This window comes from Primulina eburnea, unplaced genomic scaffold (genome assembly GCF_022965805.1).
Source record: "Primulina eburnea isolate SZY01 unplaced genomic scaffold, ASM2296580v1 ctg884_ERROPOS889272+, whole genome shotgun sequence".
NCBI lineage: Eukaryota > Viridiplantae > Streptophyta > Magnoliopsida > Lamiales > Gesneriaceae > Primulina > Primulina eburnea.
The window spans coordinates 140,452-212,540 of NW_027331648.1; the positions used below are offsets into that span (position 1 = coordinate 140,452).

At 37.9% G+C, this 72,089-nt stretch overlaps 4 protein-coding genes and 1 non-coding gene across 6 annotated transcripts; 3 read left to right on the forward strand and 2 right to left on the reverse strand.

Annotated features, from left to right (window-relative positions):
- The first annotated feature begins 10,923 nt into the window (after window positions 1-10,923).
- Window positions 10,924-22,167, forward strand: LOC140822533 (uncharacterized). 2 transcript variants are annotated; one of them, XM_073183305.1, is made up of 10 exons: window positions 10,924-11,275; window positions 12,297-13,935; window positions 14,444-15,868; window positions 16,420-16,745; window positions 17,459-19,149; window positions 19,759-20,158; window positions 20,268-20,430; window positions 21,286-21,389; window positions 21,510-21,601; window positions 21,721-22,167. In XM_073183305.1, exons 1-10 carry the CDS (start codon window positions 11,013-11,015, stop codon window positions 21,795-21,797), a joined length of 6,180 nt encoding a protein of 2,059 aa, XP_073039406.1. In that variant the 5' UTR covers window positions 10,924-11,012; the 3' UTR covers window positions 21,798-22,167. The 2 variants fall into 2 exon arrangements, with proteins under 2 accessions (XP_073039406.1, XP_073039407.1); XM_073183306.1 differs by having other exon boundaries at window positions 11,136-11,275; window positions 12,284-13,935.
- Window positions 22,168-23,822: 1,655 nt separating this feature from the next.
- LOC140822518 (uncharacterized) lies at window positions 23,823-24,431 on the forward strand. Its single transcript, XM_073183291.1, has one exon. It carries the CDS (start codon window positions 23,913-23,915, stop codon window positions 24,381-24,383), a length of 471 nt encoding a protein of 156 aa, XP_073039392.1. The 5' UTR covers window positions 23,823-23,912; the 3' UTR covers window positions 24,384-24,431.
- Window positions 24,432-27,464: 3,033 nt separating this feature from the next.
- On the reverse strand, window positions 27,465-28,283 carry LOC140822516 (uncharacterized). The gene has a single exon (XM_073183290.1). It carries the CDS (start codon window positions 28,094-28,096, stop codon window positions 27,653-27,655), a length of 444 nt encoding a protein of 147 aa, XP_073039391.1. The 5' UTR covers window positions 28,097-28,283; the 3' UTR covers window positions 27,465-27,652.
- A 19-nt stretch (window positions 28,284-28,302) lies between these two features.
- Window positions 28,303-32,017, reverse strand: LOC140822515 (triosephosphate isomerase, chloroplastic-like). Its single transcript, XM_073183289.1, is given in 10 exon segments — window positions 28,303-28,698; window positions 28,863-28,945; window positions 29,146-29,319; window positions 29,433-29,565; window positions 29,707-29,791; window positions 29,997-30,120; window positions 30,724-30,793; window positions 31,510-31,536; window positions 31,738-31,794; window positions 31,796-32,017. Coding segments are annotated over 10 exon segments (960 nt in total). The 5' UTR covers window positions 31,946-32,017; the 3' UTR covers window positions 28,303-28,641.
- A 29,387-nt stretch (window positions 32,018-61,404) lies between these two features.
- LOC140822542 (small nucleolar RNA R71) lies at window positions 61,405-61,510 on the forward strand. The gene has a single exon (XR_012115985.1). It is a non-coding gene; the product is annotated as a small nucleolar RNA R71 (small nucleolar RNA).
- Window positions 61,511-72,089: the final 10,579 nt, after the last annotated feature.

Consider the following 72,089-nt stretch of genomic DNA (forward strand, 5'->3'; position numbering starts at 1 on the left):
TATCACCTTCGAAGATTTCCACTATACCAACAACGTGCAAACGTTCCCGATATTTCTCCAGCTGTTCCACCAGTATGAGAGTGGTAGCCATCTCATTCTCTCAGAGAAACTGGAGTTCTTGTAGCTCCTCCCAGAAGCGAAGGACTTTATGGAAGACTTCATCTTCCATCTCAGCCTTTCGCTGCTCCACAGCTGAGCGCATGAAGTCGTCTGCCATGTCTGGACTCTTTGAGCTACCTGCACCTGCCATTTTATCTGCTGAATATTACTTGCTGATATGTTTAAGAGTAACTGAGCTACTCTTATTTATAGCACATGACGAGGAAGATGAAAGGTTAAAGTCATTACAGCAGACGATTAACCTTCTAAACATAAGATTTTATTTAATTCGTCTTGCTTAAACTTATCGTAAGCTTTATATACATTTATTAAGGGGAATATTGGTTTAAAATGTTAACTGAGAAGATAGCAGTTAGTAAATTCTCAACCGAAAAGACACGGTTTCACAACTGATCGTTCAGCTGATTATTTTACTAATCTTCTCACATAAGTTAAGAAATTAACCATTTTTATTCCAAATTTAGTGACATGACTGATTATCAAGCACTAAATGCTATCTTTCAACAAATGACAGGTTGAAACGTGGATCCTTTTTAATCCATATATCTTTAACATGATTTTACCACACGTACACACGTCTTTTATTCAGAATTTCATGGACTGACACGTGTCCAATAATTCGAACATTCACGTACATTAGTACTTTACCCGCTCCATTTCAGTTCTTTTTCCTTACGCTTACTAAAAATTCTTAGAGCAAAAGCAAATTCAAGCTTTCGTTTTCGCAGGAAATCATTCACTTCAAATGGCCAATCAAATTCCCGCACACATGTTGAATGCAATGGCTATCAACTTTGGATCAGTCCTATCAGTTGGAGAAGCCGATGTCAAAAACGTATTTCTGAAGCTCGAATCAGCTGGACTGAGGACGTTTTTGGGGCAATCTTCACAGGGAGATATATCCAAAGGAACTTCAATACTTCTACTCCACTGGAAAGATCAATTCTGATGGTAATATCATGTCTACTATCAATAGTCAGTTGTTGACCATCTTTGAAGATTATTTTGGGGAAATGTTCTTGCTGCCTTCTGATGGATTGGCACATCTTGCTGAGGTGAAAGCATCTGACGTTGAAGAGATGCAAACCCTCCTCTCTGCTGATGGACGGAAAATCAAGGCTTCCGATACAAAGAAAGAACTAAAGCATGAAGTTCAGTTGCTGGCCGATATTGTGGCTAAAGGGCTATTGGCGAAGGCAGGATACTTTGATGCCCTTATCTTGGAGAAATTTCAAGCCATCAATGTCATCATGGCTAGACGAAGAGCGCCTTATCTTCAATATTTTAAAGAATACGTTCCAGTCCACCAAGCAGTCCAAGGGGTTTTCTGTTCAACTGAGCTATTTGATGAAAGCCAAAGGGTTGGTGGCTGATGATTCTGAAAGATCATCTAAATTCAAAGTTTTCAATGCCAAAAATGTTCAGCCACCAAAGACTAAGCTGGACATGTCTCCTGATCAGTTTGTGAAGATCAAGAAGGAGATTGGGACTAAGCAGGCTGCTCCCAATTCAGTTAAACAGACCAAGACTCTGGCACAGCTGAAGACTACCAAGAGAAAACTGATCGTCAGTGGATCAAATTCAGAGGGAACACCTTATCAGTTGATTACCAAGAAGCAAAGGACTCTGAAGACAAAGCCAGTGGCTAAGTTGGCATATGTCCTTGTTGAGAGACTGAAGCCATCAGATGCTCAACAGCCTATTGAGGCTATTCCTTTGAAATCTATTCCAGCTGATGAGAAGAAGGAATCAACAAAAGCCTCAGCTCCTTTGATCCAAATCAAACGACCTTCAATTTTTGCTCCTGCTCGACCAAAGGGAATCGTAATTCAGGAAAGAGTGGACACTACTCACTCTGGACTGAACATTCCACATATTCTTACTGATGAGAAAGGAAAAGGCAAGTTGATTGAAGAGCCAAGGCCATCCAATGCTATTCAGACTCATATTGACCTTATATGGGAACAGGTCAATGCTTTTGCTGAATCAAAACTGAAAGTTATTTAAGCTTGGACGAGATCCAGAACGCACACTTTTGCTAAACAGTTGAAAAAGAAGTCAAAGCTGAATACATTCATCAAGTTGGAGGCAACTGTTCTCAGAATGGTCAAGGCTGCTACAATAATTCAGGCTTTGGGGCGAAAGAACTATTTCTTTGATCAAATCATAGCCAAGAAGTTGGGCCAAATGATTGAGAAATTGAAAACCAACTATATTCCCACAAGTCCAACTACCTACAATGATCGAGCTGTGCTCACGCAGATGGAAAATGATCTTATGGCTCTGCAATCACAGATAAAATTTTGGGACATGGATCAAGAACTAATCAATCATGAAGGCACTACAGAAGATGAAGAAGTTGAATCGCCTTCTCAGCACAGAGAGCCATCTCCTGTACAAGCTGCTGCTACAACTGAAGAGCCAGTTCAGGATGTGCCTCAATCTACTGCTGCTGATCATCAAATATCTTCAGAAGCTGACTTGACACTCGCAAATATTGATGAAATCATGCAGTCAGTGGTAGAAGAATTTCAAGCAAATGTGCCTTCCACAGAATCAATTGATCTCCCAACTGATCAAGCAGCTACAGATGTTCTTATCCCTGTCTCTGTTGAACAAGAGGTTCAAACTCATGTGCCCATTCAATCAAATGTTGAGCCAACTGACGAAAATGTTGTCACTGAGGAAGCTCAGTTGCATGTTGAAGAACCGCAACAAGATTCAGTTGACCAACAGTCAAAACCATCAGTCACTGACCCTCCAACTCAAACTACCGTAGATCCGCAACTGAATCAGCAGGGCAGTCCATCTACTGCTCCTAATCAATCTTCTTCTTCTTCTCCAGTTCCACAAGAAGTCAATGTGGAAGACGTGCCAGAGATGACACATGAGGTAACAGAGGTTTTTGACCAAACTTTTGTGATATTTGATCGATCTACCAAGGAACAGGAACCAGGGCCGTCTGGACCAGTATCTCCTCATCCATCATCAGACATGGATTTGGTCCTTGATGAAATTCAGGACATTCAACTCAACATGTCCAAAATAATGCAAGAAATAAAGGAGATTCAAAGCACTCAGCTATCTCATTCTCTGAAGTTGAACTCCTCCAGTGAATTTAATTCAGGCAAACTGAAATCCATTCAAACAGCTGTAACTTCCATCTCCTTTGCAATCAACGAGCTCAAAAAGAACAGAGGCCTAGCTGAAAGTCTTTATGTTACTCAAGACTCAATCAGCAAGAAAGTTGAATCCATGGAACTATCTGTTTCAAAGAAAATCGATTTGCTGCAGTCTACCGTATTGACTGATGTAAAAGACATTGCAGATGTTAGGATTGTATCTCTCAAGGTCGATGTGATCGACAAAAAAAGGGAAGCAGCTAGGTTAATGAAAGAATAAGAGAGGATACAGCTGAAGAGACATTCTTTTGTCAGTTATTAGTTGAAGATTATTTGTTTTCTTTGTATGAATCTGTACATTAGAAATTATTTTATCTACAATGATTCAAAGAATTATTTTCCTTCAAATGATCAGCTTATTTTATTCTGAGTTTTGTCAATCACCAAAAAGGAGAAATTGTTGGAAACTAAATTTCAGTGATTTGACAAACTAAGCATCGAAACGTATTTGAATAACTGATCAAAGGCAACGAGCTTAACTGACTCAAATAATTACAAATAATAGTTGTCTCTAGCTGAAGATTAATGCGTATCAGCTAAATATTATACACGTCATCAGTTGAAGCAGAAATCTAACTGACTGATCAGTTGGGAACTGATCAGTTGAAACAAATCAGTTATGAGTTTTCCAGCAAAGTATCTTTCAGCTGATCCCTCAGCTGTACACGTCATCAGTTGAGAACGACAATCGATAAATAGTACAACAGACTGCAACGAGTAGTGGAACGTCGCATTTCAGAGATTGCAGTGTACGAATGTCTGAGAATATCGACGTGGCAATCAACAGAGATAAAGTTCAAATGGTATTTAATATTACCGTTGAAAGGTAAGCCTATAAATAGGTGAAGAGAGCAGCTGAGAATAAAAACATGTGAACTACTATTATACTCAAGCTTGATGTTACTCTGCTAAAATTACAACTCGCATTCAGATATCAAAGCTCACTCTTATCAGATTTATCAGTAGCAATCAAGGCTACATTTACGAACTTGCTAGCACCTTGAAATCTTTGTTAGATTTATTCAGTTGTGTTATATTCAGTCACACACTGTAAAAAATTTTGTGAACTAAGAGTTTCAGTTTGGCAGTGTTAAGTTCAAACTGAAGTGGGTCAGTACAACGTGTGTATTTGATCAAAGTCTTTTAGTGATAATCCTATCTTCGTGATAGAAGGGGTGACGTATGAGTAATTATATTCTCCGAACATCCAGAAATATATCGTGTGCTTTTCATTTCAGTTACTTTCAGTTATTCTATCTTTCAGTCAGTTTACTTCCGCAACTGTTTCCCAGTTAAACTGACTGTTATCAACTGACAAGATACCGAGTGTCAGTTTGTAACTAAACTGAACCCTTTTTCGAAAAGAATACATAATCAGCGAGTGTTTATTCAATCCCCCCCTTCTAAACACTTATCACCTTTGTAACCGATCCTTTCAACATTCATATTGGAATGTATATCGAGAATGGGCTTGTGGTCATTGAATTTTTCACATTCTATCATCTGCCATAAACTTCATTTCATACTCTAAACGTTTCCAAGGTTTGTGTTCCTCGAGAAACTCTAGTCCAAGAACCAATTGATCTGATTCTTTTCCTGAAATTCTTTTGATATGAAATTTCAATTCTTCGATTTGAATCATTCATTGGTAAGTTCCTATCATAGGTTGTTCTAAACAGTATATGGTATTACAAGAAAATTGGTTTCTTTGTTTTGTAATATCAAATACTATTTCTAGTTCTTTCCATCCCTCTGGCCATTTAAACTTTCCTATTGTAGAAATTTTTTTGGCTCCTGTTGGATTTCTTGGACAGGTGTTTTTCCCCACCTGTAGCTTGTAATTCTATCTCCTTGAAAAGATAGTCTTCTTGATTCCAATATAAGATTTTAATTCCTTTGTAGAATCGGTTTGTCTTGTATTTGGACGTCTGTTTCCTGTATAAACGAAACTCAACTCTTTCTGGATAAATTGCCTAGGCAACTTTTCCAAATATCTCGAGTATTTCAGTGAACTCATTTCTAATAAATAAGTCTGAATTATGTGTATTAGATAGAGCATATGAAATTTGATAGGTGATAGAATATGGTCTATTACCTTATTTTATCAGTCTTTTCTCCTTAAAATTTTGATGTAATGTCAAGGCTCGACTAAATCTCGATCTGCTAAGTTGTAGGCAATTCTCGGATAAATTACTCCTACAATATTTCTTGCGCAGAGATTTCCTTAAATAGTTTCCAGTACTGAATCTTGAGGTTTCCCATTTTTTTTTATCACATATAGCAATATCAATGTGTGAATCTATTCCTTCCTTGAAAGTAGCTTTTATCATAATCTGGATTGCTCCGATATGAATTCAGGACTTCTATCTTGAGTTTTTGTAATTCCTCCTTAATTTCTCCAGAAAGAATTAATTGTATCTCCATTCTATTTCCTGTAAGTTCCATCGGGGTTGCCATTTTCCTTCTAGAAACTTTATAGATTAGATGATGCTTTATGTTTCTTAGGCCAAGAATTCTTAAGAACTTTTCTACTTGTCTTGTAGAGAATCCTTGATTTCTCTGTAGACTATGATTTTCTCTCATGATTCTTTGAATCATATTATGAGATATAGTTGTCTGACTGAAGAAACCAGACAAATCTTCACGTGTTTCATGTCGAAACACCTCGTCTTCAGTCAGATTCCGATTCAGTTTGATCAGATTCTTCCAGACTCAATACTTCTTCTTGTTCATATATACTTTCATCTGAGGCAATATCCCCGAATCGGTATATATGAATAAGGTCTTGGTAATAAACTGCTTCTTCAATATCCGAGGTTGGATCAAAGCATTTAATACATCTTTTTCGTTTTCTGGACAATTGGTTGAGATATGACCTCTTGCTCCACATGTCCAGAAATTACAGTCTTTAAAACTTTCATAATCCCGAGTATGAGCTCTTCTGAAAGTTTTGTTTTTAGGTGTTCTTCCTGTGCTTCGAGATGTACTCGATGCTTGGGATGATATCCTACTTTTTGATGGTCCACATCTTTGCCCAGATTTATAAGATCTGTCTTTTTGTCTAGACCAAACTGTTCTTGTTTCCAAGAACTTCTTCCACTTCTAGCATAAGGATGAGTTCTAAAACTTTTCCTCTTATGCTTCTGTGGTTTACTTCTAATAATTGTTGGAAGATAATTTTCTTTACAACATAAAGGAGTTCTTTTGTTGATACCCCTTAAGCGTTTGTAATTCTTTTATAAGGCTGCGATATGACACCATTCTGCCAATTTCTTTTGAGAAAAGAGGCTCTTCATGCCAACGTATCTGTATTGCCAGGGACATATTCCCTTATTAGCATATCTCTCCATGGACTCGGCATTATGGCGAAGAAAAGCTACATAGCTATATTTTATTTGACCCATGAATTCTATATATATTTAGTGAATAACATAATATATTCATCCACTAAACATATGTCATGTAATTCAAAGCTATACAGAGCTTGAGTATATTTCTTCATATTCTCTGTATCATGACTGTTAAAATAGTCTACCCCTATAAATTGTGCTTTAAATAGGGTGGCCATTTTTCCGGCTATCTCACTAAGAGATTCTCCTGCTAGAACTGACTCTTTGGTTTCCAAGGAAGTCATGTCCCACGTAATTTTAACTGATCCCATGAGACTCATTTCTAAAAGTTTAATGAATCCTTCTCTGTTGAGATCAAGTCTCCCTGCAGCGATTCTCATAGCAGATGTCCAGTCATCTATGAGATCTTCTCTGTTCTTGAAATCTAATACATCAAGGTTAAGCATAACCTCATAAGGATGTATAGTGTAGTGACCCGTTCCAGAATCACCTACTAATCAAAAACTAAGCATGCAATTAACCTAATTAATTATAATCAGAGATAACAGCGGAAATACCAACAAATGATAGATATACAACCCAATCGAAAATCCAGAACAACTCAACTAAACTGAAATATACGGTACAACCATATCGAAACAAAAAGTACTGAAGAACTAAACCAACCAGCTACTCAACGTCCTCCTCCTCCTCCTCCTGAGCTGTCCAACCTGAGGCCTGCCCCGTGGAAATGGGGTGTCCAAGATAAACAAAACCGAGGACGTGAGCGATAAGAACGCCCAGTACAAAAGCATGAGTATACAAACCTATATGAAATGCACATGCTATGATATGATACCAGGGTAGTCAAGAAACAGGAATCACAAAGGATCTCAAAATGCTCAGTCTAGAGGCGCCAAGTGGATAGTGCCGCGCGGTCCAACCTCTGGGTCACTGCATCCACTACAAGAACAGACGTGGACCTAAAATGTCCCGGATCACCGAAGCCCTCCCGACCCGTCGGCCACTGTGTACTCTCGGTGTCCATGCGTCCACAAGACAGGGCTGAGCGGCCCCAAGATATAGCTTATCTCGAAAGAGATACAGCTCAACAGTAAAGGCTATCTCGAAGGAGATACGGCTCAATATGAAATGCAACGTGCAGTAATAAACGTGACATAATAGCATGCATCATATGACATATATCAATGCACCACATAATCATGCAACACATATAAGAATGTATACTCAACCAGGATATCTCGGATAGTACTTTCGTACCTCTATCACAGCAAGCCTAGCCTTACGCAACACCGCTAATCAGGTCTAGCACAAGCCTACGCATCAAAAGCATACTCAATCAATACTACCATGCTCGACTAGCAAAACCAGTACTCCCTAGTACTACCAAAGGTTTAGGGTTTACCTTCGTCCGTCGACAGCCCTTTGATGTCGATTGCCTTGAAACTCAGGCGCCGCTACGCTACTACTCCTGGCAGCTCTTGGCTATCGCTCGACCAACAACTAACCCTAGAAACCTTCCAAATCCTCTCAACTATGAGGCAAAATCATGAATTGGCAAGTCACAAATGAGAAATCCGAGCACTATTTATAGGCCATGTTCGGATCCTCCGAACACCACTTCGGAACGTCCTAACGCTACGTGTCCATTGGCTCTTGACAGCTCATGATCGGATCCTCCGATCATACACTTCGGACCGTCCGAACATGCATGGAAAAATGACGTGTCGATCAACACTTGACACCTATGATCGGATTCACCGAACTACACTTCGGATCGTCCGAACTCTTCGGTGCTTCCGAACCCTCTTCGGTCCGTCCGATCATGACCATAGCCAAAATTATACCTTAAACCTTCTTAATCACCATTACTCCGTTAATTACCCAATTTGGAATTCGGGCTACTACATTCTCCCCCCCTTAAAACGATTTCGTCCTCGAAATCAAGTTTAGAGGATGAACAAAACGAAAATAACAACATCGTTACCCTCAAAATCTAAAGGACAACCCATCACTAGACGCTTAGCTAACACCGAATGACCCATCGGAGTAGAAACGGAAAGAATGACGTCTAGAGAAACATACGGTAACTTATGACGCTTAACAAATCGTCCTGGTCACCCCAACGACCTACACTTCCCTGACTACTCTCATCACCAAAGTGGTCAGCCATCGCTACAAGATAGAATAGGGAAAATGGTAAAATGGTCCACGAAAAATCCCAAAACAGAATCTATATCCCAAAATCGTAAGCATGCTCTGATACCATAAATGTAGTGACCCGTTCCAGAATCACCTACTAATCAAAAACTAAGCATGCAATTAACCTAATTAATTATAATCAGAGATAACAGCGGAAATACCAACAAATGATAGATATACAACCCAATCGAAAATCCAGAACAACTCAACTAAACTGAAATATACGGTACAACCATATCGAAACAAAAAGTACTGAAGAACTAAACCAACCAGCTACTCAACGTCCTCCTCCTCCTCCTCCTGAGCTGTCCAACCTGAGGCCTGCCCCGTGGAAATGGGGTGTCCAAGATAAACAAAACCGAGGACGTGAGCGATAAGAACGCCCAGTACAAAAGCATGAGTATACAAACCTATATGAAATGCACATGCTATGATATGATACCAGGATAGTCAAGAAACAGGAATCACAAAGGATCTCAAAATGCTCAGTCTAGAGGCGCCAAGTGGATAGTGCCGCGCGGTCCAACCTCCGGGTCACTACATATAGTTTCTAAAACAGTTTTCCCATAGGATGTTTGGTGCAAGGAAATTTGATTTCTCCTTGTCCTTGTTCCCGTTGGGTGTGATTCTCCACCTATATGAAAATCGTGTTGAGATTCTCATATTTATATTATGAGATCACACACTTTCCCTTGGTGGTTCCTAAGAAGATGACCAGGTTATAGAACGTGGTTCACCTCCCGTTGTGTTCATCTTTAGATCTACGACTTTGAGATTTGCGAATGATTTTGTAAGTTCTTGTAGATCCTCTAGACCAATCCTTTCTAAAGTTGTCATCAGATTAATTTATTTTCTGAGACAGATTTAATTATATTGATAATTTTTTCTTCTTCAGTAAAAGGTTTTGACACTACTTTGGCATTTCCTTGTTGATGTAACAAGGGTTCAGTCCCAAAGGATGGTGGTAACCTTCCTTCTGAATTTCTTTAACTAGAACTTAGTTGTTGTTCTAGAATTTGAATTCTTGTTCGATTATCCTTTAATATTTCAAGAATTTCTTCCTGTTTTCAAGGATTTTCTCCACATTTTGTGGTACGTAATACAGCATATTGTTATAATTTTGTACCGTCTTTTGAATTTCTCTAAGATCTCCTAATAGTTTAGAGGAATCCGATACTATTTCTAAGAACTTATTATTTTGAATCAAAAGTTTACCTTAGAACTCTGATAAGTTCTTTCTTGAGATCTGACATTGGTTAGATCTTCCTGTTGCAAATATTCCAGAGTTCTGGAATAATTCCTGTAAATAAATAATCTCGAACCTAGGTTCAGATTCATGTAATTTGAGAAAATTCTCCTCCTCAAACATTTAATTACTATGTAATAATAAATTTGTATGTTTGAAATAATTTTACCTCGACTCTGATACCATTTCTCCTAGGAAAATCGATCATTAAAATATGTTAGGGTATTTTTGTCAACTTCAAACTTTTTAGAGAGTTTGGGCAAAGTTTTTGATGTGTTAGGAATTTGGGTAAAGTTTAATTTGGGTTTGGGAATTTAAAACTAATTTGCCCATGAATAGGAATAAATTCACTAATAATAAATAAAGTAAAAAATAATATAAGTCACTGAATAAATTCACTAATAATAAATAAAGTAAATCTCATTGTGAGGTGATTTAACAGATTTATATTTATGAGACATGATGATTGAGTTCATATGTATAAAGAAAATAAATATTTTTTGAGAGTGTATTTTGTGAGATGGTGTTACAAATCTTTATTCGTGAGACGGATCAATCGTGTTCATATTTACAATAAAATTTATACATTTGACATAAAAATTAATATTTTTTCAAATAGAAATTCATCAAACAAAATTGATTTTGAGACCATCTCACAATAATTCTTGTGTAATTTTGACATAAATAATAATATTTTTCATAAATAAAGTCGGATTGCATATATGTGTCAAAAAATTGACGTGTGGCCGTGTCGAAAGAATAGTTGTGTAATAAATAATATTGAGGGTTTAAGAACTAGTTTTTGTGATTATTTATATGGACTTACTCGACGCTACGAAGAATTGAAGCTAAAACCCGAAACCCCAACTATTCCCTCCACGACCTCTGTATAAGCAAAATCAGCAACCAACGATGGAGGTAGAAGACATGAATTCCGAACCCCAAAAACACTATATAGAGAAGAAGAAAATCAGGAAAAGGAAGAAATTTATCGCGGACAATGTCGAAGCAGAACAAGAAGAGCGCCATCTCCGCGGACAACCTTCAAAACTTCGTTTTTCCTGTCAAAGAGTGGAGGAAAACGACGAAGGAAGCATCTACCTCAAAGAAGGTTCTCCATGGAGGAATTTGCAGCTAATTTTGTCGCTCCAGGACAAAAATATCGACCTTTTAAGGTACCCTTTTTTGGGTTAACTGGGTTTTTGTTGTTTGTGTCGCTTCTCAATGCTTGTGTAATTGTAAAATTACGAATTTCTATAAACTTTTATCACTTTTAAAAATTATGAATATAAAAACTTCAGCTTTACCAGCATTGTGCCATTATTCATGTCATACTGCACGGTGTTTCAACTAGCAGTGTGAAGAGCGTTTGGAATTGCTATTAGTCGATCATACCCTGAGATGCTTATATCTTCAATGGTGCCTACTGCCAATCTTGGCACTCCGGAAGTGATGAAATATAGTTTGTATTTATCATTTGGGCATGATTTTATCTTACCAGAAACGCATAACAGTGAAAAAAACTACAGGCCACTAGTTTCTTAGTGTGGATAGTTTGCGTTATGATAGGCTTAAATTCCTAATTCTCTATAAAACTTTTATTAATTGTCCCTGCTGAAATTTAACGAGAGAAATAATTGCCTTGTTTGGTTTTATTTCGGGAGTTTTGGGGTAAGAATTTTAAGGATTGGTTATGGGATGATGTTTTGGGAAAACAAAGATAGGTTTTGTTTTGGGTAAACGTACTTTGTTAATTGGCTGTCAAATCATGTCAGGAATGGTTGGATAAACTTATTTAATAATTTTCAAAATAATATAACTTGGTTTATAATATGATATGATGATACAGTATTTTTTGTAAATGGTGGAGAAAAATATAATTATGTTTTGTGATGACTGATGTGAAAAAGAGGGAAAATTTGTTTTGAAGAAAAAGAATAAATATAAATGGTAGTATTTGTTTTTATTTTGGAGGATGAGAAATAGTCTCTGGAAAATAAAAACAGATATTGTATTTTTTTTCGGTTTATGCTTTTACACAATCTACCTTTCTAATCATATTTTTTTAAAAGAAAATGATATTGTATTTTTGCCTCAAACTTATTTCTATTATAGGGCTCTTTTTTAGTGTTTTGGAAATTAACTGTTTGCTGGATTTATGACAAGTTTTTGATGAAAAACAGAAATACAATGCAGGAAGGTTGGTTTAGCATTTGATTATGCAAAAACAAGCAGTGTCGGGGAAATGTGTGATACTAGTCGGTGTTCGCAGGTGATGAACACTTCAAGGACATTAGTTTACCTAAATAACTGGGTTCATTCAGTATTAATTGCTTCTGAAAAGAAAATAAGGCATGAAGAAAACAAATGTAAGTTTAATACTTCTGGGTCATATTTGGATTTTAGATGCTGGAAAATTTTACATTTCTGCTTGGAGCAATCAAAAGACCTTCATATTTCATTGACCTGTTCAAAGGATTTTTTACGGGTAGTTCGTTGCATTACAATGGATGCATCATCTTATGTAAATGATGTTTCCTCTTGCCATGCTGGAACACTTTCTGATGAGCAACTGGAGTTTTATGATGTTGTTCTTGGCTGTATGAAGTTTATCTTCTCATTCCATGGCGGAGTTGCAAATGAAAATTTAGACTTGTGGATACTTGTCATTGATGAATTACTTGAAGTCATCTTGAAAATTATCCAGGGCCAACTTGATGGCAGCAAGCTGGGAAATTTCGTCTTGCAATTATCTTATTGTTTGCTGGAGCCATTTGCCAAATTTTTGAGGGTCCATCCAACGCGTAAAAATGGTTTCCGCGATTTCATTGATAAGCTTAGTGAACCTTTACTGCACTTGTTACATGTACTGCATTGTGATCCTTGTGGAAATAATATTGAATGGAACAATAATTTATCCAAATTGATTAAAGATGTTTTAGCCCATGGGATATTCCACTCCACTCATATTGATGGATTTCTCAGCTTACAAAGTATTGTTAGATACATAAATGCTTCTGATGTTACACTTGGGGAGGATATATTGGTCAATAAAAGTTATCATAGACATCTATTCAATAAAGTGGAAACAATGGTGGAGACGAATAAGTCTGCACTAATTGGTCTAGGACAGCTGCTTCACTTGTTTGTTAGCTGCATTGCAAAGCATAAAGGAGCTTCATTCAGTGTAGGAGTTTTTAGGCAATCTGATGTCAGATCGACTGGTCGAGTTCCAAGTGAAATTTCTCAGAGCAGAATAGTAATTACGAAAGAGAATTCTGAGTGCCATGTGATGAATGCAGAACTGCGGAATTGCGCTTTTAATTTTTTTGCTCAGATCATGGAATATTTATTGGCAAATGTAAATACATTTCTTCAATCTGATGTTGAAGAAGTATCTGTATTATTGAATAGTTCCAACACACTAAGATCCATCAGTATGTTGCTATACAGCGTCTTTACTGAGAAGGTATACCTCAGATTAGAGGATACCTCTGATGGGGCTTCCAGGAAATTTCTGAAGGTAATATATGACGTGGTCATGTTGTTATTTGCCAAAATCACTCACCCAAAGCTATCATGTTATGGCTCAGATGAGAGATCACTTAGAGAATTACTGGTTTCTGCAAGAAAGGAGCTTATTATCACCACACATCATTTATTAAATATTGAGTATGAGGTTGTTGGAGATGATCTAGAGAACTTATGGACTTTGGTTTTGACCTCTATGAACTGCAGCTATCGATCAATGGATGTTTTTGATCAACCTGTTCTGTCCTTTGAGATATTGACTCTGGGATGCAGACTAATTGATCTGTATGGCGAACTTCGGCAGGTTTGAAAATTTTCACATATACAACTTTGGTCACTGACAATTTGGTTTTGGTGCAAGAACCTCCTGTTTTAATCTCTTATAAATTCACGTAATCATAGAAGGTTATGGAAATTATAAAGTGTACTGCATGCAAAATCGAGATATAAGCCGTATTTTAGTTGCATGCTTTCTTTTGATTTGAAGTGTGAGTTTCTTAATTCCGGAATGGTCTACAATTAAAACATGTTTAGGAGTTGATGATGCATTCATTGCCTTTTGCCTTTTCGAGAAACAGACGTCTTATAATTTAGTCCGATAGCTATGATTTCAACTGTATTTCTCTGACTTGGTTTTCTTTTAAAGGTAATACTTGATTTTCTTTAACATGAAAAAGGAAGTATGAAATGTACTCTCTTTCTTGATATTCTGCACTCAAATTTTGGTTTTTTTTAGGGGGAGCGGGGGGTGGTTTGTTTTGATGCTGGACTTTGTATTTTAATTTCTGTACTAATATATTGTGCTATTGTAGGTGAATTCTTCTATATTTGCGCTTTGTAAAGCAGTGAGGCGGTCTATATCAATTCTTGGGGATGATGAATCATGGACTCCATTGCACCATTCTTCCTATTCGAATGCGATAAACATGCTTTTATGCTCATTAGAATTTAGGCTCTCCCTCAGTAATGCTATTAAAACTATACCAGAAGGGCAAACTGCCGAATGCATTCACCAGTTAAGTTCTGATATTATGGAATCAGTAGAGTGGATGAAGTTTGAGCATCAGTTGGCTGGTGCAGATGAAATTTCTAAACCAAAACTGCTGTGTTTTAACTCTGAGCACTTCGATTTGCGAGCTGAAACCTTAGGCAAGGCCTTGTCTGAGGTGTACGTGATCATTTTGGACTCGATAACTATCAATTCTGGGAATAGTTATCTTGTCGGTGTTTCTGTTAAGAATTTGATAGAAATGATAAGTTCTAGTCTGAGTAATGTGGTTCCTCTACAGTCTTATACTATCAAGAATTTCTCCATTGTTGTTGATGGAAGAGCTTTACATAATAGCACTGAATGTAAGAATGTGTCCACGTGCTGGATTCTGGTGTTCTTGTGTCGTTTGTTGTTGTCCTGCAGAAGCTTATTTCAGCAAGTGATCAGCCTGATACCTCCTGCTACATCAAAAAAGATGTCTAGACTAATAGGTGATTCATTTACCCTGCACTCTGCCAGGGATTGGTTAGAGTTGTCTGGCTTGGCTGACAAAGGCTCTTTTTCTTTGATCCTCCAACCTTCAGGTTCTTTCCTTGATGTTATACGTTCTTTCTCGAGCATTTGTATTCAAAATTCTGCAGTGCTTTCCCCACCTTTGGTCTATATATTAAATGCCATGGCTACTATGAGACTTGTTGATCTGAATAAGTTGACAGCGTCTTCTGAATATGTGCTTCACTGGAATCAAACTTGTAATCAGCCAAAGTTGAAAGATGAGGCTGGTCTATCTTCATTTCCTAAGAGAATTCGGAAATGGACAAGGCACGTCTCAGAAATGAAGGAAGAAGCTGCAGACCTGACAAAATTTGTGATGGAATTTCTTTCGTCAGTATCTAAGGACTTGATATCTACTTCCTCAGTTGATGCTGGAATTGATGACAAATTCATCCAATGCCTGAGCAATAATGGTCTGAATTTTTCTGTAGGTTTCATTAATGAAAAATCATTGCCATGTGCATTATGGTGGATCATCTGCCAAAATGTTGATGTATGGTACTCTCATGCCACCAGGAAGGAATTGAAGAATTTTCTCTCCCTTCTGATTAAGGCTTCCATTTCCGATGTAAGAAATGCTGTTGGTCTCTCTAAACTTCATAATATCGGCAAGCCTGGCCACATGAAGAAAGTCAGTGCGCATCAAATTGCCCTGGAGTTTCTGAGAAACACCATCACATATGAACAAAGGGTATGATAATATCTAGGAGAATGTCAGCAATTTTTCTCTCCTGTCCTTTATAAATTATTTTCCTCTATGCACACTCTCTTAATTGTTAGACATTGTACAGACTACAGACATCTAGTTGAAAATTTTGTATTCATCCAGCTGTGGACCGAGAAAACTTTTTACGAGATGAACCATATATTTATTATAGGTCACTGAAGCAGATTAGCTGAACAAATTATTTTAGGAAGCTGCCTTGTTCAAAAACATGTTCTTGTACAAATCTCTAGCCTACTAGGAAGTCTTTTAGCATTAATGAAATTCAAAATCGTGACGTGGCTTTGAAAGAGGGACTGTAGCATATCCATAGAATATAAATGACTTTAAGACCTGGAAAATCGGCTCTTCTAGGATTTATAGTGCTTCCTGAAAACTTCTCACTGATATTGCAAGGGCATTTGTGCATACTGCTACTTGCATGCATCTTATTTGCTTCCATTTTCCTTTATTACCTCTTTGCAACTTGTGGGTGTTTTCCTCTAACCATGTTATGTCCTAACTGTTTGCCATCGTAGTTTGTTTGCAGGTACATGGCATCAAGGTTTTGCACAATTTTGCAGAAGTCAGCATTATTCTTATCTGTCACACCTGAAGTTGATCTGAGTGAATCGCCTGATTGGGATGACGTTATTTCTGCATTTGGGAATTTATCTACTGAAGGAATTGGTTATTTTCCACGAACAAAATCCAACACAGTTCCAGATGAATCTTGCAGTGAACATTTTAATGTCAACCTTTCTAAATGTCAGTCTTTGCTTACCCTTTTGATGTGGATGCCTGAAGACTATTTCAGATTGAGATCATCATCATTGTATATCACCTGTATCCTCAACCTCGAGAGGTATAGTGTTGACTTTTAATTTCCTTACATATTCTAACTGATTTACATAGCAATCCCTTGTAATTGATACTGTGTTCATCATTCGAGATGGTTTCTCTGTTGTTGAAATCGAAAGATATGGTACATGTAATGTTTTCTTGTGTGGAGTTATCTGCTACTTCTGGAAATAGTCAATCTCAAAAGGACGGGAGATTCACTGTTCTTGATTGCTACATGTCTGGAATAAAGATTAGGAGTCAATACTTCATAAAAGTATGTAGGTTTTTAATTTTATTAGAGCCCTCTATGCATCAGTTTAACATTGTGATTTGTACACATCACAATTCAAAACTGGCAATTTTCTGACATGGTTGGGATTGTTTTCATGTAGCAGCTTCTGAACAAAGGTCGTATCTTATTTTGCACCTATTTAGAATTGGTGCCTTTACTCTTCTTTTTTTTGTTGATGGGTGAATGGTGAGTGTCTGCGCCTGCGCACAAGTGATGATATAATAAAAGAAAATACATGTGACTGTTATTGATGAAGTATTTGATAAGATGAAGGAAAGGGCCGCCCAACTTTCATTATATGCTCCATCTACTTGTACACTTGGAAATTACCCTCGATACAATGAATTTTGAACATAATTAATGCCTTTATTTGACATTTTCTGTCAATTATTCTCATCTTTTCCTCCAACATTGATGGAATAATTAGTAACCTTGCAATACAGGCTCCTGGTTGGCAGCTTGTTACGGTGGCATGGTGCATTGAATATGCAGAGTACTCACGAGATCTTCAGATTATTTGTATTATGTCGAAGGGTTCTCAAAAATTTAACGGCAGCTTCTTACAAAGAAAACATCAATGGACAACCTGAACTCCCCTCCAAACTTCCTGAATACTCGTTTCCTCTATCCTGGCTTCCAAAGTCATTGTTTGTGGTTATTGGATTTCAATGTGCATTTCAAGAAGATACTTCCTTTGAAATGCAATTTCCTAGTTGTTCCCTGATGGATCATACATCTAATGCACTGCTAATAGTAAGTAGGGATAAATTTGCACGTGCTTTTAACTCCTACATATCCTCGAAGAAGCTTCATCGAAAGAGAAAAGAATTGAAGCTGAACACCAAGGAGTCTGACCTATCAGAGTGCACCGGTGTAGTGAATCACCATGAGAATTTGGTTGCGGGGAAAAGTGTCATCCATGTAGCTAAAATATTGGAAGATTTTGTGGATACATGTGTAGACAAGAAATTAGAACGTTTAGCTGGATTTAAGGAGCTAAATAAATTTTCAGCTATAATGGCTTGTTTTCAAGGACTTTTTTGGGGCTTGGCTTCCGCGTTAGTTGACATAAATGCAGTCAATTGTGATCTCAGAATAAAGCTTTCTCGTCTTAATGCTGACCTGATGACCAAAATTGATTCATGGGTTCATACGTGCGTCGATTTCATAATTTTTTGCTTAAAAGCTGTTTTGCTTGAGGAAGATACAGTTCTCAATATGCCAATATGCGACAATAATGTATTGGGAACTAGAGAGTCCTCAACTGGTGGCTATGATTGTTCCACTGATGCTTCAGGTGAGGGAGTGATGCACCCTAATGAAAAAATGATATCATCTGATATAAAGGGTGATATTGTGGAGTGTAATTTGAAGAGAGCGCCCCACCCAGCAATCACTAAGCTTGAAGCTTTGTTGACTGAGGTTCAACTTGAGAAAAATTGTGTGAAGAAGAATTTATTGTTGGAGCTTTTGAGGGGTGAAAATGCTGATGTGGGTTTCTTTCTCCAACAACTTTTTATTACTTGTTCAGCTGTTTTGAGATTGAATTTGCAGATCAACCTTAATTCAATATCTTGGGGCTGGGTTCCTATTGTAGTAAACATTTCTCAACATGTACTCTTGGAATTCTCAAGCAATTATGAAATGACCAATCAACTCGCCTTTGTTTGGTTACTTGGTGTTGTTAAGTTTCTTGAAGAGTTGGGCAGTTACTTTTCGCAATTTGATCCTTCATTGTCCAGAGGTTTGTATGTCAAGCTGGTTGGCTTACACATTATGGCAATTGGAAAATGCATTTCTTTGCAGGGAAAGGAAGCAACATTAACTTCTCGGGAGAGAGGATTGCATGTCAAAATGCTGGCTAGTACTGTGGAATCTTATCTTTATCAGGAAACAAGTAAACTGATCGAGCTTAAGGGAAGGCTGAGGATATCATTCACATCATATATCAGGAAATCATCTGAGTTGCACTTACTATCAGCCATTCAGGCTGTAGAGAGAGCTTTAGTTGGGGTGCAGGAAGGCTTGATGACAAATTATGAAATACGTTGTGGAAGTTCCGATGGAGGAGAGATTTCCGCTGATTTGGCAGCAGGAATTGATTGCTTGTATTTGATTCTGGAATTTGTAACAGGTAATTCTGAAAATCAGTTCGGCTGTTATTGCATCTTGTTTATGGTGCAATGTTTTAATTAATTGAGCTGTCATTGCTATTGCATTTTGTTTACATGCAATGGGTTTGTTATAAGCATCATTTTTCACCATCATTTAAGGGATGGACGGTTTATTGAAACTGATCATTTGGCCTTGATTTCCTTGTGTTGTATTCCTGCAATCAGTTTACTTTTCTACTTCGATTTACTACTTCCTAAGAAATGACCTTACTATCCATCTGTTAAGGTTGACGTGATTGGTAGGTGACAGGCTTCACGGTGGATGGGGGGTGGGTGGGTGACAATAACTTGGATAAAGTCTGAGAACAAAAAATCATGCTGCTAATTTTACCCTAAATAGCTTTTCCACCGACTCTTTGTTCTGGTGTGGCACTTCTGGTCATGCTGTCTTATATTTCGTATCAACAGTCATGCTTGACCCTCTCTGCTGGCTTCTCTATCTATTCATACCTATGTTGGGAGGCTCGATGGATTTAAAACAAGTTCACTCAACCAGCCATTGGATTTTGTGTTGTCTACTTGGTGTATCATTTTATTGATGTTCCGTTTTCTGTTTGTGTGGTTTGCAGGACATAGACGTTTGAGTATGATCAAAAGACACATCCAGAACTTTGTTGCATGTCTTTTCAATGTCATATTGCATTTGCAGGCCCCAAGTATCTTTTGTGGATGTGTTGATTCCATCAAGGCTTATGGGGGTCCTGATCATGGATCGGTTGTTCTCATGTGTGTTGAAGTACTGACAAAAATTTATGGAAAACCCTCCTTCTTCCGAGTAGAGGCTTACCATATTGCACAGTCCCTGCGTGTGCCTGCGCCACTCTTTCAATATTTTCTCAGTCTTCAGATCTCTGAAGCTCCGGTTAGAACTGCATCTGGAACCAAAAGTAATGCTGACCAAAATTTTTCAACAGAGCTATATTCTGCATGTTGTCGTCTGTTGTGCACCACTCTTAAGCATCACAAAAAGTATTCTCCTTGTTTCTGAACCCTTGTCATCCCCCTGTACTAACTTTCTGAAACACAGACACCAAAACACGTCTTTATTAATCTTAATCCCTTTCCTCTTCATTGATAGTGAGACCCGGCAGTTCATATCTCTTCTTGAAGATTCAGTTAGTGTTCTTCTTCATAGCTTGGAGATAGTGAATACCGATCCAGTTGTTGAAAGAGCCACTTACGCGTGGGAAGTAAGCAAAGCAGTAGAATGTGCCAGTAGCCTACGGAGAGTGTATGAAGAGGTTTGTTTTATCAATATATCTCGCAGTCTGGCAGCATTCTTTGCTAGTTATTATCTGTGTTCATTGGTGTCCCTACTATGAAATTTTTTTGATTATCTGACTTGTAATTGCTTAGCATCATTGTGAGTGATGCATGTTGATACCAACTTTGGCTTTCTAAATGATCCTATTGTGTGATCTTTCTTTGCTTGTTATCGCTGTTAGAGTCGGTCCATCCGCAGCTAACGTTGAAGTTAGTCATTTGAGAAGTGACACTGATTTACATAATGCCAAAAACAACTGCATGGTGGGTGGAAAGGTTTTTGGCTGAGAATTTTCTTATTTTCTAGCGTTTTTCAATCTCCTGGCTTATAAATTTAGAATATTTCCAAAGTATGACTTTTTATGTCCAAAATATCCAAAATATTATTTTTCAATGTAGATTATCATTGTTTGTTAGTTATGTTATGAAAAAATATTATGTAATATATGCTGATTTGATTGAAAAATATTTGATGTTTTATATTTAAAATATTATTTTTCAAAGCAAAAATATCATTTTTTGTTAATTATGTAATGGAAAAATATTTTGTAATAATACGCCTATTTTGAGTGAATGTCAAAAAAATTATTTTTTATGAAATTAAGAATCTTTCCAAGAATCGAGAGAATAGACAGCCTTTCTTGAAACATTAAACACCTTGTAGAATGGTGGGACATTTAATAGGGTCGAGTTTAAGTTATATTTTGTATGGCTGGGCTGAAAAATGTCACAGGCACATTAGCTGTATCTCCTGTTGTATATGTAGACATATCTCCAGCCTGCTGTTTATGTGTTTTATTGCGGTGAATTTACTCATCTGCTGTATACTACAGGTACGACAGGAGAAGGAAGTATTTGGGCTACATGCATTTAAGTTTTTGTCCCGCTACATATGGGTTTATTGTGGACATGGACCAGCTAAAAGAGGCATAAGAAGGTGCTTTTCTAATCTGCATCTTCAGTTTGCTATACCTTAACTGCAATGGTTCCATTTCTGCCTTTCACATCCACACATGGTCGCTTGCAATAAATGAAGCTTGTTTTTCCATCTTTTCAGGGAAGTTGATGAAGCATTGAAACCTGGCATCTATGCTTTAGTGGACTCCTGCTCAGTGGAGGATCTTCAACTTCTTCACACCAATTTTGAAGGTGAACATTTCTGTTGTATTAAATTTCATATTTAAACACCAGCTAAGTGCTTCGCAACACAAAATAAAAGCAAGAATTTAGTGATGCGTGTGCCTGAACATTGCTGTCTTGTTTTACAGAGGGACCTTGCAGAAGCACTCTGGCAGCCTTGCAACATGATTACAAACTTAATTTCCAATTCCAAGGGAAAGTTTGATTTCACTCTCTTCGGCTCTTTTACAAACATGGACCTGTTCATTTACTCAAACGAGATGTGGATTGGTGATGCTTCGAGTACGTGGGAAAACCATGCCAATACCAACTAGAGCTTCATGGAACCTTAACACAGGCAAATATCGCCCTATCCTTATCAAATTCGCGAGATTCCCTGCTTATTGTTAGAGGTGAGAGAGAAATTTAAATATGACGTACAGTAGTTTCTTTTCCTTCTCTCAAAGAGTAGAAAGTAGAAACTTTTTATGATATTATTTTGAGTTGTAACACATGTTATGTAAAATAGTGTCAATTTCTAGTATTTTGCTACATTCTTGGAGAGAAATAATTGTTGGGTATAAAACCCATCTCCACCTCTCATATTTCCAGTGAAATTCACTATTGTTCCTCATATTTTAAGTGGAATTTACGATTGTTAAAATCTACTGGTGTTTTAAAGAGATCAGATCAAATCTTCCCTTAACTTGCTGTTTTACTTTTAATCTGGGCCTGCAACTTAGAATCAACTCAACATAGATACATTTAAAGAAGTCGTGGATCAACATAGATTATACAAATTGATAGTGAACTGTTTGATTAATTGGAGCTCTCTAGGTAATAGTCTAATTTTTTGGATTTGGGGTCAGATTTTTATGCAACATAAAGCTTGGCCACTGAAATTATGGGGGTTTTAATCAGCAAAAGAAGCAACAAATGTGCGGCTATAAGCATAATGAATACGCCATCAAACTTATTCTTAACAAATGGCACCAATGATCACTTGAGTGGTGGAAATGAAGTAGGCCCAATAATCTGATGGGGTCAATGATTTTAACAACCATTGGCTTGATATGATGTCATATATATATATATATATATATATATATATATATATATATATATATATATATATGCGTTAAAATCGTAAATATATAATGATATCCTTAATAACCCTTTTATGAAGAAATAAAGGATGAATCATCATATTTGACTAGGTCCGGGAATGAGGCAATTTTTAGGATGAATCATCATATTTGAGTAGGTCCGGGAATGAGGCAATTTTTTCTTGGCAGAAGATTTTAGAAATTGGAAAAAGTGAACCTAATCCAATAACAAACGGCCACATTCTGGGGAATTCCAGGGAGCTGTGGGGCATTTTATGTTCGTCATCCTGTTGAATTTCTTTCTATTTATAAAATCTACAAAAAAAAAAAAGCGTAAATTTCACTTATATATATATATATATATATAGACACACACACACTAAAGTAAAATCATATGCACATACGTATATAATAGTTTGTTCAATGTAATATCGAAACTATAGTTTGTAATTGAACTTTAAAAAAAATTAAAAAATTAAATTAAATTTTACTGTAGTTCACCTTTCACATAGCTAAATAATTTGCATGTTATTAACGAGTTAAGTCAACTGGAGTAATAGTTTTAGCTCTTATCTATTTCACAAAAACCTCCATGAGACAATCTCACATGTTAAATTTATGAGACAGATCTTCGATATGAGTCAATCCATAAAAATTATAATTTTTTTATGTTCAAAATATTATTTTTCAATGTAAAAATATCATTGTTTTTAGTTATGTTATGAATAAATATTATGTATTATATGTTGATCTGGTTGAAAAACATTTGACCCATGAAAAATATTACTTTTTACGTTTATAATATTATTTTTCACTTTGATGTTTTTTAGTTATGTTATGAAAAATATTTTATAATATACGCTTACTTGAATGAAATATATCATTTTTTTTGTCAAAAATAATTTGAGATTTGTTACTTTTCATATTAAATATTGATCTAGTCGGTCAATCTCATGGATATATATTCATGAGATACTTGCACAACAGAGTTACCACTCTTTTTTTTAACTATTTTTTTAATATACATTTATGTTTCTTAAGTATATTATATAAACATAAAAAATAAAATTCTAACAAATTTTTTTTAATTTCATATCAAAATCATAACGTACTCTCTTTTACATTGAAAAAAGTAGGCTATTGAGTGCTATAAATAGTTAGGCCACCCTTCTCAGCTACCATAGAATGAGTCCACAAATACATATCAAATTGTGATCAAATTCAGACTCGCACTCATGTATAATTACCAAAGAAGGAGCACGGCCTCTTCAATCTTAGATGCCTTCTCTCTGAACCCTCTACCATATCCTGTTCTCCTTATCTTGGCCCTGATCTTCGTCTTCCTCGGTCTCCAATGGTACGTTTCCTACGAATCTGTGGTGGAATCCACAGAAGAAAACATGGGATGGGTGCTGATGGCAGTGCCACTGGTTCTTGTGTTTGCTGTGAAGTGGTTATCGAGTTTTGAGAATCCGGGGTGGTGGTTCTACGGGAGGTCTCCTTGGGAGAGGCGGCAGATGGCGTCTTACTTGCAGCCGTCGGAGGGTGGCAGCTCGCCGTGGGGCGTGGCGGCCGTGATCGTGCTGTTGCTTGTTCTGATGCGGTATCAGTCTACTTTTCTTGATGGTTGGTTTTATATGATGTTCCTCAAAATTATGGATAGCTGTTTGGCCTGTAAATTCAGGCAAACTTCAGTGTGGGAGTAGTTATTCAAATTTTAGAAGATTTTGTAGTATATACTATCGTAAAATTTGTGTGAGTAATCGAAGTCTTATTTTGTTACAGATTTTTATTTTGTAATTAGAAAATTACTTTTGTGCTAATAGTATACTTTTATTGTGAATATATTGATCGTCAAATATTTGGATCTACTCTGGATCTCAAAGGTGAAGTGGAATGGATCCTTGTAAATATTAATTATTAATACAATTTTGTTGATGTAAGTGATTTTTTTTTCATTCTTTATGTTTACCTTTGTACAGTTCTTCCGCATGTTCTTGTCAAAATTGAGTTAAAAGTCCTGCCAACTTTTTTTTTCAGGCTGGTCTTTAATTTCAGATAAGGTTTTTGTGATACGGTCTCACTAATATTTATCTGTGAGACGGATCAAATCTACCGATATTTACAATAAACAGTAATACTCTTAGTATAAAAAAAGTAGCACTTTTTCATAGATGACCTAAATAAGAAATATGTCTCACAAAATACGATTCGTGAAACCGTCTCACACAAGTTTTTGCTTTAATTTCAAAATTTCAGATTTTTTTTTTATTTTTATTTACAGACATAGCATCAGCTTCTCAAGAAAAAAAGATTAAATTTGTTAAAAATAAATAATTAATTGAAAACAACGAGTTAAGATTGAATCTTAATAATAGAGATGCATAAATACTGAAATTGCAACATTCACTCGATCTAATTATTCAAATTTCACTAGATCATACTACTGATCACATTATTTATGTAAAGCTTGCTGCTAATTAACTTATCGTATGTTGTTGAAACATTAATATTGTATTTGGATTGATGAAATAATTTTAAATTAATGGATTTCAAATATAGTCAAATATTTTGTTGTTTTAAATAAACAAAGAAAACGTAATTTCGAGAAAACTAGGAGAACTGGGCTTGCTTAAAAAAGCTAACTGAATGCCTGATTTGCATACGTTTTGGAAAGGTGCAATTCAGACTACGAACTTCAAATCTATTTTGCATGTTTATACAGTGTTTCATATTAATTTAGATGAATTTCAATTTCACTCCATAATAATTTCATTTGAAATATATTGTACTTTATGTAATTAATGTGTAAATAAATAAAGTATAAATTTATCTCTATTCGGGTGTTCGAGTTGATGGAATACGTGACCGCGTTTGATAAATGATCATGAGTTTTATTCCCTTACCAACACCTTCTTAGGCAACATTGTCACACAAGGCTTGTCCAGTGTGGTTGACATGAATAATGTGATTTTTCAAGTTATTGGATTAGTCTGAGAGTTTAGCCAATGTGTACTGAAAGATAGCAGTTATAGATTTTACGTCATCAAAAAAATATAAATTTAAGATCATTGTAAACAATAAAATTATTATTGAAATCCATGATTTCCAATATATATATGTATTTTTTGTTTTAATTTTTTTTTTCATTTTTATCAATTTGTTCCACTATAAAAAAAAAAAAAAAGACTTCAATCAATGAGAAGCTACCATGAAGCAAGAAGCGAATTCCATAGGAGTCCCAATCACCAAATCTTGATGAATTCTGATCAAAACTTGGAAATAGGCAGACAAAAAATTTAATCAACCATATCAATTAACTTTCTGGGTTAAAAAACATACATCAAGATTAAAAAATTTAATCGATGAATTTAAAAAATTTAATCGATGAATATTATAGACCGACAGAGTCGCTACACATCATAGATCTACTGCCCTTTTGTCCTTTTTATTTGAATCCTTTTTATTTGAATGCGTGTCATGTTAATTGTTCAAAATTCAAGAAGTTCTTTATTTGTCGGTAAATAAAATATTTAAAGTGTTATTATCTCCGTCTAAATTATATAAATTTGATTTTTTTTTAAAAAAAAATATAAGAAATCAATTGAAAATATATTATACAAATAATTTTTCAATTTCGCTCTTTTTTTATTCAGTAATTATATAATTGATTTGTTATCTTTTCAATATTTAGTTAGGCAAAAACTTGTGTTAAACGGTCTCACGGATCGTATTTTATGAGACAGATCTCTTATTTGGGTCATTGATAAAAAATATTACTTTTTATTGTGAATATCGGCAAGATTGGCCCGTCACACATATAAAGATTCGTGAGACCGTTTCACAAGAAACCTTCTCATTTAGTTAATTACAATACTTTTAATTAAATAAAAGTACATTAGCAAATGAGTATTTAGATATTATATGTGGTGTTGGTCATCATAATGTCTCATAAATTTATGCGGGGATAGGACAAGCAATTATGTTGTCCGCCGCAGCTATAAATCGAACATTATATACACAGACTATTTAATTCCATGAACCTAAAATATCATCTTGATCGTGGACTAACATAATGATTTAGATGTACATCGTAAAATTTTATTATTTCGAAAAATATAGACATCGTTGTTTCTCCAAACGATTTTAAATTGAATATTAGGAGTTTTATTTGAAACCAGTTACCTTCTACTTGTTTAATTAAATATGCAAAAGATTCCCACTTTTCCTTTGGTTTCTTATGTTTGTTTATTATTCGACATGGACATTATAATAATTATTTAAATATAATAATTAATGAATCGACTAAATATCAAAGAATCACTATTGGGATAACGTGATGAAGTTATAATAAATAAATAAAAAAAGCTACCGACTACTTGTTTTCGTGACTCATCTTTGATTAAGATGTTGATAAAGATTATTTTCAAGCTCCACATACTAGGAAAAAAAAATTAATTTTAATTTCGCAATGCAATTCAAATTTATACTTATGCTGCCCGAAGTAAATTCATCATGAGTAGGTATCTTATGAGACGATCTCACAAATCTTTATCTGTAATACGAATCAACCCTAATGATATTCACAATAAAAAATAATAATCTTAACATAAAAAATAATAGTTTTTCATGGATGACTCAAATAAGAGATCCGTCTCACAAAATACGACATGTTAGACCGTCTCACATAAGTTTTTATCATTCATCATTGGTGGCTAAGTGAGGGCCATCGATTATCTTTTGGTAAGGGGATTTTAAAAATCGAATCATAATCAAGTGACATGAAATTTATAAATCTCTTGATTTTCATGAACATTTTATTACCATATCATGTGAACATATAATTTCCACATTTGTCTCTGCCCGAATTGAGACATAGTACGATGTATTTGTGCGACATAGCATGTCTTAGCACATAACCAAATGAGATTACTTATCTTTTTAGACTCGCACCAAACCATATGTACTTCAATAACTAATCGGATCCGCCAAAGGGAAACCACTTGGATTGAAACCTCGATTGGTACGACACCAGCACAAGCAACACCACCACCAGCACCGCCATGCCCCACGGAAATCCCGCCACCCCACGGGAGAATTCCTGCCTCACTTGGCGTCCAGGTTGCGAGAACTTTGACAAATCAAATCCCCCACCCGATAGTGGTCTCGAACGCACGAAAAAGATCAAGAACAAGAACACAGGCACCAAGAAGAGCAATAACTTGAAACTTATCACACTATTTTGTACATGCTCTTTGTAGGAAGAGTATTGAGACAATGATAACAAGAATATGACGATAGAGAAAACCGCCACGAGTGGCAGGGGTGGGGCGGATATGGAAGCCAAGGTTTGATCAGTCCAGCCTTGTTTCCATTCTGGACCCCTTCTCTTGGTATAAACCCAATCCATTTCTTTCATTTTCCTATTGCAGAGGAGTAGTGTTTAATATTGGGGGATAAAGGTGAGAGATGCTTTTACTCCAGAGGTGGCTTTAGCATATATGCTTTGAGTGTGGATTCTCCTATTAAAGATGTTCAGACTTGATGCCTATCTTAATTACATAATTGAACAGATCTTAAACATGTTAAATTCAAGATGCCTGACTCGACTCGACTCACGCCACATGAAAAATAAAGTATAATAGCCTCGATAATTTTTCGGATATTTGAGCAGTTGAGAGACAAATTACAAATCATGGTATGATATCAACCAGGACATCACTTAGCTAATATGAATATTACATACTATCCATAACGGAACCGCTCCAGGGAAAAAAATGTCAGTGAACTCTATGATTCCGCTTCATCATATTTGTTATTCAAAATTATGAAGGAAAATGAGGCGCTACTTATAAGAGGATGTCATGTAGATACCGGATGAGGGAATGGCAGGTTGTGATGTTACACATTTATCCATCTCGTACGAGTGATTCTCTGATCTATTCTTTTGTGTCCAACAAACAATCAAGCCATAACCTTCTTCGCAGTAACGGAATTGACAATGGTGGCAAACTCAGGACCCTGCAGCACGTGTAAGTGTGAGTATCAACATATCAGAAGATTGTAAAGCAAAAAGTTAAAAAAAGAATGAAGTGCATCGCACCACCAACAAACTTTTATTATCATCGTTAGCGTGTCAATTATCAAAGGTAGAATCAGTTCTTCTTCAAGCATAGAAGTGTCACCTTTAGGGAAGCACCACCCACAAGAAATCCATCAATATCTTCTTGCTTTGCAAGCTCCGCACAGTTGCTTCCATTGACCGAACCTGAGAAAAAACTCATTAATGTTCAGAATACCAACAATATATTTATAGTGCTATGCTAGCATTCTAAGCAAATGGCAGATAGGAAGTTTGAACTGAATAATCAGAGTAATAGTAGGAAAAGTACAAATTTTCTTTTTCATGGGAATATAGATGCAGGTCAATTTCTAAAAACTCAAGGTTTAAACTGAAAATAATGTTACCTCCATATATAATCCGAGTTTTAGAAGCAACATCAGCAGATACGTTCTTACTGAGCCAATCCCTAACAGCTACATGAACTTCCTGTGCCTGATCTGGTGTAGCCACTTTGCCAGTTCCAATTGCCCATACAGGCTCATATGCAATCACAATTTTATCCCAGTCTGGAACAGCATCTGCATATAAAAGCAAAAGACAGAAACAGATTAAACAATATGTTTTGGCATGAAATTCTTGTTTCACACACAGAGAAAGAGAGAGTGAGAGAGATAAGAGAGTTTAAACTTGCCGGCAAAAGCCTTCAGCTGCTGGTAACAAACATCAAAAGTTCTTCCTGCTTCCCTTTCTTCCAACAATTCCCCAATGCATGCTATTACTCCTAAATTCTGGCTCAAGGCATATGCAGCCTTCTTCCCGATAAACTGTATAGGATTTGGGTGAATAAGGCCTTATAAAGTGGAATAGAGTTAGCCAGAATTGGAAATGGTAAATTTTAATGCAAAATACTCCTTTTTCATTTTTTATAATAAGACAAAATCAAAAGATCTTCCATTTTCGCGTACTTCATTGTCTTCTCCAATTACATGTCTCCGTTCAGAATGCCCCAGAACAACCCACTGGCACCCAAGGTCCTTTATTTGCTCCGCACTGCGCAATCATGTTTACACATCATACATCCAAAAAAATTTATAACGTTTAGCATTCAAACACCATGAAACATCGAAATCATTGTTCATAGTAAACAGATTAAAATATGAAAAATGCTGCTGTCACAAGCAAGCTCACTATTGCATCTTCAAAACAGAAAAATAATATCGGCATGATCATTGCATATAGAAACTGTGGCAAACACCTGATCTCTCCCGTAAAAGCACCACCTTTTCCAGTCCAACAATTCTGAGCAGCTATCTCTACCCGATCAGATAGTGTGTTCTTTACTTGATCAATGTAGACAAATGGTGGTGCTACAACAACATCTACAGAAGGGAAAAGCAAAAAATTTAAGATCAATCCGGAGGTCCCAATTCGAAATGTCATAATGATAACACATCCATGAGCTCAGATGGATGGCCTACCAACACTCACCTCTCTTTATCTCTCTATGTATAAAATGAGCAGAATACGCAAAAAACGACATGTTCAGTTCATTACATTAAGCATTTCATGCTGCTAATGCTGCTTCCCCATCAACAAAGGGAAGAATGTTCAGATAAAATAACAACTACCTCCAAACGGATTGGAATTCTTCTCGGTTCATATAGTTGTAGTCCATATCAGAATAGCAGATTAATATTAAACCATGACTTACATTAAACAATGGGGAAAATATTATATGCAATAAGCTAAGGAAATAGGTACGGAAAAGAGAGAGAACTAAGTTATCTTGTTTGCAATCAGAAGGCAACTACACTGCAATCAAACATAGCTAAAAATTTGAGAAACAAGTTCACTTTCAGAAGACTATCCCATGAAATGGTGAACCTCAAGCTCGAGTGATTGTTGGAAAAACTAAAGAAAACATAAAACCCTACGAGTTTGTCTCTAAGACATGATGTGAGATATTAAAAAGGAGAACTCACCAACATCAGACTCCAATGTTGCATTGTTTATATCAGAAACCAGCTTGCTTATAGACTCTTTTGTCCCATTCTAAGTAAAGTTTCAAGAAAAAAGTAAATTAGCTGAGAAAAAAGAGAAGGCCTGAAAATAAAACACAAATGATTCATCAGACCTCGCACTATATGACTGTGAAATACTCCAAGGAAGATAGGAGAAACATATTACAGATGAAATCTATTATATCACCATTAACTGAATAAAATCTATGAAAATATAAAGCACCCAAAGCAAAAAATTATAGAAAAAACCAATTCTTGTCATCTGCAAAAGAAATTCCTCCTCACGTTACTATAATAAATTTTATGAAGAACAAAAATGGAATATATCTCCGAGTAACCTTAAATAAAAATCTGCAATGAAAAGAAGTCTTGTGCATTGATAATTCAAGCAATGTCAACACGTAACATTGTTCTTGAAAATAGAGGAAATCTAGAACATTTTATGATAAGACAACGTAATTACATGGTACATCACTCACACAACATCTAAAGCTATAGATATTTGTATAAAGTCTTTGTAAATTTAGACTTTTCAAGTTAAGTTTTTGATAGCTTCATAAACGTTTAATTTTGACACTTTAAAGTTAGAGGAGCAAACTAATGCATAGATCCAATGGTCCAATCATAACTTAGAATTCGTAATGTGAATCAATCTCTCCATAAATCACAAGACTCGGACTATTTGATGCCAGAAAATCAGGCTAAGGAACAAACTAAGAAACATTCCTATGACAAAATGATACTTACACATTTCCAATTTCCACCAACAAAGAACTGCAAGTGAAAAAATAAACATCGAGATCAGAGATGGAAGATAGAAAGAACAGAACACGAACGGCTTATCAAAGCAAAAGTTCTATCCATCGAATTTTCACTAATTTCAGAACAACGATTACCTGTATTTCAGATCTGCAATGTACATAATACATCATCTACATAATAGAAGAAGGTAAAAAAGCCAGAGATATAATGGACCTTGCCGGAACCAGCCATCATAACAACGCCACGGCAAGCTTTGACGGAGGAGGCGACTGCGGAGGTGAGAATCGACGTTTTGTAACAACGAGTCGCTAGAGGTGGAGTTAGAGTAGTCGAGCTTCAGAATGGATTTCCTGAGGCCGGAGAAGTGAGTGGAAAGCTGTGACGTGGCGGCGGCGCCGAGTGACGTGGAGACAACCGCCATTGGTGGATTTCACAGGTTCAGTAATTAAGTCAGCGTAGTCTATTGATGCGTCAGTGTTATCTCTCTATCCTTCCCTCGACTTGGAACGAGTGGCGTTGAATTCCATGGTGCACGTTTACTCAGGTGTCACGCGTCTCACAGGAGCGTGAAGAATAATCGCCATGTATAGAAAATAATGAAATATTTTATTATCTAATTTAGCTAAGAGTGGGCACGAGTCGAGTTTCTCTGATTTCGGGTAGTATGGATCGGGTGCCCGATTTTTTCAGGTATCATTTTTATTGTCCGAACCCGATCCGATTTTGGACACTATCCGCCTTTTCAGGGTACCCGATAAGGTCGGGTTCGAGTAGGGGTCGGGTTCGAGTTTTTTTTTTTTTTTACATAATAATATTTTCTCCGAAGACATATATATATATATATATATATATATATATATATATATATATATATATATATATATATATATTATTTTTAAAAAACAATCGGGTACCCGATCGGGCACTCGAAGATAGCAACTCTATATACGAACCCGATCCGACTAAAATATAATCGGGTTCAAATAGTACCCGAACCCGACTAGTTACCCGATTTTACTCGAAAATTGCACCCGTTCGAGTTCAGGGTCCGGTATAGCCCGAAAAACCCGATCCGATTACCCACCCCTAAATTTAGCCAACACTTATTTTTTAAAATGACTTGAATATTTCAAATACATTTAAGCAGATTATTTTTTTAATAAAATAATTAACCAATTTTATTTTCCTAAATACCCCTAAAAAAAATACTAATCAAATCAAAAGCATCTTAAAAAATGTGTTTCTTATTCTTAAATTTGAAATAATCAAATTCAATATATATATATATATATATATATATATATATATATTTAAAATTAGTATTGTTTTGGACAAATAAATTCAAGTAAAAGTTGCGATTCACGTTACATCAGAAATTTTTAATATTAATTTAATAATTTGAAATAATTCAACATACAACATACATATCTGTGAAGCCTAAATAATTTTTACGTCATGCACAAATATTATCTAACCCCAGAGAAAAACTATTCTTTAGATATTCATTATTTTTTTTATTTTTCATAATACATTTATTTAATGAATGTCCAAATTTATACTTATCATTCTTTTAAAATATAATATTTTTTTGTAAAATGACGTCATTGAAGCAAGCGCCATTGTGTTTGTGTTGGTTTAGTTATTTGAAGTCGTGTTTTTGCCTCTACGTTTTTCTTATTTTGCCTTCTATAGGACTCATATATGAAAAGCTTGTACATAGACATTGACACAATTTTTCCATATATAAACAATATCATTTTACTCCCAAACAGTTTGTTTGTCTTAATATGGTATTCGGATAAAAGTTCAGGTGAATTTCCCCCCTGGAGATTGTGTGCGAGGCTTTTTGCAGATTCTCCATCAGTCATTGATGAACGTAGCTGATTTTCGCACTCAGTCGGTTGAGGTCATTGAGTGTTTTTGCGATTTTTGGCTATTCGTTGCTTAATTAGTCTTCGGATAAAAGTTTTTCCTTCATCGAGAAATTGGGAGACTAACTCAAGGAAATAACTCAATTTCTGTATATTTTTGTAAGTTCAAGAAGCTATCGTCATGTGAATGTGTTACGGCACAAATATGTAGAGCATGATCAACAACAACAATTTTTGCAATTTTTTATGAGATTGGATGATATTTACATGCATATTTGAAGCTGGATTTTGATGATGACATCTATACCAACATTTGGACAGACTTGTTCATTAATTTCTCAATAGTAATCACATAGATTGCCTCCCTGATCAATCTGTTTTGGTTTTTACTCAAAACAAGGCCAGGGTGATGAGCGAGGGAAGGATGGGGATGGAATGAATAATTAAGGCCAACTGTTTCAAATTGATATGCTATCCACCAGGGTATAAACTACAAAAGCAACAAGGGAAAGAAACCTTTAAACATCCAGGTCTAGAGTTTGATAAGCATAAGACAGGAACTGTTGCTCACACAGTTGTTGGGGGAGACAATGAGGCTCATTCGATGATTTCTGCAGGAGGTGGTTCTAGTTTCACTTCTGCTTGGTAGGCCGAGATTTTGCAGCTGTTGGAGAAAATAATCTATATTCATCGAACACTAATGCAAACATGGCTATACATACCTGAGTGCAATGTTGCAAATTGGATTATTGACATTGTAGCTAATAAACACATGGCTTGTAATTTTTCATTGATGCATGGTGCTAAGTATATGTGTCTTTCCCCTAGTTTTATAAGGTTATCAAATGGTAATCAACTCCTAGTTAGCAATATAGGATCTATGGCTATCCATACAACATTCTTCTCCACAATATGTTATACGTTCCCAACTTTCAATTCAATCTCTTGTCCATTTCCAAATTCACAAAATCCACAATTGTTATGTCACATTTTATTGCATTGTTGTATATTTCAGGACCTCAAAAGAGGGAGATTAATTTTGATTGGTAGAGAGCGACAAGGAGTTGAAATCTCATGTATGGATAGAATCTATAGCTGCGAGTTCTAATTCCATTGTTCGCTTCCATCTAGGATCCCAAATTACTTCATGGTAAAAACGTGGTTCAGTGAGAGAGGAATATCTACTAGAAAACTTTGATGTGCTGGAGAGAATTTGGGACCTCGGCCCATTGAAATATTTTTTAGGAGTTGAAATATCACGTTCCATAGCATATTCCTTAATCAAAGAAAGTATGCTTTAGAACTTATTACTGAAGCTGGTATTCTAGGAGCTAAAACATTTGACACCCCAATAAACAACATAAGAAACATACCACTCATGAGTTTGATCTCTTGATGAATTCTAAATCAGCTAGTAAAGCCGATGACGTTTTCGATGATCCGGATTCTTACAACCGACTCGTGAGACGATTGATTTACCTCATCATTACCAGAACTAATATTTTATACGTAGTTCAATATTTGAGTCAATTCATGCATTCTCCTAAACGTTCACATATTGATGTAGCTATACGGGTAGTCAAATACCTCAAAGGGTCTCCTGGTATGAGAATATTATTTTTTGCCAACATTTCTTCAAAGTTGCTTACTGTAACTTAGGTTGGGCCTCTTGCTCAATGACCCAAGATAACTCACTAGTTTTTGCATTAGATTGAGTGATTTTTTAGTGTATTGGCGAACCAAAAGACATAGTAAGATTTTCAAATTTTCTGTCGAGGCAGAATATAGAGCCACAACCACTACTTCATATGAGATTGTTTGGATAACTGGTCTGTTCTCTGATATAAAAGTTGTTTTTGCATAACCAGCTACATTATATTGTGACAATAATGTTGCTTTGATCATTGCCGCCAACCCTATGTTCCATGAACATACCAAACACATCGACATAGATTGTCACCTGATCCAAGATAAGATTAAGGTTGGTTGTCTTCACACCGCACATATTTGTACTTCACAACAATTGGCAAATATTTTTACCAAAGGGTTGTGTAAGGATCAACAAAAGTTTTTCTTGTCCAAGATTGATTTACAGAACTTGTTCCAAGCTTGAAGGAGGTTGTGTCAGTTAATGTTGGTTATCATTAGTTATTTGAAGTCATGTTTTCGCTTTTATGTTTTTTCTTATTTTGCCTTCTATATGACTCGTATATAAATAAGGATGACGATGGGGCGGGGTGGGGATATCTTCGCCATCTCCATCCCAATCCTTGTTTTTTCTAGTTGGGGATTCTCCATTTAATCTCCGTGGAGATTAAGTCTCCATCGAGCCTCATACCCGATTTTTTCTAATTGATCTGTTCAGACTTTGCGAACATTAAATCTTCACCCAAGTCTTTATCCTCGCTTCAAATAATCTAGAAATGGTAACGAGATGGGCTAGATTTGTTGTCATCATCCCCGACCTAACGTGAATTAAATCATTATTCTCATCATGACTTCAAATGTCGGTTGAATTAATAAAAAAAGTCTTCATATTCGCTTAAAGAATATTGATACAATAATCTAATTACATATATAAATACTAACATTACTTAAACAATACAAAATTTTGTAAATCACGGTTTTAACAAAAAAAAATTAAAACCATATAAATATCATGAGATGACGAGTTAGTTCATGAAAAGATTTTAATATTATGAATTTGAGCTTTTTTTGTTAATTATTAGGAAAAATCATTCTTATTATTAATAATAATGATATTATTATTGAAGACCTCAGGATGAGTTCAAATATGAGAATATCATTCTCATACATGTCCTGATTTGCTTCGGAGATTTGACGCCCCATTTCGGGTTTTCCATGTGGGACCCCATACTTGGGGATAAATTGAAAAACTTGTACATAGAGTTCGACACAATTTTTCCATATATAAAAAATATCATTTCCCTCCCAAGCGGTTGCTCGTCTCAACATGTTGGAGGAGAGATTAGGCCCGAAAAAAAATCATCAAATATACAAGAAATGTAACATTCTTAGTTATCACAAAATAAAAGTTACAGACAACTCCCCAGAATAATCAGCTGAGGAATCCGTTTAAAGTCCAATCAAACACCATCACCCGAACAGAAAATTCAACCCTACACCAGGGGTCTTATCCCAAGTGTAGGATCAATAAACTTGAGATAAAACCCTTAGGGTAGGGTTGAATTTACCCATCCCAAGCCCATATGCCATATCCATGGAAGAATAATCAATCTACACATGGGGTAAAAGCATTCACTTAGGGTCGAGTTTACCCATCCCAAGCTTGTATGCCATATCCATGGAAGAGAGGACGCATTAAGAAAATGAGTACATGTTGACCGAGGTGAAAGGAAACACTATCATACTAATATAGTTCTTTAACCTTTATCATGAATCTACTTTCATGCAACCGGCAATACTATTACATGAGGAGGGCTGCATACTATGAATGGAAACATTGTCATACTAATTATATAGTTCCTTAACCTTTATCATGAATCTATTTTTGCCACCGGTAATATTATTACATGAGGAGGGCTGCATATTGTGAGTCGAAGAACATCCGCTGGAAGAACTAACATCCACGAGGCCGGTTTCCTTCCTTGAGATTCTCTTAGCTTTTCTTTGCTTCGACGAGAAATCCTGATGTTATCATTCAACGATTAGTCTCAAAGAATTCAAAAACATTGTCATGTTCACTAACAATCACACATGGCTTGAGCTTACTTGCTCTGACGCAGATCTAGGTGTTTTAAGCTCTAGATTTGGGGTAATATCATTTGAGTCGTCAGTTTTCTCTATTCTACTCTCTCCATTCGGTGACTTGTTCCTATGGTCTTGTTTGCTTGAATTATGAGAAATGCTACCTTGCTGTATGACTTGTGAGACTTGTAGACCGGGTTCCTCTACTGTTTGGGCTGTAAGGTATTGGGCTCCATAAGAGGAAGTCCAATGAGCATAAGGAAGAAGCTGGGCTTTTCTTAACTGATGAGTACAAGAAGCCCATTTCCGGATACCAGAAGAAAAACGGTTAATGGGGTGAATAAGAAGGGAAGAGAGTTAAGCATAAACATCACTAAAAAAAAATACAGAAAGGAAGAACTTGACTTCAAGAAACGAGACTTTCAGGAGAAAGAGAACAGAGAAGAACCTGGTGATTCGATCAAGAAATCAGGACAAGGAACCTGCACTGAGGAAATCAGAAAGGGAAGAACACAGCGAGTAGATCAGGGAATTAGGCTTGATCAGTTCGTGTTATTGTTCTTGATTTGTTCACTGATTTGTAAACTCTGTGTAAGGATATTGTTTCTGGAAATGAAAATGTTGGTGATGTTTCTCCGTGGATGTAGGTCTTAACAAGGCCGAACCACGTAATTGTGTTGTGCTCTATCGGGTGTGTGTGTGATACATTGTTCATGCATGTGTGTAAAAATTTCGGGTGATAAACTTTGAAGAGTGCGTGTCGTGGTCATCGGTGAAGCTATAAAGAAAGCTAATAAAGCGTAACAAGTGGCGCCGTCTGTGGGAACCACAAGAACAATGGGAACGATGAAGTACGATATGGAAAAGTTTACGGGAAAGAATGACTTCTCGCTATGGAGAATAAAAATGAGAGCCATACTTATTCAACAGGGCCTGGTAGAAGCACTAAAAGGAAAGGGGAAAATATCAAGTTCAACAAAAGAAAAGGAAGATGTCATGGAGAAGGCACACAATGCTATCGTTCTATGCCTTGACGATAAGCCATTAAGGGAAGTGGCAAGAGAAACGAATGCAGCCGCTGTGTGGAGTAAATTGGAATCATTATACATGACCAAGTCATTGGCAAATAGGCTGTATTTAAAACATAGACTGTACTCCTTCAAAATCAGGGAAGAACATAGCCTTGAAGACCGCCTTGAAGACCAAATTGAAGAGTTCATCAAGATTCTGGATGATTTAGAAAATATTGAAGTCAAGCTGGAAGAAGAAGATAAGGCGCTCATACTCTTAAATGGATTGCCAAGAACTTATGAACACTTCAAGGATGCGATCTTATATGGCATAGAACAGACGATTACCCTTGAAGAAGTTATGTCAGCAATAAGATCTAAACAACTACACAAAAAGATCACATCAAGCACAGAACCCTCAGGTGAAGTACTAGTGACAAGGGGAAGGCCAGAGAGGAAAACACCAAGATTCAAAGGAAACAGGTCTAGGTCCAAAAGCCAAGTAAGACTCAAGTGTTTCATTTGTCACAGGGAGGGTCACTTCAAGAGAAATTATCCCGAGAAAATAAGTGGAAACAAAATAAGTCAACAGATCATGGTGAAGCATCTGTGGTGTCAGATGGTTATGAGTCGGCTGATGCCCTTGTAATAACCACTGAAAATTCAGATAATGAATGGATACTAGACTCTGGATGCTCGTTCCATATGTGTCCAAATAGATCCTGGTTTGAAGATTTGAATGAGGCTGAGGGAGGTATGGTCCTGTTAGGAAACAATAAGGAATGCAGGGTCAAAGGTACAAGCACCATCAGGATCAGAATGCATGATGGAGTTGACAGGCTGTTATTGAATGTGAGGTTTGTACCCGAGTTGAAAAGGAACTTAATATCATTAGGTACACTAGACTCAGGAGGCTGTACATTCAAATCTGAAAAGGGAATCATGAGAGTAATGAAAGGTTCACTGGTTGTTATGAAAGCCATGATGAAAAACTCTATGTATCTGTTGATCGGCAATACAGTGATAGGTGGAGCCTCAGTAGCTCAAATATCAGAACACCAAACAAGACTATGGCATGAAAGGCTAGGGCATCTAAGTGAAAAAGGACTCCAAGAGTTATCCAAACAGAAGCTGTTAGGTGATGAGAAAATTCAGCCCATAGAGCTATGTGAATATTGTGTCCTGGGAAAGGCAAAACAAGTCAGTTTTTCTGAGGCTAAACACACCACCACTAGACCATTGGAGTACATACACTCTGATATATGGGGCCCTTCAAAGACATCCACACAAGGGGAGGAAGATATTTCATGACCATCATAGATGATTTCTCAAAAAAGGTCTGGGTTTACATTCTGAAAACAAAAGACCAAGCGGCTGGTAAGTTCAAGGAATGGTTATTGATAATTGAAAATAAAACAGACCTGAGAGTCAAACACATCAAAACCGATAATGGACTAGAGTATCTATCTGAACAATTTGACAGCATGTGCAAAGGAAGAGGCATTACCAGACATAGGACAATGGAAGGCACTCCACAACAGAATGGGATTGCAGATAGGATGAATAGAACTTTACTAGAAAGGGTAAGGTGTATGATATTAAGCGCAAGGTTGCCAAAGACATTTTGGGGTGAGGCTCTCTCTACTGCCTGCTATCTCATTAAGGTGTATGATATTAAGCGCAAGGTTGCCAAAAACATTTTGGGGTGAGGCTTTCTCTACTGCCTGTTATCTCATTAATAGGAGTCCAGAAAGATCCATAGGTTTTAAAACACCTATGGAGGTCTGGAGTGGTAGTCCAGCCGATTACAAAGGTTTAAAAATATTTGGATGTCTTGCCTACGCACATGTAAAAAAAGATAAGTTAGATGCTCGAGCTCTAAGATGTATTTTCATAGGCTACCCGGAAGGAATAACAGGCTACAAGGTGTGGAACCTAGAGCCAATTGGGCCAAGGTGCTTCAATACAAGGAATGTTGTGTTTGATGAAACTAAAATGGGATATGATTTAAAGGAACAAAGCACTGAAAGGGAGACAGTGGAACCTGAGGAATCACAAGTTGAGGTGGAGCCCGAAAAGGAAACTAAAATGAAGAATCAAGAAGCCCAAAATGAATCTGAAGTTGAAATAATAAAACAACTACCAGAAGGGGTTACAAATGAACAAACCAAACATACTCCTTGGCAAGGGATACACAAGAAGACAAATTAATCCCCCCCAGAAGTATGGTCAACTTGATCTGACTTGGTATGCAATGTCAATAGCTGAACAAGTGGAAACCATGGAACCTTCATCCTATAAAGAAGCTGTGAACTGCAACAGCAGAAACAAATGGATAAAAGCTATGGACGAGGAGATGGATGCCTTGAAAAAGAACGAGACCTGGGAACTGGTTAACAAACCCAAGGATCAAAGGTTGTTAGGATGCAAATGGGTTTATAAACTCAAGGAATCAAATCCAGGAACTGAAAATCCGAAATAGAAGGCAAGGTTGGTTGCAAAGGGCTACTCACAACGTGAAGGAATAAATTTCAATGAAATATATTCGCCGGTCGTTAAACATAGTTCTATAACGCTAATCCTTGCCTTGGTCACACAGGTGGATTTAGAGTTGCATCAATTAGATGTAAAAACCGCATTTTTGCATGGAGAAATTGAGGAAACAATCTTCATCGAACAACCAAAAGGGTATGTGAAAAATGAAAGTCAGGGAAAGGTCTGCCTATTAAAGAAGTCTCTCTATGGCTTGAAACAAAGTCCAAGACAGTGGAATAAGAAATTTGATGACTACATGAGAGAGATTGGAATGTATACAAGTGACTATGACAGCTGCGTATACTTAAAGAAAGACAAGGAAAAGATTGTTCTATATCTCCTCATATACGTAGATGACATTCTTATTGCTAGTAATAGCATGGAAGAAATCAGGATGTTGAAACAACAACTGAATGTCAAATTTGAAATGAAAGACTTCGGAGAAGCAAAGAAGATTCTGGGCATGGATATAAAGAGACGTAGAAGAGACAAGAGTTTGTTCCTAAGTCAAGGAAACTACTTAAGAAAGGTGTTACTGAGGTATAACATGCAAAAGGCAAAAACAGTAACATCCCCACTTGGACAACAGTTTAAACTCTCAAAAGATCAAGCCCCACATGACAAGGAAGAGATTGAGAGGATGAAACACATTCCATATGCAAGTGGTGTGGGGAGCCTAATGTATGGAATGGTATGTAGCAGACCTGATCTAGCATTTGCTATAAGTGTTGTATCCAGGTTCATGGCTGATCCTGGACTACCTCACTGGGAAGGGCTAAAATGGCTACTAAGATATGTTAAGGGAGCTGCAGACGTGGGGTTGAAATTCAAACAAAGGAGTGTGGAAGAAGGGCCAGTGGTGGGATATGTAGATTCAGATTTCGTAGGAAATACTGACACTAGAAAATCTACAACTGGATATATCTTCACTTTATTTGGAACGGCCATTACTTTGAGAGCTACACTCCAGTCAGTTGTGGCATCAACCACGGAAGCAGAATTTATAGCAACCACCGAAGCTGTCAAAGAAGCTCTATGGCTGAAAGGATTCATAAATGAACTGGGAATAAAGCAAGCTAAGGTGGTTGTATATCGTGACAACCAAAGTGCAATACACTTGTCTAAACATCAAGTTTACCATGAAATCAAAACATATTGATGTTAAGATGCACTTTGTGAGGGATGTCTTGAATAAAGGTGAAGTGTGTCTGGAAAAGGTTCCATCTGAAGATAATCCCGCTGATATGCAAACCAAAACACTACCCTATGCTAAGTTCAGACACTGCTTGAACTTAGTAAATGTAGTGGAGTTCAAGTAAAGACAATAAGACAGAGAAGCAGCCAACCATTAAAGAAAATGTGGAGATTGTAGACCGGGTTCCTCTACTGTTTGGGCTATAAGGTATTGGGCTCCATAAGAGGAAGTCCAATGAGCATAAGGAAGAAGCTGGGCTTTTCTTAACTGATGAGTACAAGAAGCCCATTTCCGGATACCAGAAGAAAAACGGTTAATGGGGTGAATAAGAAGGGAAGAGAGTTAAGCATAAACAGCATTAAAAAAAATACAGAACGGAAGAACTTGACTTCAAGAAAGGAGACTTTCACGAGAAAGAGAACAAAGAAGAACCTGGTGATTCGATCAAGAAATCAGGACAAGGAAGCTGCACTGAGGAAATCAGAAAGGGAAGAACACAACGAGTAGATCAGAGAATTAGGCTTGATCAGTTCGTGTTATTGTTCTTGATTTGTTCACTGATTTGTAAACTCTGTGTAAGGATATTGTTTCTGGAAACGAAAATGTTGGTGATGTTTCTCCGTGGACGTAGATCTTAACAAGGCCGAACCACGTAATTGTGTTGTGCTCTATCGGGTGTGTGTGTGATACATTGTTCATGCATGTGTGTAAATATTTCGGGTGATAGACTTTGAAGAGTGCGTGTCGTGGTCATCGGTGAAGCTATAAAAAAAGCTAATAAAGCGTGACAAGACTAATAGCTTGGACTACTGTTCTATCATGGAATTATGGGCCATATAAGGAACATACGCTGAACATGGGTTAGGAACTGTGGGATTTTGATTCCCGTAAACCGGTATGGCTGCAATGATCGATGGATATAAAGGGATCGGTCCAGTTGGTAATAGGACTGGCGTAGGAAAAGGATATGAAGATGAGTGCATGAAGACAAAATGATCCATTCCAACCCATGGACGATACATGTGGCCCTCAATCTCTATTGATACTGGCCATTGAGGCTTTCGTTATCAGATTTAAGAGATGTCTTTTTTTCTCTGAGATCATTCTTCTCCCGCGTTAACTGTTTGGAAAGGAAAAGAAAGTTCCAAATCAAGTTTTAATTGTTTCTTTGCAGAAAAAAAAGTCTTAACATAGACTACCTCATGGGATTCTTCAGCAAGTGCTGTGAACTCGACTTTCAGTCCGTTAACTTGAGTAGCCAAATCCTTCAGTATTTGAATTATCTGGATCTGCAATCATAATAAAATATTTTCACATTTTCCCATGAACATAGGTGTAAATACCACAATTGCTCCATGCAAGGCTGGTATAAAATAAATGCACATGCTTTAACCAAGCAAAAATGAGGGGACAAAAACGTCTGGCAAGTTTTCTAAAATGCTTAACAGTAAAATTCTAGTCGGGAAAGAGTGTCCACATCTATTTGTTCTTTACTATTAGCCAGGAAAAATTAGCTTCCATGTAGCTCCATATGCTTGATGTATAAGAAATCAGTGCACTCCATAAAACCACTGAAGTCCTATTCAGTATAGCGTATGGTTGCAACTAGCACAAAGACAACAGTTTCATGAAAAAATGCACACGGGATGAGCACTAAAAATTTGATATTATTTGGAATCAAGGTAAATCAGTTTGATTAAATTTTATTAAAGATCATTCGAATTCACTCAACTGATTAACTTATTTCAACTCATAGCAATATGTGGCAAATATTCATGGCCTGCAGAACATACATAGCTTAAAAATCATTTTGCTAAAGAGAACATGCACATTGAATAACCATATTTGATCATGATCGAAGTCTCATACCGACTCGGGAACTCAACTGAGTGAAGGCCACTAAAGCAATTTGGATTGCGAAACTAGTAAATCAGTGTTATTTGGAAGGCTAAGCTAACACTTTAGAAATTTGGTGAGATATTTATATATTTGTTGACTACTTTCGATATGATCATACGCTCGATCGATGCTTAGCTCGAAAAGATGCACCACAGTTTTTCACACAAGATGCATTATGTTGGAAATTTATAGAGTCTTCGGAACGATTCCGGCTATAAAAATTATTTTGATCAAATCAGAAACACAGCGGAATCGATTACATAATTTCATAAATTATAATCGAACATATGCATATAAATTAATGATGATTTTAAATAAAATTATTTTCTAGAAAAACTAACCTCTTGTAGTTTTCTTTCTTTTTCTGAATCTTAGATATGTAGAAACCACATCCTTCCAGTACAATCTTTCTATCGATACGGTAGTGTGTGGGTACTCAGAAATATACAAACTTAGAAATCAAATTTTTTATTCTATTAGAGAATATATTATGCTCGAATATATTTTCATCAAATGAAAATATTTTCTCAAGATGGCTTTTCTTCAATTTTTTCCTATCGTATATTCAATTTGAATTGCATGTATTGTTATATATAAATAATTGTGATTCAACAATCAATTCAACAATTAAAAACCAATTTTTCTACGTAGGCTTTGATTGCATTGACGAAAACATATTACACATGTTTAATTCAATAATACAAGTTGATCCAATTTGATTTTTTTTATTAAATCAATTGAATTGATCAAATTTGAAAAACCTGTATGTTCATTTAAGATATTATCACAATAATTAAATTTATAATTATCTCATAATTATAATTTAAATATAATTAATAACTCATATTAAATTATATTTATATCTAAGCCTTTGATGATATGGAAACAAATTTCCATTATATTGAATGATTTTTAAATTGCATTTCTTATCCATCATTAATTTGAAAAGCGTACTGGGGACCATGGACTCATAATTAGAAGCTCCAATAAATTAGATAAATAATTAAACTCTTTAAATAATTTACCCAATTTATTAATTCCATAATTACTCCATTAAAAATATGAAAACACTCTTCTTCATTATGAAATATTTACTCTACAAAACGAGCAGTCCATTGATATAATCATTACATATGAATTAATCCTCCATAGACAATTCATAATTGAAGCTAGGAATTTTCCGTTTACCTCTTCAATTACTTCTTATCCTCATTTACCATTAATTCACTAGTGAGTGGTTCAATTTATAATTCAATTATAAATTAATTGGGCCCACACTCAGTTCTAGAATTAACAAAGGAGAGAATTATCTCTCTGCTTCTTGTAAGAAGGAATGGATTCCATGTCTATGAATTCATATTCCCAGCCATTAATTTCAAATGTAAATCTAAAATGCAAGTATTGAGAATGCATAATTGCAAACTTTAAACAAGCAAATCAAGAATCATTGAAATGAACAGGAGTCTATAATCACATCATAATTCAGATTTATTCATATATGATCATCTTTGTGATTTAATTTAAATTTCATAGTAACAACGGAATTTATTATGAAATGTTTAATTAAACCGGTCCAAGTCCTACATAATCACATTATATATAAATGCCCCACATAGATGTCTCTACATCGACAGTCCAGATAAGACGGTCACATTCTTAATGTTCATGGGCCGCATTAGTGATGCTTTAATTAAAGATCCCATAATTTAATTAATTTCATCACAGACTTAATTTAAGTTTATTATCCATAATTTTAATAATCTTGTATATATAACTTTTATATATTCTAAAATCATGGTTACATCCAATAAACTAGGGATTTTTCTATGATATTTAAGACAATAAATTTCACGTAAATATGTTCAATAATAAATGTCATTTTTATTAATAATATGAAAACATAGTCTAATTACAATGCTTTTAGGGCACTATTCCCAACAATCTCCCACTTGCCCTTAAAGCATATGAGACATGTCTTTAAGTCCCATATTCATCATATGCCTCTCAAACACTTTTGCAGGCAGTGTCTTAGTGAATGGATCGGCGAGGTTGTCACCAGACGCAATCTTGAGAATGGAAACGTCACCTCTTTGTACTATCTCTCGGATCAAATGGTACTTTCTTTCTATATGCTTCGATCTCTTGTGACTGCGAGGTTCCTTTGAATTAGCCACTGCACCACTGTTATTACACCACAAAGTGAGTGGATTATCCATATTTGGAACAACTTCCAAATCATATAGGAACTTCTTAAGCCATACAACATCTTTAGCAGCTTCAAAAGCAGCTATGTATTCAGCCTCCATGGTCGAGTCGGCTGTGCTGGATTGTTTTATGCTTCTCCAGACTATGGCATTGTCACCAAGGGTAAACACCGATCCAGATATCGACTTTCGAGAATCTCTGTCTGATTGAAAATCAGAATCAGTGTAACCGTCTATTTTAAGGTCACTACCCGAATAGACAAGCATACAATTTCTCGTTCTCCGAAGATACTTGAGAATGTTCTTTACCGCTATCCAATGATCCATACCAGGATTTGACTGAAATCGACTGACTATCCCCACAGCATAACATATGTCTGGTCTAGTACACATCGTTGCGTACATAAGGCTGCCTACTGCAGAGGCATATGGAACGCGTCTCATGGAACGCGTCTCATGTCCTCAACTTCTTGCGGTGTCTTAGGACACTGCTCCTTGGAGAGGATGATTCCATGTCGGGTTGGTAGATAACCTTTCTTGGAATCTTGCATTTTATAACGCAATAACATCTTATCAATATAAGAAGCTTGAGACAATGCCAACAATTTGTTCTTACGATCTCGAACAATTCGAATTCCAAGAACATAATTTGCTTCTCCCAAATCTTTCATTTGGAATTGCTTGGCTAGCCAATCCTTTACTTTAGACAACTTTTTTACATCATTCCCAATGAGCAGAATATCATCTACGTAAAGCACTATGAATACCACATTTTTATCTTTGATGTGATTGTATACACAAGGCTCATCAACACTTTGATCAAAACCATAAGATTTAATTGTTGCATCAAATCTATGATTCCAAGATCTTGAGCTTACTTTAGTCCATAAATGGATCTAAGTAATTTGCAAACTTTTTGCTCTTGACCTTGTGCTATAAAACCTTCTGGTTGCCTCATGTAGATTTCCTCATCTAGATGACCATTTAGAAAGTCCGTCTTGAAATCCATCTGCCATATCTCATAATCAAAATGAGCAGCAATTGAAAATAAGATGCGGATAGATTTAAGCATGGCTACAGGAGAGAAAGTCTCTTCATAATCGACTCTTTCTCTTTGGGTATAACCCTTTGCAACCAATCTTGCTTTAAAAGTCTCCACTTTCCCATCTGCACCTATTTTTCTCTTATAGATCCATTTACACCCAATAGGTCTAACCTCTTCAGGTATATCTACAAGAACCCAGACAGAATTAGAGTACATCGACTCCATTTCTTGATTCATAGCTTCAAGCAACTTTTTTTTTCAGGATCTTCCATTGCATGTTGAAATGACAATGGATCATCTTCCACCCCATCAGTGACTGCAACATTTGACTCTTCGTCTTGACGATAGCGGAGGGGTAGTCTCACTAATCTCCCACTGCGTCGAGGTGAGATTATATCTTGACTTGGTTTAGTGATATCGTTAGTGGTTTCCTTAACAACATTTGTTGTATGTGGAATGATCTCATCATTTAGTAACTCCTTGAGTACAATCTTACTTCGAGGTTTGAAATCGGTCATATAATCATTATTTTCAAGAAAAATGGTATTTGTCGATACAATTACCTTCTTTTCTTGAGGATCATAAAACCAACCTCCTCTCGTTCCCTTGGTGTATCCTACGAACAAACAAACTTTTGAACGTGGATGCAATTTCTCAGTCTTTCCTTCCAGCACATGTGCTGGGCACCCCCATATGCGAAAATGAGATAAACTAGGTTTTCTCCCATTCCACAATTCTAGAGGTGTCTTATGGATTGACTTAGATGGCACTGCATTCAAAATGTAAGTTGCCGTCTCTATTGCGTAACCCAAAATCGAAATTGGCAGTGAAGAGTAGCTCATCATAGATCTCATCATATCAAGCAAAGTGAGATTTCTCCTTTCAGCAACACCATTTTGCTGAGGGGTACCAGGTGTTGTGAGTTGGTATAAAATAGCATGCTCTAGTAAATAATCTTTGAACTCAGTATCAAGATACTCTCCGCCTCGATCGGATCGATGACATTTCAAAGATTTTCCTAGTTGCCTTTTGGCTTCCACATGAAATTCTTTGAACTTTCCAAAAGTCTCAGATTTTCTAGGTATTAGATAAATATATCCATACCTTGAGTAATCATCTATAAAAATGACAAAGTACTGATAACCACCTCTAGCTTGTGTTGTCATAGGACCACATACATCACTATGTATAAGCTCTAGTGGTTCTTTGGCCCTATTGCCCTTTGTAGAGAAAGGTCTCTTAGTCTTTTTTTTCTAGACAAGATTCACAAACATAAATAGTGTTAACATTTAACTCTTTTAAAGAACCATCCTTTACAAGTCTGTTTAATCTTTCTAAGGAAATATGCCCTAACCTTAGGTGCCATAAATATGTTTTATCTTCATGAGAAATCTTTTGCCTTTTAGTTTTAGGATGTTCTACTTTAAATATTTCGACATTAAGCAGTGGTTGTTCATTTTGTCTTAGAATATATAACCCATTTTCTATTAATGCAGTACAATCATATGTCCATTTCTTAAAATAACAATCTCATTATTATTAAAAGAAAGAGAATAAAATTGTTCATGCAACTTTGATACATAAATCAAATTTCTCCGAAAACTAGGTATAAAATAAACATTGTTTAAAGCCAAATATTTATTATTAAATATGAGTTTAACAACTCCCACTGCTTTTGCCGAAACCACTGCACCATTGCCTACTCTCATCGTGAATGACCCATCAACAAGCTCTTCATAAGAACTAAGTGTCTGGAAAGAAGAACAAACGTGATTAGTAGCACCGGAATCAACTATCCATATAGAAGAATCAATGGTTACTAAACAAGATTCTAGAACAAGTAAATCATATTTACCTTTCTTCTTCTCTTTTAGGTCAGCGAGATACTTGGGACAGTTTCTCTTCCAGTGACCATCAATTCCACAATGAAAACATTTTCCTTTGGGCTTTGCAGTATTGCCTTTCTTTCTGTCATTGCAACTCTTCCAATTCTTTTGCTTTTTCTGAATTCCCTTTCCTTTCCATTTATTCTTCCTTTTCAAACTAGATTTGGAGGAAAATAGCTTATTTTCGACGACATTTGTCTCACCTTCTTGAACCTTTCCAATGGAAATAGCCTCAAAGGTTTGCAACTCATTGAGCAATTGTGTCATGTTATAATTGAGCTTGTTCATGACATAGTTGCTCTTGAATTGCAGGAAATTAGGAGGCAATGATTCTAAAATCATACTCACTTGAGTACCATCATCTATGGTCGCACCATGAGTTTCAGCTTCAGTGAAGTAATTAACCATGTTCAAAACATGCGCACCAGCTGATTGCCCTTTTTTCATTTTAGCATTCATAGCATTCTTAATGGCCTCATGCTTAGATTGACTAGATCGCTGTCCAAACATTGCTTGTAGAGAATCCATTATCTGATAAGCATTATCTACATGCTCGTGCTTTAACCTAAGCACGTCATTCATTCCAGCTAACAGGTAGCCTTTTGCTTTATTGTATGCCGCGATCCATCGATCATAAATTTCTCGTACACTACGAGAAGCATTCAAAGAGGGCTCAAGAGGACATTCCTATGTTAAAACAAACTTGAGGTTCTCACAGACGAGGGCAATATTTATGTTACTCTTCCATTTTAAAAATTTTCGCCAGTCAACTTTTCATTAAGTAAAGCAATAACGGGACCGGAAGATATGCTTGCTGAAATATAAAAATGACATTTAATCAATTGAACAAATATCATACATAAATAATTTAGGAATAATAAATATGATGTACGATAAAATAGATTTATTTTACCAATTCCGAGGTAATTTAATCTCGCATTTAACAAGTAGCCTTAGGGTCAAACGAATTAAATGACGATTAAATTGAGACTATCTATATTAATAAATAAAACACTAAGATATCTCATATCTTCACTTTTATTTAATAATTACCATTTAATTTAGCCTAGATGCATCGAAACAATTTAATTACATATTTAAGAGTGTAACCCACTATTTCAGATTTTAAAAACTCAATTCATAATTGCCATCTTAGGGTAGGTAAAGTATGAATTTAATTAAAAATCTTATCTTTTGGGAAACTAAGCCTTGAATATTGATTTAAATGAAAACCTTCCTTAGGGAGGACGTCCTATTTGTCACTAGGCGTCATTTAAATCTCACGTTACTTTTGTTAATAGTGGAGAATTTATTGTCATATATTTTTCTCTCACTCATTATAATAATTAAAGTTTCTCAAACTTTAAATTATTTAATTAATTAAATCATCTAATGATTTAATTATAAAAAAATTACAATCTTTTTTTTAATAATGCAACGAGTGTACATCTACACATAATGAGTATCATAAAATTTAAATCTAATTTAAACATGATACAAGAAATAAAAATATAAAAGTAGATATAGTTGAAACTCGTAATTTTCCTTATTATCATTAATTGAAAATAAAATTAACAAATTAAATAAACCATTTATTTAATTTCAAATTAACTTTATAAATCAATTAAAAAATCAACAATATAAATTAATTGGGCATTGGGCACACAATTATTATCTTAAAACATGATGGGCCCAATTTATAATAATAATTATTATTATTTAAAAACGTAGCATCCCATCTGTTTCCTCAAGCAGCTATGCTGCCATTAAAAAATTGCAGTTTCCATAGGTTCCATCTACCTCAAAAATTCCATCGAATTTTCAGTACTATAACTCGTTCGACGAGCCACTTTTCTCGCATAAACAAATTTACACGAAGTACCGTATGCTACAAATTCTTCGAGACCACAGGCACTAGCCATGGCGGTCCAACCATCCATTGCTCATACCGTCGTTTTAGTGCCCACACAACTCGTGTGCGAGCCGATGTCTCGATCCAGCGAGTAGAATCACCTGAACCAGAGAATACTAATACTCGACCCAGCGAGTATTTGTATTGTAGCCAACGCACATGAATCATGGTTTGGCGAACCATTCATTGCGCTGCCTCTTAGTTCAAGTTCTCCAATACTGACATCGATCGGAAACCGTTCCAGATAAAGGCCAAATTTTATGGTTCGAACAAGTCAAGCTTTTTACATAGAAGAATTATTCTTTCTTTTCTAGTACAAAATAAGAATTCTTCTCCCATCTCATGTAGGACACGATAGAATAAATTAATATTTTATATGTCAAATCATCTTATTTGATTTGTTTTCATAATTAAGATAATCAAATATCCTCGACAATCAAAATTTTAACAACTAAACTTATAAGCTTTAACAATAACCCATTATCATAATTCTCGTGATTTATATTCATATGAAAACAATGGCTCTGATACCTTCTGTTAGACATGAATTTTATTGTGGCGATGATAACTAAGACCAGTAGACCAGCAGACCAGAACAATAGTATAACTTATCAGTAGATGCTGATCTACTATAACTAAACCAGTAGAAAGGGATAACAATACAAAACCAATAGAGAACGTTTTCTAACGTTGCTATCTTAATTGTTACCGTTAAAGAGTTCCTAGTACTAGTATTAATTGCAGCATTAAATACTATACGGAGTAATTTAATGCAGTTTACCCAATTAAGTATAAAACAAGACTGATTGTTTTATAGCTTTTCTGCAGGAACTTCTTTCGGTAATAAAGCTGATTGTATCAGTTATCTGAAGACATACTCTGTTTGTGAACGTTGAACTCAGTCGATTATATATACTTGGATCAAATCCTTGTTCGACACGACACTTCGCTTATTATCATTCTTTAAGGAACAAAGCTTCTCTCTTATCAGACGAATATCAAAATTCCTTGAGTATTTAAAAGTTCAACACAAAGAAAAGTAGCACACGCTTCATAGCTTATATCTGATCTTTTGAAGATCATCTTGTGCTACTGATTCTTACACTCTTCACAATCTTTACATCATTTATACTTTGTCAGAAGAGTCTGTAATTTGAAAAGAGTCTTTTCAGAACTTTGTGTTTCGCATTCTTGTGAGTTGAGAAACTAAGAGTTTCAGTAGGTTGAGGTGTAAGTCCTTCTGAAGTGGGTGTGTACAAGAGTTGTACTGTAATATCCAAATTCTTTTAGTTATACCTTCTGGAAACAGAAGAAGGGGAGACGTAGAAGAGTTTATCTTCGAACTTCCATAAACAACTGCTGCCTACTGTTTTATTGTTTTTCAACTACTTCATCAGATTGTTTCCGCACGATTTATTGTAATCAGGTGAAAGTATTCGCACAAGATCAACTACTATCCTTAACAGGATTTTAGTATGATCGAGCAAAACTTGCACAGTAAAATCCCCAATAAAAAATATGATTTTGTATACTCAAAATAAATCGCAAGTGCACGATGTCAAGTTATAATATAGTGTACGTGAGTACGAGTATCGTTCCACTGAAGACTGTGTTTAACAATTATTATTTTAGTTATTAAAACTTTAGCGACGAAATTTGATTGTTTGTTTTATGACTAATAAAATTCAAGAAAATTTAAATAAACAAGCTCAAAGATTAAATGATGAAATATGAATGCCAAATCAATGGATTAAATTTCAAATGATAAAAGAATTTGTTGGGAATTCTGGTTCACCTACCCCTTATTAATTAATTAATTCGTTCGATTGTGTTCTATGCTTCCGACAGGATTTCCTATTCAATTGAACACACTCTCTCGAGCTATGCCAAACTAATTCACTCAATGAAGTAATTAAATGTCTTTAATTATTTATCAAGAATGAACCGCATTTCGATTGATGAAATCCCCTAGTTTTCGACCCTAAGGACTATGACTATCGGCACGTATCCAATTTCATATATCTATGTAAATTGTAGATCCGCGAATTATACCACTCGATCCTATCACTAGTTATTCTCTCGAACTCACTCGTGATATAAAATTGTCGTAAAAGTTAGCTACGCTCAAACGACACAATAAAAATCGTAGTACAATCAAGAATAAAGCACACTCAAAATATAAATTAATCAACTAAAAGTTTGGGGTAGGATCCCCTTTAATCCCAACAAATAATAAAGTTAGCTACTAGAATTCATAATGAAAATAAGCAAAACAATATTTAAACAACGGAAAATAAACTAGAAATACGAGACGTGACGAAATCTGCGAAGAACGATGCCCGGAAAACTTCAAATCTTCACTCCAAGCGCAAAGTTCTCTCCAAAGCTCCTTGACGGCTGCCGAATTATGTCTGAATAGATCTCCAATTCGTCCCCCTCGCATACCATATCAGTCTTGTTCAGAAATTAAGGAAAGAATCGGCTGAACAAATCTTGCCAAAAATAAGTGGCGCTCGGGCGGTAGAAAAGTACCGCTCGAGCGCCAACTTTCTGTAAGTTCCCTCGGCTGATGCGGCATTCGCGCTCGGGCGGTAGAAGAGCACCGCCCGAGCGCCAAGATTCTGTAAGGCTGACTTCGGAGGCATTTTCTCGCGCTCGGGCGGTAGAAAAGCACCGCCCGAGCGCAACTTTCTGTCTTGGCCCTTAATTTATTCACTTCTCGCGCCCGGGCGGTAGAAATGTACCGCTCGGGCGCCGCTTGTTCTGTCCAATATTCTTGAGCTTTCCACCTTTCGCTCTGATTTTCGTTCTCCGATCATTTTTTCTGCAGATCCATCACACACAAGTGAGACATAATCAAAAGCAATTAATTACTATAAAATGAACAAAAAGTAAATGAAATGCATGCATGCGCAATGTAAACACAATTAAAACTAATGCAATAAACACGTAAAAACACCCCCTATCAACCCCCTCATACTAACCTTTTGCTTGCCCTCAAGCAAAACAGGTTAAAGCACGAGACTCTAAACAAACACAACAAAAGTGAAAGACTCAAACAAGAACTAACCAACACAATTATATACCAATGGTGAAGTGACACGTTTATGTTCATGCCTCAGTTTACTTTCCCACTACCCATCATAATCAAGTCAAGTCGCAACGAATACTCATTCTCGTCTACACATAAATATCGACACTAATTTGAACGTGTGGGTGTGTGTCATGATGGGTCTAGTCATTCGTACGTCAAATAGATCAATCATCAAATCATGCGAGTCACTCAATCAACACTTCAATACAAGTCTCACTAGCATGCATCCCCGTGTCCATTTATCACTAGCCATAAATTGAACTTTATTCAACTTTTAGGTGCATATAAAGGCGTCGAAAAGAAGGAAAATAAGCTCAAATGGCTAAAAGTTGGGAGTACACCGATCATTTTCATTGTGCAATCGTCAAGACTTATCGTCTGACTTTCCTCATCTCCTTACATCTCCAACTTTTAGCCTAGGAATAGAATTTCATTCCTTTTATTTCGGCTCCCCCTCACCTTACATCTCCTTCTTTATTCTTTTTTTCCTTTTTTGTTTTTTTTGAATGCACAATTTTCACACATGTACTCCCTAGGCTAAGAATATAATATAACTTTGGATTACAGCCGGTTGGGAGTATGATCTTTTCATGAGTGCATTGGAACAGAGGTAAATGTAAAGTTCAAGGCAAATCAAATTTTCTCATTCAAGGTCCCACATAGCGACTTATTTTCACGGGTTTGCATGCTAAATCAACTCATAAATGGTGCCTTTCAAGTTAACCACATAAAACTTTCAAATTTCACCATTATTCCTACAAAATTCTAGCCCCCACACATATGTGCTCAAAAAGTTCAAAATTTGTACCATAATTCATGCTTTAACAATCACGAGTATCATTCACGACGTGACCCAATCAATATTTTTGTAAACTATCAATTCACCATCATCATTGGCTCATAAACATGTCTTCTCACCATAAATGCAACGACTTAAAAACCAATTAACTAAACACGCAAAACAACCTAACAAAACATTCTACCCCCCCTCATACGAGAGTTGTGCAATGCCCTCATTGCACAAAACGAAACAAAAACTAAGAACAAAAAGAACCATGAATGCAAATGCAAAAGAGAATATGCAAAATAAAAAGAAAGGGGAAACAGTAAACTCCCCTGATCAAGTGTCATCCTCATCCTGCTCCGGCGGTGGCACTCCTGCGGCCTCCCCATGCTGGTAATAATCATACTGGAACTGGAATGGGGGAGGAGGTAGCGGAGACGGCGGCACGGTCGATGGGTCAACGCCCCCTTGCACAAGCAGCGAGCGCATCATGGAGTCAATGTGAGACAGATGGTCGGTGACATACGAGTTGAATTGACCTTGATGCGTTTGGAAGGCGAGATTCTCGGCCATCATATCGGTGTGAGTTCGCTGGCGGGGTGGTGGTGGACGGCGGCGTGGAGCGGCGGCGCTAGAGCCACCTAAATTTTCCTCCTCAGTGGGGAAGTCAACCTGTCGCTTGGCATACTTTCGCTTATCGTCTTCGATGGAAATCGGCTTCATGGGTTGAATCCACTCCTCGTCGTCCCGGAATAGAACTCCCGCCCGGGCACACAACTCGAGATAATTGTCGGGAAGAACAAACCGACGTGACTGTTGCGAGCACACAACATGATTTGAGAGTGGATAAGTGTGCCCACATTCACGTCGTAGCCGTGAGTTAACGCAAAAAGGAGAACCGCTCGTTCCTTTTGGACCTCGCTCTTATGCGAGACCGGCATCATCCGTCGGGCCACAAATAAGTACCACATGGCAGCGTCAACAGTCAAGAATTTCTCGTCGAAACAGCTCGGCGGTCCGCCCACTGGTTTCCACATAGCACCCGCACCCAGATGGCATAGCGCGCTGATAATCAAGTCATAGTTCGGGTCAGCAGCTAAAGCCTCAAAATGAGAGTTGTCGACCTCCGCCGTTTCCAACAGTGCATTGATAGTTGCCGAGTCACACAGGACATGTACACCCCGAACAAACACCGTCCCATTTCTCCCCTCCATAGCATTCGCGTAAAATTCATGCACCACCGAAACTACCGCCGCCTTAGGATGATTGGAAAAAGTTTCCCATCCGCGCCGTTCCAATTCTATCCGAGGTCCTAGGTGCCTATCGGCCGATTCTTTTCGGAATCCCCTCTCTACTATCGGATTTCTATGCATCTTGGCATGCTCATATCTAGCCCGAGCTCCCTCACTAACAAATCGATGCCTATCAAAAGTCGAAGAAGAAGAAGAGCCGGAAGTACCTCGTTGTTTCTTCTTTGGAGCCATGGTAGGTGAGGAGAGAGATGTGGGGTGAATCGGAGAAGATGACCGCTTGAATTCCGAAGGATGATTGTACCCACGAAGCTTGAACCTTGACGGTTGGAGTGATTCCCTGCAAAAATTTGAGAGTAGAGTGGAAGAGGGTTAGGGATTTGGGGGAGAAATTGGGGGAGATGTCGCGCATAATGAAGAAAAGGAAAGGGAATCGCGCTTATAAAGTAATCGCGCTCGAGCGGTAAAAAGTTACCGCTCGAGCGCCAACCTCTCTGGACGTAAAAATCAGAGGTAAGCGGGCGCGCTCGAGCGGTAGGAAATCACCGCCCGAGCGCCAAGTTTCTGTACGCCAAGGTAAATTTCGCGCTCGAGCGGTACAAAAATACCGCCCGAGCGCCAACCTCGCTGCCTAAAACGCTTAAGTTTTTTTTTTTAATTTTTTTTTTTTAATATGAAAACATAAACTTAAACTAACACTATAATCAAATTAAATGCAAGATGAAGGGAAAAAGAATAGTTCTCAATTTATAGTCGAGAGCTTGACTGTCGGTCCGTCTCAGTTCGGATGATCTTGGAACCGTGTGATTCCAAGTTGTGGCTCAACTGTGCCACCCATGTAGTGCTTGAGGCGCTGGGCATTGACCGTGAATGTCCCGTCCTTCCCATCTTTCAATTCGACAGCTCCCGATGGATAAACTTTCGAGATCACGAATGGACCGGACCATCGCGACTTCAATTTACCGGGAAACAAGCGCAACCGGGAGTTGTAGAGCAGAACACTTTCACCCTCCTTAAACTCTCTCTCGATGATTCTCTTGTCATGCGCCTTTTTGGTTTTCTCTTTGTAAGACAGTGCAAGATCATAGGCCAAATTTCGGAATTCCTCCAACTGGTCCAATTGAAGCAACCGCTGTTCACCTGCATCAGTAAAATTAAAGTTTAGCGCTTTTGTGGCCCAGTATGCTCGATGCTCTAATTCAACAGGTAGATGACATGCTTTACCAAACAAAAGCCTATACGGTGTAGTGCCTATAGGTGTTTTAAAAGCAGTCCTATACGCCCAAAGAGCATCATCTAACCTCACCGACCAATCTTTCCTACTGACACCTACTACTTTCTCCAAAATTCGCTTAATCTCACGATTCGACACTTCCACTTGACCACTCGTCTGGGGGTGATAAGGGGTAGAGATCTTATGTGTGACACCATATTTGCTTAAAAGTTTTTCAAAGAGTTTGTTGCAAAAATGAGTGCCACCATCACTAATGATTGCTCGTGGTGTTCCAAAGCGGTTAAAAATATTTTTCTTCAAAAATTTTAGAACCACTTGAGCATCATTAGTGGCGTATGCTTCCGCCTCTACCCACTTAGACACATAATCCACCGCCACCAAAATGTATTTTTTTGTGAAAGAACTAGGAAATGGTCCCATGAAATCTATCCCCCATACATCAAAAACCTCACACTCAATGATATTATTTAAAGGCATTTCGTGACGGTTAGAGATGTTACCTGACCGTTGGCATTTATCACAATGTAGCACATAAGAACGAGCATCTTTAAAGAGGGTTGGCCAATAAAAGCCACATTCGAGTACCTTAGATGCCGTCCTCGTTGGTCCAAAGTGACCACCTACCTCACGGTCATGGCAATGGTTGAGAATCTTATAAAACTCTTCCTCCGCAACACACCGTCTTATCATGGAATCTGCACAAATCTTAAACAAGAACGGTTCCTCCCAAAAATAGTATTTCACGTCAGAAAAGAATTTCTTTCGTTGGTGAAAAGATAGGTTCGGTGGAGGTGTGCCTGTGACAAGAAAGTTAGCGAAATTTGCATACCATGGACAATTTTTCACCTCAAATAGTTGCTCGTCCGGGAACCAATCATCGATAGCATGATCAACAGAATCATTACAAATACACTCTAATATAGACAATTGATCTGCAACCACATTCTCAACACCTTTCTTATCTTTTATTTCTAAATCAAATTCTTGCAACAATAGAATCCACCGAAGTAGGCGTGGTTTTGCATCTTTCTTAGCAAGTAAATGTTTCAGCGCAGAGTGGTCAGTGTAGACAATGAATTTAGACAAAACAAGATATGCATGAAACTTGTCAAGTGCAAACACTACTGCAAGTAACTCTTTTTCGGTGGTAGCATAATTCAATTGTGCCTCATCTAGAGTCTTACTTGCATAGTATATAGTGTGGAATACCTTGTTCTGTCTTTGGCCGAGGACAGCACCTACTGCAGTATCACTAGCGTCGCACATGATCTCGAAGGGTAGATCCCAATCCGGTGCTACCAAGACAGGAGCCGTCACCAAGCGCTCCTTCAACTTCTCGTATGCCTGCGAACAATCAGAATTAAAGTCAAAAGGTACATCTTTCATTAGTAAAGAAGATAGAGGTTTGGCAACTTTAGAAAAATCTTTGATAAAACGCCGGTAAAAACCGGCGTGGCCTAGAAAATTTATAACTCCCTTTATGGACGCCGGAGGTGGTAAGTTCTTAATCACTTCTACTTTCGCCTTGTCCACCTCGATTCTGTTCCCCGAAACCTTGTGCCCTAGGACAATTCCCTCTTGTACCATGAAGTGGCATTTTTCCCAATTAAGCACCAAGTTTGTCTCCTCACATCTCCTCAACACTACCGTCAGATTCTGCAAACAATCATCAAAAGACGAGCCAAATATCGAGAAATCATCCATAAAAATTTCAAGAAAAGTTTCTATCATATCATGGAATATAGCGGTCATGCAACGTTGAAATGTGGCAGGGGCATTACATAGACCAAACGGCATGCGGCGAAAAGCAAAAGTGCCGTAAGGACAAGTGAAAGTGGTTTTCTCTTGGTCCTCCGGCGCAATCATAATTTGGTTGTACCCCGAATACCCATCCAAAAAGCAATAAAACTCATGACCCGCTAACCTCTCAAGCATCTGATCAATAAAGGGAAGAGGAAAGTGGTCTTTACGGGTGGCATCATTCAATTTTCTATAATCAATGCACACACGCCATCCCGTAACAGTCCTAGTGGGTATTAATTCATTATTTTCATTTGTGACAACAGTAATCCCACATTTCTTTGGCACACATTGAACGGGACTTACCCATGCACTATCAGATATAGGATAGATAATACCTGCATCGAGAAGCTTAATCGTTTCAGCTTTCACTACCTCTTGCATCTTAGGATTCAATCTTCGCTGAGGTTGCACAAGAGGTGAGTACTTCTCTTCCATCAAGATCTTGTGCATGCAGACTGATGGATTGATCCCTTTGATATCCGCCACCTTCCACCCAAATGCACTCTTGTGTGCTTTCAATACTTCCAACAGTTTGTCCTCCATCACATCTGTCAAAGCAGCAGAAATAATGACAGGTAAAGTGTTATTCTCACCTAAGTACACATACTTGAGGTGTGGAGGCAACGGCTTCAGCTCAAGTGTTGGGGGATCCTCGATGCTTGACCTTTGAGGGGTCAAATCTCTTCGTTCTCCTAGATCCTCTAGTCGCATCCTCATTGGCCTTCTCCATGGTTGGTTGGCATTAAAGTGTGCCACAATTTCGGCTCTTTCCTCAACCAATTCCTCTTCTCCCAATTCAGTATCGATATTGGCCTCCAAAGGGTCCCTAAGAGCATCCTGCAAATAGTTAGACGCAAGAGAGTCAAAAGCATCAATTCTAAAACAACTATCAGAATGCAGTGTGTGCTTAAGTGCATTAAACACATCAAAAGTAATCTCTTCGTCGCCCACTCTCAATCGCAACTTCCCTTCTTGCACATCAATCAGTGCCTTGCCAGTCGCAAGGAACGGTATACCCAAAATCAGAGGCATCTCCTCATCCTCATCCATATCAAGCACCACGAAGTCCGCAGGAAAGATAAACTTGTCCACTTTCACTAGCACATCCTCAATCACTCCGCGGGGGTACTTGACAGACCTGTCAGCCAGTTGTAAAGACATCCTCGTCGGCTTAGGCTCTCCTAATCCGAGTTTCCTGAAAACAGATAAGGGCATCAGATTAATACTTGCACCAAGATCACACAACGCTTTACGAAAAACAAAATCACCAATCATGCAAGGGATAGAAAAACTCCCTGGGTCTTTTAGTTTCGGTGGGATTTTGTTTTGCACCAAAGCAGAGCAACTCTCAGTCAAGTTCACCGTCATGTGATCCTCCAATTTTCTCTTGTTGGCTAAAACGTCATTCAAAAATTTAGCATAACTAGGCATTTGCATCAAAGCATCGGCAAAAGGAATATTAATATGCAATTTTTTAAACACCTCTAAGAACTTACCGAATTGTGCATCTAGTTTTGCATTTTTTAATGCTGCAGGAAAAGGTGGAGGGATAACAATCTTAGGTTGTGCAGTGAGTGCTGGTGTAGAGTTAGATGACTTACCTTGAGACGTCGCAGCATGTTCATCCGGCACGGCTTTTCTCTTTTTCTCTAGGCTCCAAAACTTTTCCGCTCTTCAACTCAATGGCCTTCACTTGCTCTTTTGGATTAGTCTCGGTATTACTTGGCAAGGTGCCCGGCTCTATACTTGCTATCATTTTGGCCAACTGTCCAATTTGATTCTCGAGCCCCTTTATTGATGCATCTTGGTTTTGGAGTCGAGTTTCAGTGGATGAGATAAACTTAGACATCATTTGTTCCAAGTTGGACTTTTCTTCTCTAGGAGGATCGGATCTGTACATCGGTTGTTTCCCATATTGTTGTCCTCCTTGCGGCCTATTATGACTGTTTTGACCGCCCCATGAGAAGTTGGGATGTTGCCTCCACCCAGGATTATATGTGTTCGAGTAAGGGTCATTCCTTGGGCGGTTTTGGACTCCCACTTGATTCACCGGTGCCTCATCTTGCACATAGAAGGGATTTCCATCTTGACAGTCTTTCACATAGTGTTCCCCTCCACACTTCTCACAGAATATCTCTTGAAGACGCATAGCCGTGCCACCCACGTTCAAGCCGTCTATTTTCCTGTTTAAAGCGTCAAGTTGTGCAGTAATAACAGAAAAATCAGTTACCTGGTGAACTCCGGCACTTCTCCGCTGGTTGTTCCTGTCAGATTGAGGATGATAGCTGCTAGCAGCCATCTCCTCCAACAACTCATATCCTTCTTCCGCAGTCTTCCTCAAAAGGTTCCCACACGCAGCATCATCTATCATAGTACGGTTAGGAGTAAGAAAACCGCAATAAAATGTTTGAACGACTAACCCAAGTGGTAACTCATGATGTGGGCATCTTCGTATTAGGTCCTTGAAGCGTTCCCATGCCTCATATAAAGATTCTTGATCGAATTGAGCAAATGTTGTAATGTCTGCTCGCAGCTTCATGGTTTTTGATGGAGGGAAGTATTTGATAAGAAACGCCTTCGCCATGTCCTCCAATGTAGCGATCGAACCTACAGGTAAACAATTCAACCAAGTTTTAGCTTTATCACGCAAAGAGAAAGGAAATAAATGCAGTCTAACAGCATCATCAGAAACTCCATTGAATTTAAAAGTATCGCAGATCTCAAGAAAATCCGCGATGTGTGTGTTTGGATCGTCCACAGCAGTTCCTCCAAATTGGACGGTGTTCTGAATCATCTGGATAATGGCTGGTTTGATTTCGAATTGGTTTGCCCGCACAATTGGCCTCACAATGCTGGGGCGTGCACCATCCAAAGAAGGCTGGGCATACTCTAACATGGGTATGCGGCGTGGCATCTCAATTCGTCTCTCGTTTTGGCGCTCTGCCTCCTGCTCTTGTTCGTGCCTCTCCATCAGTTCCTTAAGTCTTTGCTGTTGTCTTCGTCTGCGGAAAGTCCTTTCAATTTCAGGGTCACACTCAAGCTCCAAGTCAAGTGACTTTGGCATGCACCGGAAGAGATATCTGAATCAAAATATGGAGTGTTAGTTCAGTAAAAATAAAATACACTAAAGAAAATAACTAAAAATATAATTGTAGATTAACAGTCCCCGGCAACGGCGCCAAAAACTTGATCGAGCAAAACTTGCACAGTAAAATCCCCAATAAAAAATATGATTTTGTATGCTCAAAATAAATCGCAAGTGCACGATGTCAAGTTATAATATAGTGTACGTGAGTACGAGTATCGTTCCACTGAAGACTGTGTTTAACAATTATTATTTTAGTTATTAAAACTTTAGCGACGAAATTTGATTGTTTGTTTTATGACTAATAAAATTCAAGAAAATTTAAATAAACAAGCTCAAAGATTAAATGATGAAATATGAATGCCAAATCAATGGATTAAATTTCAAATGATAAAAGAATTTGTTGGGAATTCTGGTTCACCTACCCCTTATTAATTAATTAATTCGTTCGATTGTGTTCTACGCTTCCGACAGGATTCCCTATTCAATTGAACACACTCTCTCGAGCTATGTCAAACTAATTCACTCAATGAAGTAATTAAATGTCTTTAATTATTTATCAAGAATGAACCGCATTTCGATTGATGAAATCCCCTAGTTTTCGACCCTAAGGACTATGACTATCAGCACGTATCCAATTTCATATATCTATGTAAATTGTAGATCCGCGAATTATACCACTCGATCCTATCACTAGTTATTCTCTCGAACTCACTCGTGATATAAAATTGTCGTAAAAGTTAGCTACGCTCAAACGACACAATAAAAATCGTAGTACAATCAAGAATAAAGCACACTCAAAATATAAATTAATCAACTAAAAGTTTGGGGTAGGATCCCCTTTAATCCCAACAAATAATAAAGTTAGCTACTAGAATTCATAATGAAAATAAGCAAAACAATATTTAAACAACGGAAAATAAACTAGAAATACGAGACGTGACGAAATCTGTAAGGCTCGAGAATTATCGATACTACTGATGTTGGAATTGTAGAGATAAGAATGCACAATTATGAGATTTTGAGCAGCAGGGCCGAAGCCACACCGCCACCGCGGTGTTAGGGATACAGCACCCGCGGTGCATTGAGAGGAAATTAGTGAAATTGTGCGAACAGACACCGCACCCGCGGTGGTAGCGCGACCGCACCCGCGGTGTAAGACCGCACCCGCGGGCATGTAAGGACCGCACCCGCGGTCTAAGAATTCCAGAAAATAATATTGCTGCCGAGAGCACAGCGCACCCACGCCCTTATGCTACCGCACCCGCGGTAGTGCGTGTCGTTTAAAAAACATGAACACTCGTCCCTTTTGCATGCAATATATGATATGTGTCTTCATTTCAGTAAACTATTCAGAACAAGAGACGAGAGAAGGTTCGGGAGGAGCTTTCATTCTTTTGATCTTTGCACTTGAGATTTTGCTATTTCCGGTTATCCGATTTTAGATCCGACTTCGGTTTTGAACTCACCTCGTCAAGGGCTATCAAAGGATGTAAGTATTGTTCCATTTCCAGCATGTTTCGAAAATTATGTGTTGGGGAAATTCAGATTTGAGTTAGAATATGTGTTCTTGGTATGTTGAGCTTGGTTTATTCGTTACCGGAATGATTTTCAGATATAGTATGAGCTTGTTTCGATTTTCAGCATGTGTTAAGTTACGGTTGTTCAGATTTCAGCCTATGTATTGAGGTGTGATGAGATTATGAGTTGATTATGATCGAGTATGATATTCTTGAGTTATCGGTATCGAAGAATTATGCCGTTACGCCGTCGAATTGCATTGAAACCGATGTTAGCTTTGTATATTGATTTGCTTGAGATGTATATGATTGAAGTGCACATTGTTTATGCCATTTCAGATTTGTATTGGCTATTGTGAACTCGAGACTTCGACTACGACACCGACTATTCGATAAGAAAGGTATAATTCATGTGGTCACGGGATTGCACAACTCGATTCAGATTTGATACGAGTTTCCCTAAATCACATACTAGATTGTTATTACATTGATTATGTAATGCCTTGTTTATCGATTTATATTCGAGTCCTGAGATAGGAGAGATTGGCAGACTTGCCAAAACTAGACGTTTCGGTGTATCGACGCATAGGAGCAGATTTGCTATATGTGTAGACCCTCGATACAGAGTTGACCGAAGTCTAGGAATAAGACGTACCGTTGCCCCGAGTGGCTGGGTAGGTGACAGACCGTCTTATTCACACCGGGATCCCTAGATTAGAAATGAGTCGAGTCAAGATTTAAATGTTGAATACAGATTTGTATTCTTCTACATGTTTAGATTTATATTCATGTTACTTGATACCTATGCTATGCTTTTGTACATGATTATTACATTGCATGCATCCATGTTTTATACTGGGATATGTTCTCACCGGAGTTATCCGGCTGTTGTCGTGTCTGTATGTGTGCATGGCAACAGGTGGGGCAGGATCAGGGTCACGACGAGGAAGAGAGAGTTGATAGCGTGGAAGATTCCTAGTGTTTCCTACTGGACTTGTAGCACTTATGTTTGTAGTTGTTATTGAACACTAGTGTATGTTTGTACGCACAGACTTGTATGTACATTACGTTGTTTAATTTCTATTGAGACATGTGATGCTTTCGTTAATACATTTAAATTAATGTTAAAAGCAAAATTTTGACCCACATTTTCGAACAAAGATCCAATTAAATCCCAAAAGAATAGAGTTAGAGCCCGGGTCCCCACAACAGGTGGTATCAGAGCAGTAGGTTCTGTAGACTGAAATAGAATAGAATGAGCGGGGTAGATCGAGTCATCTTCCTTGCTTTTGAGATGCGAGCATGATTTGTTGCTTTCCCTATTATATGTTGTTGTATTATCTGAATTGATTTACAGCATTTCAAGCCTGAATCAGAACCGATTCTCGATCAGAGGTATATGATCAGAGGAGGGTTGAGACAGATGATATTGATTATGTGCTAATCAGTTTGATAATCAGATTTATGCCGCCTAGACGAGTGCCACAGCCAGAGCAGGCTAGCACATCAGGTGCACGGATGGACGTCACCGCGACACCGATGGAGACTTTATTGAAGAGATTTCAGTCTTTCCATCCGCCTACCCTGAAGGGCACAGAGAGTGCAGTAGAGTGCGAGAGCTGGCTCGATGATATCGAGATGTTGTTTGAGTCTTTGGCTTACACTGACGAACGACGTGTGAAGCTGATAGGGCATCAGATGCAAGAGGTTGCCAAGAGCTGGTGGTTGACGACGAAGAGAGCCTTGGAGCACCGAGGCATTGATATCACGTGGAAAGTTTTTAAAGATGAGTTCTATCAGCGCTTCTTTCCCGTCTCCTACCGGAAAGATAAAGGAGCTGAATTTGCGAATCTGAAGCAGGGACAGTGGAACATCGAGGAGTATGTTGCTAAATTTTCTGCATTGCTACGATTTGCACCTCATGTGGCCGGGAATGACGAGGCAGTGGCCGATCAGTTCATCAACGGGCTGAATCCCGATGTCTTTACTTTGGTGAACACGGGCCGGCCTAGTACTTTTTCAGAGGCACTGAACCGAGCGAAGGGAGCAGAGGCTGGCTTGATCAGGCAGCGAGGAGCTTCCTACGGTGTTCAGGGGCAGAGACCGCCACAGTCCACGACCGTACAGTTTCCACCACCTCCTCCTCGTTTTGACAGTGGAGCTAGTGGTAGTGGCAAGAAGGATTTTCTAAAGGCTAAGGGCAAACAATTTAAGAAATCTGGGAGCAGTTCATCGAGTTCGAGTGGATCTCGACAGAGAGGTCAGGGGTCAGAGTATAGTGGTGCATACTGTGGTTCGTGCGGAGGGCGACATGCGACGGAGCAGTGTCAAGGAGTTCTGGGACGCTGCAACATCTGTAGGCAACAGGGACACTTCGCCAGAGTTTGTCCCCAGAGAGGTGCACAACGATTCCAGAGCACAAGACCATCAGCACCAGCGCCACAGATGGAGAGACAGGCATCCTCTGTGCACTCCTTCCAGCCACCCTCCACACAGACTCAGCAAAGACCAGGAGGTAGTCAGACTGTGAGTCAGCCTCCCAGACAGCAGGCACGTGTCTTTGCCCTGACAGAGGAGCAGGCGCAGGAGGCGCCAGATGACGTCATTGCAGGTAATTGTTTTCTTTGCGGTTATCCTGCATATGTGTTGATTGACACAGGTGCATCTCATACATTCATCTCTGAACATTTTGCATTGAGACATTCATTGCCTGTTGAGTCAATGTCGACAGTAGTGTCTATAGCTTCTCCGTTGGGAAGTGGCTTGATATCTGTGACTACTGTTAGACACTGTATGCTTCAGTTTGAGGGGCATGAGATTGATCTTGATTGTGTAGTACTTGGTTTAGCTGATTTTGACTGTATAGTTGGCATAGACATGTTGGCCAAGTACAGGGCCACTGTAGATTGTTTCCACAAGATTGTCAGATTCAGACCCGACATGACAGATGAGTGGAAATTCTACGGCAAGGGTTCCAGATCTCGGATTCCCTTAGTATCTGCTCTGACTATGAGTAGATTGCTTCAGAGAGGAGCAGAGGGCTTTCTTGTATATTCAGTAGATCTACTGAAGTCGAGCCCAGCATTGGCAGATTTGCCAGTGGTTTGCGAGTTTGCAGATGTCTTTCCTGATGAGATTCCAGGGTTACCTCCGGTTCGAGAGGTTGATTTCAGCATAGATCTTATGCCCGGTTCTGTTCCTATTTCGAGAGCTCCGTATAGGATGGCGCCGATAGAGCTGAAAGAGTTGAAAGCACAGTTGGAGGATCTTCTGTCCAAGGGATATATCAGACCCAGTGTATCTCCTTGGGGTGCTCCGGTGCTTTTCGTTCGAAAGAAAGATGGTTCGATGCGATTGTGTATTGATTACAGACAGTTGAATAAGGCGACCGTGAAGAACAAATATCCGTTGCCGCGCATCGACGATTTATTTGACCAGTTACAGGGATCTTCGGTATATTCGAAGATTGATTTGAGATCAGGGTATCATCAGCTCAGAGTTAGAGACGTTGATATTCCGAAGACTGCATTCCGAACCAGGTATGGACACTACGAGTTTGTTGTTATGCCTTTCGGTTTGACGAATGCACCAGCGGTGTTTATGAGTTTGATGAACCGCATTTTTCAAAGATATTTAGATGAGTTTGTAATTGTGTTTATCGATGATATTTTGGTGTATTCGAAGAGTTTGACTGAGCATGCAGATCATCTGAGGATCGTATTGAAGACTTTGAGGAATGAGCGGTTGTATGCCAAACAGTCCAAGTGTGAATTCTAGCTGCGACAGGTTGTCTTCTTGGGGCATATTATATCTGGAGATGGTATTGCGGTAGATCCGAGTAAAGTTGAAGCTGTGATCAGTTGGTCGAGACCGACTTCTGTGCCAGAGATACGCAGTTTCATGGGTCTAGCCGGGTATTATCGACGTTTTATTCGAGACTTCTCCAGTATAGCGAAGCCGATTACCCAGTTGACACAGAAGAACATGCCATTTGTGTGGTCAGAAGAGTGTGAGAGCAGTTTTGTTGAATTGAAGAAGAGGCTGACTAGTGCGCCTGTCTTGATGATTCCTTCAGGTACAGGTGAGTTCGTTGTATATTGTGATGCATCTCACAGAGGGTTGGGATGTGTTCTTATGCAGCGTGGACACGTGATAGCATACGCCTCTAGACAGTTGAAGCCACACGAGACTCGCTATCCGATTCATGATCTTGAATTGGCGGCGATTGTTTTTGCACTCAAGATCTGGCGCCATTATCTGTATGGCGAGAAATTTGAGATCTATTCCGATCATAAGAGCCTGAAGTATCTCTTTTCTCAGTAAGAATTGAACATGAGGCAGCGACGATGGCTTGATCTGTTGAAAGATTTTGATTGCGAGATCAAGTACCATCCAGGAAAGTCGAATGCAGCGGCAGACGCCTTGAGTCGAAAGGTATGTTCTTTGTCCTTGTCGACTATAGGTGTATCGAGTTTAGTAGAAGATTGTTGCTTGTCTGGATTGACATTTGATACAGAGAGTAGACCGTTGCGACTTGCTGCGATTCAGATTGAACCAGATCTGATCTTCAGGATCAAAGAAGCGCAGAGGACTGATCCGAGTGTGCAGAAATCGATTGATATGGTCAGAGCTGGACATATCTCAGAATATCAGGTCAGAGATTCTGTTCTATATGTGAATAACCGCTTAGTAGTGCCAGAGATTTCAGATTTGAGACGACAGATCATGTCGGAGGCACACTGTAGTCGGTTCAGCATTCATCCTGGTGGCAGGAAGATGTATAACGACTTGAAGACACAATTCTGGTGGAAGCAGATGAAAACAGACATTGCAGAATTTGTGTCTAAGTGCCTAAATTGCCAGCGGGTGAAGGCAGAAAGAAAGAAGCCCGGAGGTTTACTTCAGAGTTTGTCTGTTCCTGAATGGAAATGGGACCACATTTCCATGGACTTCGTGACGAAGTTACCTCGATCTTCGCGGGGCTGTGATGCAATTTGGGTTGTGATAGACAGATTGACCAAATCTGCCTGTTTCATTCCGTACAGAATGACATATCGACACGATCAGATGGCAGAGTTGTATGTCAGAGAGGTCGTCAGATTGCACGGTGTGCCGAAGTCGATAGTATCAGATCGTGATCCACGATTCACTTCTCACTTTTGGCACAGCTTGCAGCAAGCTTTGGGTACGACTCTACACCTGAGCACTGCTTATCATCCCCAGACAGACGGACAGTCAGAGCGGACTATCCAGACTTTAGAGGACATGCTGAGAGCTGTAGTACTAGATTTTGGTACTAGTTGGCAAGACTCATTGCCGTTGTGTGAGTTTTCATACAACAACAGCTATCAGACGAGCATAGAGATGGCACCGTTCGAAGCTTTATACGAAAAGAAGTGCAGATCTCCGTTGTACTGATGATATTTCTGAGGTACCAGAGTTAGGGCCTGATATGATTCGTGAGATGACAGAAAAAGTGAAGATCATTCAGAAACGAATGAAGACGGCACAGGATAGGCAAGCGAAGTACGCTAATATTAGACGCAGACCGTTAGTATTCGAACAGGGAGACAGAGTATTTCTGAAGATTTCACCTTTCAGAGGCGTTGTCAGATTTGGCAAGCGAGGAAAGTTGTCTCCTAGATACGTCGGTCCGTATGAGATTCTGGAGAAGATTGGCGATCGAGCTTACAGACTTGCTCTTCCTCCTTCATTATCTGGTATACATGACGTTTTTCATGTATCGATGTTGCGTAGGTATATGCCAGATGATTCTCATATCATTCAGCCTGACGAAGCCGAGTTAGATCAGACTTTGAGCTATGTTGAGCGACCGATTCAGATTCTTGATCGGAAAGAGAAACAGCTCAGAACAAAGACTATTCCGCTTGTGAAGATTCAGTGGAATCGTCATGGAATCGAGGAAGCAACTTGGGAGACAGAGTCTGAGATGAGACAGAGGCATCCCGAGCTATTCCATTGATGTGAGTCTTTCTTCCCGTTTTGCCTTTACAATGTTGTATATAACTGCATGAATAATTGCTTGTGAGTTCGAGGACGAACTCTTGTCTAAGAGGGGGAGAAATGTAAGGCTCGAGAATTATCGATACTACCGAAGTCTAGGAATAAGACGTACCGTTGCCCCGAGTGGCTGGGTAGGTGACAGACCGTCTTATTCACACCGGGATCCCTAGATTAGAAATGAGTCGAGTCAAGATTTAAATGTTGAATACAGATTTGTATTCTTCTACATGTTTAGATTTATATTCATGTTACTTGATACCTATGCTATGCTTTTGTACATGATTATTACATTGCATGCATCCATGTTTTATACTGGGATATGTTCTCACCGGAGTTATCCGGCTGTTGTCGTGTCTGTATGTGTGCATGGCAACAGGTGGGGCAGGATCAGGGTCACGACGAGGAAGAGAGAGTTGATAGCGTGGAGATCTCGGGCGTGGAAGATTCCTAGTGTTTCCTACTGGACTTGTAGCACTTATGTTTGTAGTTGTTATTGAACACTAGTGTATGTTTGTACGCACAGACTTGTATGTACATTACGTTGTTTAATTTCTATTGAGACATGTGATGCTTTCGTTAATACATTTAAATTAATGTTAAAAGCAAAATTTTGACCCACATTTTCGAACAAAGATCCAATTAAATCCCAAAAGAATAGAGTTAGAGCCCGGGTCCCCACAAAATCTGCGAAGAACGATGCCCGGAAAACTTCAAATCTTCACTCCAAGCGCAAAGTTCTCTCCAAAGCTCCTTGACGGCTGCCGAATTATGTCTGAATAGATCTCCAATTCGTCCCCCTCGCATACCATATCAGTCTTGTTCAGAAATTAAGGAAAGAATCGACTGAACAAATCTTGCCAAAAATAAGTGGCGCTCGGGCGGTAGAAAAGTACCGCTCGAGCGCCAACTTTCTGTAAGTTCCCTCGGCTGATGCGGCATTCGCGCTCGGGCGGTAGAAGAGCACCGCCCGAGCGCCAAGATTCTGTAAGGCTGACTTCGGAGGCATTTTCTCGCGCTCGGGCGGTAGAAAAGCACCGCCCGAGCGCCAACTTTCTGTCTTGGCCCTTAATTTATTCACTTCTCGTGCCCGGGCGGTAGAAATGTACCGCTCGGGCGCCGCTTGTTCTGTCCAATATTCTTGAGCTTTCCATCTTTCGCTCTGATTTTCATTCTCCGATCATTTTTTCTGCAGATCCATCACACACAAGTGAGACATAATCAAAAGCAATTAATTACTATAAAATGAACAAAAAGTAAATGAAATGCATGCATGCGCAATGTAGAAACAATTAAAACTAATGCAATAAACACGTAAAAACACCCCCTATCATAGTACCTCATCAGAACGAAAAACGAGTAGAGTTTATTTACCCCCCCTCTAAACTCAACTTCGATCCTCAACAATTGGTATCAGAGCGAGTTATTCTTGTTTGTGAAAAACTACAACAAATGGCACACTTCAGCAAGATCCCTATGTTCTCTAAAGAAGATTTTGATGACTGGAAGATAAGGATGCAAGCTCATCTTGCAGCACAAGATGATGACATGTGGTATGTCATCACAGATGGTCCACTGAAAATCTTAAAGCCTAACACAGTTGTTGTTGTTACTGACGGTGCACCACAGATGGTCGAAAAATCAAGAAGTGAATGGACCAGTGAAGATAAGAAAAAGGCCAATCTTGATAATGTGGCAAAGGATATATTGTATAAAACTCTCGACAAGAACACTTTCAGCAAGATTAAAATGTGTTCTACTGCAAAGGATATTTGGGAAAATCTCATCCAGATATGTGAAAGAAATGAGCAAACGAAAGAAAACAAACTGTCTGTAGCAATGCAGAAGTTTGAAAATCTCAAAATGAGAGCTGGTGAAACTCTAAATGAGTTTGATGAAAGATTCAGCAGCCTGGTAAATGAGCTAACAGCTCTGGGTAAAGAGTATAACAATAGAGAAATAACCCTCAAGGTGATGAGAGCTTTACCCAGAGAATGGGATGTTAAAACAATGGCTATGAGAGTATCCAAAGACTTGAACAAATTGGAACTGCACGACTTATTTGCAGATCTGAAAGCCTACGAGTTCGAATTGGAAGTGAGAAGTGGAGAAGAGCCTTCAAGCCTACCCACCAAGGCTCTTGCTGCTACTGCTAATGCTTTCACTGCTACTGCCTCTACCTCTTCTACTGCTGCTGCAGTTGTACCTCAGGCATTACCGACCGTAATCATTGACAATACATTGGAGAAGACTGCTGAACAAATCAGTAGTGACGCTATGCCCTTATTTGTAAAGAAATTCTCCAGGTTCATGAAGAAGAACCATCGAACTTATCAGGGTCCCAATCGCAACTTCAAGAAAGATTCACCATCTGGTGATATGGGATGCTTTAACTGTGGAAAAATAGGTCACTTCATTGCAGATTGTCCTAAACCAAAGAAGGATGACCAAAAGAGAAAGGATCACAAGAGGAATGACAAAAAGTCCA

Excerpts from the sequence above, each read along its gene's own strand:
- LOC140822533 (XM_073183305.1), top strand. The coding sequence starts at position 11,013 with ATGGAGGTAGAAGACATGAATTCCGAACCCCAAAAACACTATATAGAG. Across the intron at positions 15,869-16,419 it reads CCATCACATATGAACAAAGG|TTTGTTTGCAGGTACATGGC; the intron begins GTATGATAATAT and ends TTGCCATCGTAG. Across the intron at positions 21,390-21,509 it reads GCTAAAAGAGGCATAAGAAG|GGAAGTTGATGAAGCATTGA; the intron begins GTGCTTTTCTAA and ends CCATCTTTTCAG.
- LOC140822518 (XM_073183291.1), top strand. The coding sequence starts at position 23,913 with ATGTATAATTACCAAAGAAGGAGCACGGCCTCTTCAATCTTAGATGCC.
- LOC140822516 (XM_073183290.1), bottom strand. The coding sequence starts at position 28,096 with ATGAAAGAAATGGATTGGGTTTATACCAAGAGAAGGGGTCCAGAATGG.